Source organism: Nicotiana sylvestris, chromosome 4, assembly GCF_000393655.2.
Source record: "Nicotiana sylvestris chromosome 4, ASM39365v2, whole genome shotgun sequence".
Classification (NCBI taxonomy): domain Eukaryota; kingdom Viridiplantae; phylum Streptophyta; class Magnoliopsida; order Solanales; family Solanaceae; genus Nicotiana; species Nicotiana sylvestris.
The window spans coordinates 127,333,495-127,405,583 of record NC_091060.1 but is presented as its reverse complement, the minus strand read 5'-3'; positions in this window follow the sequence as shown (position 1 = coordinate 127,405,583).

The following is a 72,089-nucleotide window of genomic DNA, read 5'->3' as shown; positions in this document are numbered from 1 at the left end:
GTGTTTTACATATGTCTCAGTAAGGCGTAAGCCCCATAGGTATTTAATTTTTAATATTTTATAAAATAATATAATTACAGTAAATATTTATAAACTGGTAAATTGCATAAAAAAATAAAGAAAACTATAAATATATGAAATATATATAGTTGCGCTTCATACCCACAAAAATTAGTTAAAATAATCTATTATACGCTGCTTAGAAGTTCAAGTAACTTGAGTTGAAAAGAATCAAGTTTTCTACATGAAGGAACAAAAAGGATGACTAACGTGCAATTTGAATTTTGAACTTGCTGCTATGAAGGAGAATGAAGTTCTCTTTGTATTAGTAAAAAAAAAAATATTTGTTGCTTTTGGGAGATATTAGTAGACTAGCGGACAAGATAAAGAATTGAGAAAGACCATGAATTGGGGCTTCAATTAATAAAAAGGATTTTAACTTTTAAATTTAATGCATTTCAGCCCCTTTTTAAAACTTTTGAGTAATTAGCAAGCTAAATTTTGAGAATTTGAGTATTATATGAAGTACTTATTCAACAAATTTTATTTTAATTTGAAAAAATCTCCGGGGCTTACGCCTCACTAAAAAAATGTGCCCTGAACGCTACGACTTTTGAGACTTTCGCCCCACACCATCGCCTCGAGGCGTTTTTGGTGCGCCTCGCCCCAGGGCTCGCCCCGAAAACGTCTTTTAAAACACTGCAAAATACCTATTAAGCTTAAAATAATTAACCTTTCCTATCCATTTGAAAACTATATTTGGCTTAACTTAGTTTGATTTGACTTGGCTTGGCTTGGCTTGGTTTTCTTGAATTGACTTGAATTTGCTTTGGCTTGATTTAGTAGCTTAGTTTGACTTTATTTGATTGGCTTTGACTAGGTATTAACTGACATGGGCAGGAAAAAAAGGGATGAGCATGGGCGGGTAATTGTTTTCTGTTACATGGGTATTTGCTAAACTTCCCCTTGCAATTTATGCAAAATACTTATTGAGCTTAAAATAATTATCCTTTGCTACCCATTTGAAAATTATTTATAATATATACCTACCCAATTAAAACTAATAATCCCTACTTGCCACCCATTATCCATTTGGCTTAGCTTAGCTTGATTTGACTTGGCTTGGCTTGCATTGGCTTCACTTGGTTTGATTTGCTTGTCTTGTCTTGAATTGGTTTTGCTTGACTTGATTTAGTAGCTTAATTTGATTTCATTTGGCTTGCTTTGACTGAGTATTAAAAAAAAATGGGTAGGAAAAAAAGGAATGGGCAGGGCGGGTAATTATTTTCTGTTGCATGAGTATTTGCTAAACTTTTTCTTTTTTTAAGGTATCTAAATAGACTTTCTCATATAAAAGATCTATCCATTTTAAAATATATGTTGCTGCCCGCGAATGCATGTGGTTGAAGAGATTATGAAAAATATGTTGTGCAATGACTATTATGTGTAAAATTAAATATTATAATTGAAGGGCCAACAAGCTGGAGATAATCAATTTATTCACAGGACAAAAAATCCTATTGAAATTCGGCAGTATCATTTATGGGTGTCTAACGGACTGGGTCAACCCGTTTTCGGACCGGCCTAGACCGGTTAAAATCGGAACCGGCCCGGACCAGTACAAGGAGGTCGGGTGGGGCTGGGTTAAAGGGGTAGGGGATTTGGTCTGTTCACATTTTGTCAATCGGTTAACCGGACCGGTCAAATCCGGTCAACATAAATTACTGTTCAACCGGTTAACTGGCCCGGTTTAAAAGGTATATTTCATTTTTATTTTTTAAGGTTTTAGAGTCTAAGGCAATGCAAAACCTTTGAATTTACTCTTTTTTCGTTAATTTACTTGTTAAATGTAAACCTTTCAATTTATAAGTTTGAATTTTGAAATAAATGTAGAACTTGCAACTTATAAGTGTAATTTTATTTCCATCTTCATTGTATTCTTTATATTTTTACTTTATATTAATATAAATTACAATAGTTATACAAAATACAAAAAAAAATATACTAACCCGGCCCGGCCCAGCCCCTTGTACCCGTAACCCTTACGTTCATTTTTTACCCGAATGAATTCGAACCTGTTAAACCCGGTAAGCCCCAACCCGTAACCGGCCCGTACCACAACCCGCACGATTACTAATTTTCCCTGCACAGTCCGGCCCGACCCACCCATTAGACACCCATAATATCATTATACTTCTCGAAAGTTTGTAAAATCAAGAGGAGCTGATGAAAGGAGTTTCTAAAAATGATTTAGATGCAAATATTTTTAATACAACTCTAGGAAAGCCTGGCTTTTAGTGTTGAAAATTAGTGCATGATCTAACATTGTTTTAATTTCCTGTTGTTCTATTATCAACTTATTTTTTGTTGTTGAGTAGTGCACCAAAATTTAGTCAATCTTTCTTTTTATTTAATTCTAATTAGTAAGTTAATAGTTGGACATTTAATTTTAATTGATGATCAATTAATAGTATTTTATAGTTGGACAAGTGCCGAATTCTAGTATCCACGGTAGCGCGTCGCTAGAACCAGAAGCCTAAAGTTTTCAGCGTCTAGGCTAGCGCGACGTGCTGCCCAGGGCGCTCAATCTCGGAAATTATCCTATTTTGATCAGGAGAAGATCTTTTCGGTCCAAGACGCACCAACATACATAAAAAGAGTTTTAAATCTAATTTGGAGGGGAACTAACATATTTGGAAGGAAAATTCACATACGGGAATACAAACCATGCTTGGAGAAGGCTTCCAACTAGTTTTTCTTCTCCCCCTTCCTTTAATTTCATAGTTTATAAGTTCTAGAGTTGTGGGTGCTACATGAACGTTGTAGTTTGAGGCTTGAATTGTTCTTATTATTTTATCATATTGGTTTATTTATTCAATCTTGCGCATAATTATTTAATTACTTGATCACCAATTGAACACTATCTACGAATTTAGGATTTAACTCGGGAAAGAGAATTCTAGATTGCATATAAGATTGAGTAGAGCAAGATCTTGAATCTAAGTACCAGGAATAGATTTGCGGTTAGAATATGGATATACCTAATCGCCTTGCTTGGTTATTATACGGGAATTATTAATGCATTCTTGTTGATCCTAATTCCATAGGAGTATAGGCATTAGGTTAACTTGAATAGGCGAGTAGTACTTCGGGAGAATATTACAAGTAATATTAACTCTTTCAATCAATAAACCAGATAAGTTAATTAGATAATTTAAGTGAAAGACTCAAATGGATTGTTAGCTAACCTATAGATCTGGAATATTTTCTCCTATTGAATTCGTCTCTAAGATTGCCGACTTGTTTTCTTTAGTTTCTTAGTTTGATTAGTTCTAATTAAATGATCACACTTTAAAAAAATCGCTCGTATAGATCAGTTGTTTTAGTTTAATTTATTTGATAGTTAATCACAAGTTCATGTGGATACGATATCTGGACTTCCAATCCTATATTACTTGTACGATCATGTATACTTGAGTGTGCCTTTGGGAGTAACAAGTTTTGGGTGGAGCAAAATTGGAAATACAATTTATATCTTCAAGGTGGAGGAAAAAGTGATAAAGTTGGTATAAATCGTGCCACGACAATCAATAAGGTGCTTGTTTGGAGGCAATCCAATTCTATTATTTTCTTTTAATAAATTATGTTATTTAAATAATGTTGTTTTTTTAGGATTAGGAGCATAGAGTCAAAGCCGATAGGCATGTAAAAAATTGAGCAGATGGTTGAAACTAAGTGTGGGCCCCCCCACAAAGGATCATACTTGGAAAAAGTCTGAGTATCTCGTGAACTGCTAATGCTTTGGTCTTTGGCCTACCAAAGAGTCTCTTTTACCCTATTTTTATTTATTATATGCATTGAAGGCAATACAATTTTAAGTGATGGGTGAGGAGATTGTCAGAGTGAGTTTCTGTGCTATCTTAGCTTAATTGTAGTACTCTTTCTTAGTGTAATGATTTTCGTAAAAAAAATTGAAAACTAAAACAAAAATTGAGAATTTTTAAGAAAACTTTGACTTTTTTCAACGATGGATTCTGTGGACAACTTTCTTGAAGAATTAAAGTCCAATAAAAAAATCTAAAAATATTTTCTTTTTGTACTAGTTAGTCTTAGTTGGTTAATAATCCCCCTTTGTTTTTCTTTGTGCATCGATTATTTTCCAGAGGATGTAACTTGAGTCGGTATTTTTATCTTTTTAGGATTAGAGTAAGTGCATGAAGAAAGAAGAATTGCTCTTAGATGCCTTTTGACGTGTTTGATGCTAGTATATTTAAGCTGAGGCATGTGAATCACCTTTCCGACATGTTTTGAACTGTATCATGGCTTCCAGAATTGAATAGCATGTTCTATGATACCTTTTTCTCAGCTTCTTGACTTGTTTGTTCATCTAGTGCTTATTGCTTAATACTTCTAGCTTATGTGTTACTTGCTTTGACTTGAGAGTGAGAATGAAGATGTCCTGAATGAATCATGTGCAACGTGTGGGAGAAGTTTGAAGTTGTATTCTGTACTATCCTGAGTTAGTCTAGAACTTACCCCTGAGTGTGACAAAGCAAAATAAGTAAGTCTTGTTGGTTTAGGAGATGATTTAGTGTCACGACCCAAAATCCAACTAGCCATGATGACACCTGACCCAACCCGCTAGGTAAGCCAACTATCCGTAAACACAATCGAAATGAAATTAACATGAAATAAGTGATGAAATAACTAAATTCTTACACAATAACCCAATGACTAGTAGTACAAGTCATGAGCTACCAAGATTTAGATTTATAAAACTGACATGAAATAATTACAACATCAGTTAGGAATGTACATGAACAAAATTCAAATCTAAAGCTACCAAGGACAAGTGATAGCCATAACTTGAACGCGAGTACATCTTAAATGGCAGCTCCCGTCATACACATCAGCATCAACTCCAAGATATACACACAAGGTGTATAAGTGTAGTATGAGTACAACCGACCCCATATACTCAATAAGTATCCTAGTTAACTTCGGCGAGGTAAAAAAAGCAAGAACTAAAAATGATACTCACCAACACCTGTACAGTTCATAATTTCAACAAGTATAGAACATATATATGATCAAATTAGAAAATCTCAGGTAACACTACTCTGTTGTTTACAATTATTTGTTTTTAAAATGTTCTACTCAGTCAACAAGGCAACATATAAAGAAGATATGCAAGTAAATCAGGGAAACAATAAAGAAAATTGCAAGTAAAGATGAAATACAATAACCAAATGTCAGTCAGTTGCGGTGTGCAACCCAATCCAATAACCATAAGCCAATAAGGCCTGTTGCGGCATGCAACCTGATCCAATAATACTAACCAACTCTCCTCGAGCCCACATCAACTAGAAACCTATCAGTTTCTCAGAATCCATGTGTACACCATCAAGGGAGAAACATGAGAGAGTGACCCTAGGGGGATGGATCTGTATCTATATGAAAGAACATCCTATTCAATGTGTTACTATCCGGAGTGGTCACATGTTCAATATCATAAATCGTCCGGCGTGGTCACATGCTCAATATTAACCACATGGACAACTCACATGTTGCACAGACAACTCACGTGTCATAATAGCGCAAAATACTCACGTGTTGCACGGAAAACTCACGTGACGATACTCACAATCCGTCCGGCATGGTAACAGGCATAACAACATCTGCCCAGTGTGGTCATATTCATATCAACACAATCCGACCGACGTGGTCACATGCATGACAACACAATCTGCCCCGCATGGTTACATGCATAATAACAAAATCTTCCCAGTGTGGTCACATGCATAATAATACATTCTTCATGTCATGGTCACAAGCATAAAAACACAATCCGCCCGACATGGTCACATGCATAACAATACAATCCGCCCCGCATGGTCACATGCATAACAACACAATCTGCCCGACATGGTCACATATATAACAATACAATCTGCCCGGCGTGGTCACAAGCATACAATCCAAATTATATCACACAGAAGCAAGTATACAAGAACACATGTATATAATGAATAATTATCATATTTCATGCTTCTGGAGTGCTATAATAACATGTTAGAGTGTAGGCATGTTCAAAGTGTGCTATCATAGCTCCAATCGATAATTTTATTAAGGAAATGACAATTACCAAATTTATTCAAGGAATTAGCCTCTTCGTAATCTCAAACATGGCTCAAATAGTTCACAGCAATGATACAAATATGTGAAACATTATAGCTTAAAGCTTAATAGTCAACTTTAGGCATATCATAGCCTAAGCACTACCCCGAGCATGAATAAATACTCCGATGCTTGCACATGGGTTCAACCCCACACATATGCGCACCCATCACACATAGATATTTCAAATAGTTTAGGAAACTAGTGCCTCAACCAAGTTTATATAAGATATTTACCTCAAAACAAGCCAAAACAAATACCGAGCAAGCCAAACGACCCTCTAGAAATGCCATCCCATGCAAATCAACCTCCGAACGTCTCGAAGCTAGCTAAAAGCAACTCAAAACATCAAATAATGCCCAAGGAAATAATCCCAAATGATAAAGGTCGAATCTTTACACATTTGCTCAAAGTCAACCAAAAAGTCAAACTCGGGCTCGCAGCTCGAAAATCAACAAAACTCATAAAATCCAACAATCCATTCAATTACGAGTCCAACCATACTAGTTTCACTCAAATTCGACTCTGAATCGATGTTCAAACCTCAAAAATTCACTTTAGGAAAGTTTAGACACCCCTTCTGTTGCGCCCCTTTTTCCTCGCGGAGTTCGAGTTTCGACATTCATTGGGAACAACTTATTTCCTTTTGGGAATTGGGTATGGAATTTGAAGAGTCGCCACCTAACGGATTTAAGGTGTGTTAGGGCACCTAAAGAAAGTAACTCGTAGAACCAGTTTGCATTACCAAAGATTGGGTAAGGGCTCGAAATAATCTCGGGGAAAGGTGTTAGGTACCCCTCGAGGTCCACAATGGTGGGTTCCGGCCAAACTCGAATTAGGTGAATTAGTCTTATAAACAGATAAAGCAATGTAGACAAATGGATATTATATTCAAGACAAGGGGTAAATGAGGTCCTAGGTTTTTTAGCCTATAGGATCACTTCTGTGCAATACTAGGTAATCGTCCCCAAGTTGGGGCTTCTACATATAACATTAGCGCACAGGTCATCATATCCTTTACTACCTGATTACCCTCCCCTTAGTGATTATATACGCGATTCTAATTAAACGTACTCTATGCGTGCATTACCCGTCCCTTACTTATGGTCTTGGAGGTGTTTAGGACTTCAAGTTAAGGTGGATCTAGACCTTCCTATAGTGCTTAAAAGAAGAAAATCTAAGCGACAAGCAAAAACAAATAGGACTGTCAGATAAAGGAACAGTTAAAGGCTCTATTTACCTCCACAAATAAGCACACGATCCTAAATCCGGACCCGATCGTGATTGCACCTATCGTAAAACAAGGCCAGCCGACACAACTCCCAATTCATTTTAAACAATTTATAATATCACAATTTAAGTCATTAACATGCTAATAATACCAAAATAAAAGTGAAATAGTACAATTTGCGAAAAAACCAACACGACCCGACATCGGGGTGTCACTAGTCATGAGCATCTAACACATGTGTCTAAGAATCTGAAAGAGTTTATACAGTCTATTATAGAACTAGAAACAGAAGGTAAGATAGGAGGGAGAAACACTGGGCTGCGAACGTCGAGCAGCTACCTAGTGGACTCCGAATAGCTTGCTGGGAGCAATCAACCCTCACTAGCGGGACCCGAAGCTCCTGAATCTGCACACAGGGTGCAGGGAGTAATGTGAGTACGCCAATTCAGTGAGTAATAACAATAAATGAAGACTGAGCGATAAGAAATCACGTAAAACACAACAACATGCTATAAAGAGGCAGTGTAAAACCAATACAATGCAATAAAATAGTGAAATCTTACAAAAACACCTTAGTTCAGTATAAGCTTCTTTAAAATACCTTTTTAATAGTTAAACAAGTAAATGAAAAGCAGCGAGAAAAAATAACACATAAATTCAGCCCCTCGCGCACAATATCAACAGAATCAGCCCCTCGGGCAATAACATAGAACAACACCAGCCCCTCGGGCTATATCACATATCACACTAGGTACTCGCGCTCACTGGGGGTGTACAGACTCCGGGAGGGGCCCCTTACGACCTAAGCACAATATCAAGCCATCTCGTGGCATAATCAATAGGCTCTCGACCTCATATCAAGCCACCTCGTGGCGTACAACTCAGGCCCTCGTCATAATCATAATCATAATCAGTACAACACTGCTGCAACGTGCAGTCCGATCCCATAATAATCCTTACAACACAGGCCCTCGACCCTACTCAGTCAGAAATATTTAAAAGCCACTCGGGCACAGTAAAATATAACGCTCAGCCCAAAATATCATTTAAAGTGTTAAAACAGAGTAAACATGGATGGGTTATGAAAACAATAGAATATAGCGCGACTGAGTACAGATATTGTCACACCTCCTTTTTGCGCGCCCGCCCCGAAGGATAAATAAATGCGCGAGGGGAGTTTTTCCAATTTAAGTGACAATATTCGAAATGGGATTATTATTTAATTCAGAGTCGCCACTTGGGAAAGGTTTGGTTTTTGGTGTCCCAAGTCACCGGTTTATCTTGAATCCCAAATCGAGGAAATTTTTGATTTTTCCAAATGAAGTCTGCGAACCAGAAATTCTAAGTAAGGAATTCTGTTGACCCGAGGGAAGGTGTTAGGCACCCTCGAATCCCGTGGTTCTAGCACGGTCGCTTAAATTGTTATAATGGCTAAATATCTGATTTAAATACATGTTATGACTTACGTGCTTTTATTAAGTTTAAACCGCTTTTATCATTATCACTTATTTTTATAGAATTGCAACGTCGTGAAAATGCATCTCGAACCACGTCACAATCAATGCGCCCGTGATCGTCAACACATTTTGACTTCGTTGAGATTTGGATTTGGGTCACATCAATGTGCACCCGAATTTAAGAATATGATTTAATTAAGCCGCGCCTAAAGAGTCTAACGCGTTATTATTTTTTGAGAAGGCCATGAGATTCACTAAACGGCCTAGCCTGAATTCTAAATATTATGATTAGTTGTTGAGGGCCCCGCAATTTGCATTTTTTATTTGGCGAGGCTCGTCTCATTATTTTAGAAGAGGATATCCTAAAGTGACTACATTTCTATTATTTTTGTTTCCAGAAATAGAAGAAAGAAAGATGTATGCTAATTGAAGTATATGCTTTGGCCTAAACCGGATTCCTATCAATTTCTAATTACTTAAAAATGAGAAGACGCCATACCTTACGAAAATGCTTTGATTGAACAAAGAAATTACATGTGAGATTGATGAAATGCAATACTTAATCCGACAACATCCTTAAGTCGAATCTAAATCAAATTGCTTAAACAGGATTAACAGAGTTCTTTATTAAAAGATGTTACTGATAATGTTCAAAACTAGTCCTATAAACTGCCTAAAGAAATCGAAACTGGATGATTCAAGACTGTATTATATTTGGCTAGATTTAACAGCCATTTTCCCCTACCTATTCAAACATAACTAGAAGAAGAGTGTGAATTAATAATTCTACCAAATGATAGCACATTCCATAAATTATATGACTACATCACGTGTACTGCCAACAACCCTATCGCAGTTTTAGACTAGAATATTTTCAATTAAGTACAAACTTACTAATGTGTTTTCTATTGGACTACAAATAACAGAATTTATACAACTTTAACAATATTCGCAAAGCTGTAAGTAAGGCAACAGATGATTTAAAAATTCTTCAGATCTTTCAATTCATGCCTCTCATGGTTACATCAGTATGAAATGTGTACCTGGATGTTGAATACGACAGAAGAAAAGGAAGAAGATAGAGAAGATCAGCAGCAGCAGGAACAAAGTAACAGCAGCAAACAAAACAACACAGCAGAACAGGCTCGAGTGCAAGAATACAACTATAGCCGATAGAAAGAGTGGCCAAATGACAGCAGCACACAGTGGAGTAGAATCAAAACTCCAGGCAGACCAAAACCAGTAGTAAACCAATGAAAACACTCGACTAGTAGACTCAATTGGAACTTCAAAGAATCAGAATTGATTGAACAGATTGAACAAATGAAACCCAAACGGCAATAGGAAGAAGCAGTTTCTGATTGTTGACTGTATGCTTTCTATTTCTTAACCTCTCTCTATCTGTTATGAAAATCCCGACCCCCAGTCCAGTCTGAGTTCCCTATGTGTGTTCCCTAATATCAGATGTATTCCTCTCCTATCTCTGTCTCCTATATGCTCTCTGTGTATTAATATATATGTATTTCAGCTCTCCCCCCTCCAATCTCTTATCTCTCAAACTGATGGAAGTCCTCCTCTTTTATAAGCCTAAAGTCATCCCTTTAACAGCCTGTTTAGACCATCAGAATACCCTCCCATGTGCTGCCCCTTTTCAGTTTCCACTTAGCTAATTAAGTATAAACAAAACCCCATGATATTCCCTTGGCAGGCTTACCTTTAGTAATGTTTATTATTTCTGAAACTAAAGTAGGGTGTGGGCAGCAGGATGTAGTCTGACAGCATATGCTGTCAAACTATTTAATTCAAAAAGCCCTTAGGCAGGGCACAGGCTGTTCACAAATGCACATGTTGTGCACAAGTGCACATGCCCTCCAATTTCAAAACTGTAACTAAACAAAACATTGATTTTACATTTCTGATTCAAATTAACAATTATAAGCACTAGACTCAGTTCTTAATTGATTCAGGCAATGTTTAACTGCAGCAGGTCAATTTGTTATTGTTCAGATAGTTAAAACTAATTGACGACATATGTCGACTCGACTATATTAATCATAACAGGTACAATCGTAGCCAAAATCAGACATTTAAAAGTATCCAGCACATGATTTGAATTATACTGACTAAGCAGAATTGTACTCGAGGAATCAGTTAATCAATTCAAATTTGAAGTTCAATTATTCGCACAGCACATACACATATACACATTATCAGTAACAAGTAGAAGAAAGAAACAATCAAACACAAAGGCTCGGGCAAGGTGGACAGGACACAGTTAATAAAACTCAAAGACACAAACAAAACATGAACAGACCTTTACAACAATCAGATGGACCAAAACAAATAAAGAAAAGAAAGAACTCACCTTAAACCTCGAAAAATCAAAATCTTACTTGGATTCGAACAGACCTTTCTTAAGGCTGAACGGACTTTAATCGATGAGAAACACTTCGATTAAGGTCCATTAGACCTTAATCTCTTCGGCTTGAACGGATATGGACCAGTGACGAGGAACCACAAAGTTCCAAAAATCAGATCTGGGATTCATGCTTCCCTGATCAGATTCAGACCAAACCAAGCATGGTTTGGTCACGAGGGGGGTCTGGGGAGTGTCTGGTGTGAAACTGGGGTTACATGGTGTAAGTCAAGTTCCGACTCGAATCTTCAAACGAAGATTCGAGAAGGTGGGAAGGGATTCGAGTTACGTGGTTAACAGATCCGTGTTCCGGATGGCAAGGGGGTTCTATGGTGTTAAGGGTGGGGTCACCGGCGTCCGTGCCGCCGGTTTTCATGGTGAAGGATACAGGGGCGGCTAGGGTTTTTGGAGTTCTTGTGAAGACGATGAAGGCTGGGGTTCGGATAGGGGGGGGCAGGGTGATGTTATGAGTTTATATAGTTAGTGGGTAGGTGGATCCTGGCCGTTAGATGAGGTGTGATGAAGGGCCAGGATCCTTCGACTAACAGGGAACGACGTCGTTTCAAGGGCAAAGGGTTGGGGTCGGTCCGGGTGAGATGGGTCGGGTCTGTTAGTGGGTTTGGGGTGAGAGATCTTGGCCGTTGATCCATCTGAGATCAACGGCCCAGATCAGACTGAATCAAAACGGTGTCGTTTGGAACGCCTCCTGAGGTCAGCTGATCTGGACCGGGTTTACATGGGGTTTGGGCTGAATTTGTTTGGGCTTTGAAATTAAAATGAAAATCAGCCCAAACTAATTTTCAAACCCAATTTTGCACTCTCTCTTTTATTATTATTTTTTATTTTATAACAAAACCTAAGTAAATCAAATTAAAATTAAATAAACACTTAATACAATTATTTGCACACATATATCAAAATATTTAAAACAGGTAAAATCAAACAAAACAAAAATCACGAACAAAGATGCCTATTTATGATTTTCTATTTTAACAACCGGATTACGATTCAAATTACGCATGACACATACATTTTTTTGTATTTTGTTTTAATAAAAATAAAATGGGCAAAAATCGTAAATAATTAACAAAGTGCCATGTAAAAATCCAAAAATTGTACAGCAGGACCAATTGTTATTATTTTTTTATTTCTTTTGGAGCGATTGTCGCGCGAAACAAAAATCACGTGCTCACAGCTGCCCCTCTTTGTTCGGAAACACGAAGAGTTTTCGTGCAAAGATAAAGTGAGCGTGTATGAGCGATTTTTGCCTATGGACTACTCCGTGTGAAGCATGTTTTTGAAAGATCTGACCGAATCTTGCTTCAAAGATTTCCTACATATCCTGGGCTAAACAGGAATCAGGTCAATGTAGTTCGGGAAAATTTTGGCAGCTGGGACTACCATGGGATTGCAATGCTTGCTGTTACTGCTGTTGCTGTTGTCACTGCTGCGTCACTGACCGCCTTATTACAACCAAAGGAAAATTGAAACTGAACTAAACACTTATATGCATGTCAACTGCTAGTTACAAGATTCCTATCTATGATTCTTTTGCGACCTGATCTTGGGTCTTAGCTGATTCTGCTTGTAGACTCCGATCTGAATCTTGATGCTTGCAAGTTGGAGGCGCCTATTTATTTCTGCGATACTAAATATGACGGGGTTGGTAGAACTCGGGACCTTGATCAAATCTTGGAGCGATCCGCCTTCCATTTTCTCCGGTGTCTCGGGACATCTTTTTTTTCTTTTTCTTCTTAGATTCTGAGTTGAGACTCATCTTGTGGGTCGTTTCGATCCGTGTGGCTCGAGGTTAGACCTGCGGGAAAAACAAATGAACGAAATTTTCTGCCCCAGTTTCACTAGGAAATTTCGTGAATTATTCGCCAGGAAGTTCATAAAATTGATGAAAGAGGATATGCATGCTCAGTTTAGGGTTGGAGCCCTGATATCGTCTAGCTGGGGAAAGGTTCAGTTTAGAGTTGAAACTCTAATACTGACCAACTGGGGAAAAGTTCAGTTTAGGGTTTAAAACCCTAATGCTGATTAAAGGAAAAAGTTCAGTTCATGGTTTAAAACCCTAATGCTGACTAAAGGAAAGAGTTCAGTTTAGGGTTTAAAACCCTAATGCTGACATGCATGGAAAAAGCTCAGTTTAGGGTTTAAAACCCTAATGCTGACTAAAAGAAAAGAGTTCAGTTTAGGGTTTAAAACCCTAATGCTGGCTGAATGGAAAAAGTTCAGTTTAGGGTTTAAAACCCTAATGCTGACTAAAGGGAAAATTCAGTTTAGGGTTTAAAACCCTAATGCTGATTGCATGGAAAAGCTCAGTTTAGGGTTTAAAACCCTAATGCTGGCTGAATGGAAAAAGTTCAGTTTAGGGTTTAAAACCCTAATGCTGACTAAAAGGAAAATTCAGTTTAGGGTTTAAAACCCTAATGCTGATTGCATGGAAAAGCTCAGTTTAGGGTTTAAAACCCTAATGCTGGCTGAATGGAAAAGCTCAGTTTAGGGTTTAAAACCCTAATGCTGGCTGAAATGGAAAAAGTTCAGTTTAGGGTTTAAAACCCTAATGCTGACTAAAAGGAAAATTCAGTTTAGGGTTTAAAACCCTAATGCTGATTGCATGGAAAAGCTCAGTTTAGGGTTTAAAACCCTAATGCTGGCTGAATGGAAAAAGTTCAGTTTAGGGTTTAAAACTCTAATGCTGGCTGAAATGGAAAAAGTTCAGTTTAGGGTTTAAAACCCTAATGCTGACTAAAAGGAAAATTCAGTTTAGGGTTTAAAACCCTAATGCTGATTGCATGGAAAAGCTCAGTTTAGGGTTTAAAACCCTAATGCTGGCTGAATGGAAAAAGTTCAGTTTAGGGTTTAAAACCCTAATGCTGACTAAAATGGAAAAAGTTCAGTTTAGGGTTTAAAACCCTAATGCTGACTAAAGGAAAAATTCAGTTTAGGGTTTAAAACCCTAATGCTGATTGCATGGAAAAGCTCAGTTTAGGGTTTAAAACCCTAACGCTGGCTGAATGGAAAAAAGTTCAGTTTAGGGTTTAAAACCCTAATGCTGACTAAAGGAAAAATTCAGTTTAGGGTTTAAAACCCTAATGCTGATTGCATGGAAAAGCTCAGTTTAGGGTTTAAAACCCTAACGCTGGCTAAAAGGAAAAAATTCAGTTCAGGGTTTAAAACCCTAATGCTGATTGCATGGAAAAGCTCAGTTTAGGGTTTAAAACCCTAATGCCGACTGAAAGGAAAAAATTTAGTTCAGGGTTTAAAACCCTAATGCTGACTAAAGGAAAAATTCAGTTCAGGGTTTAAAACCCTAATGCTGATTGCATGGAAAAGCTCAGTTTAGGGTTTAAAACCCTAATGCTGGCTGAATGGAAAAAAGTTCAGTTTAGGGTTTAAAACCCTAATGCTGACTAAAGGGAAAATTCAGTTCAGGCTTTAAAACCCTAATGCTGATTGCATGGAAAAGCTCAGTTTAGGGTTTAAAACCCTAATGCTGGCTGAAAGGAAAAATTCAGTTTAGGGTTTAAAACCCTAATGCTGATTGCATGGAAAAGCTCAGTTTAGGGTTTAAAACCCTAATGCTGGCTGAAAGGAAAAAATTCAGTTCAGAGTTTAAAACCCTAATGCTGACTAGCTGGAAGAGCTCAGTTTAGGGTTTAAAACCCTAATGCTGGCTAAAGGAAAAAATTCAGTTTAGGGTTTAAAACCCTAATGCTGACTAGCTGGGGGAAAAATTCGAGAACAAACAACTGATCTCTTTTTTTTGAATTTTCTTGTTTTAGTAAAAACAAAAGAGAGTTTCGCGGAAACTTACCTTTCGAGTGAGTTCCTTATTGCCAAGATATTTCTTGTATCCGTGTACCTTCTTCTTTGGGCGACACCTGCTTCTTGCATGGTTGTCTTGGATTAGACCTGTTTCAACTTTTCTGACAAAGAACATTTGTTAGTTCGGAAATGACGGTCGGTTTGGTGACCTTGATCGTTCCCGGTTGCTTCGTTGTGTCTTCATTTCTGTTGCGAAGTCCCGCCATTGATTTGATTCATATGTCGGAACTTTTTTAGACTGCTCAGACTTGTATTTCCAGATTCTATGATGATTTGCCTCGTAAGGTCCTCTTTTTTTTTTTTTTTTTTGTGTCCCATCTTGCTTGGAGATTCTCAACGGGGATTTTATTGGGGATACTCTGTGGGGATTTGTACAAAAGGAAGCTCTGTGGGGGAATATTTACAAAGTGGATTCTTTGTGTGGATTTTGGTACAACGGGGCATGCTGGGAATTTGTTTCAAAGCGGACTTTCTAGGCTTGGTTGAGGTAAGCTTGTTGGGGAATTTTTACAAAGGGACTCGCTGGGGATGTGCTGGGGAAATTCCAACGGGGATTTTTTTTATATATATATATATTGGGGAGACTTTGTGGGGGATTGTACAAAGGGAGACTCTGTGGGGATTCGTCCGAAGGCGGACTTGCTGGGGGAAATTTCTCTTTTTCCTCTTTACTTTGAACGCCATCAAACATCATGATTCATCAGGCTTGGACAAACGTACCAACGAAACGAGGCATTTTCCTTCATGAAACGGAATTCCGTGAAAACAAACCTGCCACCTGTCCTTTCCGGTGTATCCTGAACTTGGGGTTAAAACATAAAAGGGATTCGAAGAGAAACAAAGAAAGGAGAAAACAAATTTCAGGAAGGGAGTGTCCCTTTTGGGACGAGAAAGACTTATCTGAGGAAGATAACGCTGGCTTTAAATGACATGACATGCTCTTTGGACTGGACGCCTGACCTTCCATGAACTTGCGTTTCCCTGAACCAGAACGGATCTGTGATTCCAAACCGGTGGAACTTTGCCGAGACCTCCTTGGGGTGGAGTCATTCTTTTCGGCCAACAGCGCCCTTTGCGGGTTTTCGCCGGCTGACCTCTCTCATTTCTCTTCCTGTCATCGCTTGATTGCACTCTTTGCGAGTTTTTACTAAACAAGCTCTCTCATTTTGGTTTCTCTACTCCCGTCGCCTCGTGGTGCCCGAAGGTTTTCACCGACGAGACTCTCTCATTTTTTTCTTTCTCGATTCAGAGTGTGCCGGTCTCCATTTGTGACGCTTATTGGTTTCCCACTATCTTTGGTAATTGATCTGAAAGCTTGTGCTTGGTAAAGAGAGGCAGATGATACTAACTTCCAAACTGCTCGACGTGCCCCGGTTTCAATTTCAGGGTGAATGAGATTTTATTGTTGGTGTGACTGAACCTCAGGGAGAGGCTGCCTACGTATCCTTTCGGAATCAAGTCAAACGTAGTTCAGGCCTCAATCAATGTGTTTTTTTTTATAAGCGGCTCAAAGGTTTGTAGAGAGAATTGGGCAGTGTTTGGGGAGTAGTGGGAATAAAACCTTCATCATTTCAAATGTGTCAAGACTATTGGAGTATAATTCAGACGTAGTATCTCTTGACTGCATCCGCATTTACTGCTGTGTCGGGGTCATTTCCTTCGATATCACCTAAATACAATGCTCCTCTTGGCAATATCTTCCTTATGATGTATGGGCCTTTCCAATTTGGAGCAAACTTCCCTTTTGCTTCCTCATGATGCGGCAGAATACGCCTTAGTACCAACTGACCTACTTCGAAATTCCTGGGCCGGACTTTCTTGTTGTAAGCACGGGCCATTCTTCGTTGGTACAACTGTCCATGAAAAACTGCGGCCATTCGCTTTTCATCAATCAAAGTCAATTGCTCTAGCCGAGCCTTGACCCACTCGCTGTCTTCGATTTTCGCTTCGACGATGGTTTGAAGCGAAGGAATTTCTACCTCTGCCAGTATTACAGCCTCGGTCCCGTAAACCAAAAGATAAGGAGTCGCTCCTATTGATGTGCGTACCGTAGTGAGATACCCCAACAATGCAAATGGTAACTGCTCATGCCACTGTCGGGAACTTTGGATCGTTTTCCTCAAAATCTTCTTGATGTTTTTGTTTGCCGCTTCCACAGCACCATTGGCTTTCGGCCGATAAGGAGTAGAATTCCTATGCGTTATCTTGAATTGCTCGCATACATCTCCCATCAAGTGACTGTTCAAGTTTGCTGCGTTATCTGTAATGATAGTCGCAGGAATACCGAAACGACAGATAAGATTTGAGTGTACAAAATCCACTACAGCTTTTTTAGTGACCGACTTGAGAGTGACAGCTTCTACCCATTTTGTGAAGTAATCGATGGCAACCAGTATAAACCTGTGTCCATTCGAAGCCTTTGGTTCGATTGGTCCAATGACGTCCATGCCCCAGGCGACAAATGGCCAAGGTGCAGACATGGGATGCAGCTCCGTGGGAGGTGCATGAATCAAATCACCGTGCACCTGACACTGATGACACTTCCGAACGAAGCTAAAGCAATCCTTTTCCATGGTCATCCAGTAATAACCTGCTCGAAGGATTTTCTTCGCTAAGACATACCCGTTCATGTGAGGTCCGCACACACCTGCGTGTACTTCGTGCATGATCTTTCTCGCTTCCTCGATATCGACACATCTTAGGAGATTGAGGTCCGGGGTCCTCTTATATAACAATTCACCGCTCAGAAAGAAACCACTTGCATGTCGCCTAATGGTCCTCTTTTGATCTCCAGTAGCGTGCTCGGGGTATTCTTGTGTCTTCAGGAACCTCTTGATGTCATGGTACCAAGGCTGCGTATTTGATCCCGCCTCGATTACATTGCAGTAACCGTGTCTTTCCTTGATTTGGATTTCCAAAGGATCGACGTGGGCGTTGCCCGGGTAGGGTAGCATTGAAGCCAAAGTAGCAAGTGCATCTGCCAGTTCATTGTGACACCTCGGGATATACCTGAACTCTATTGATGTAAAGCGCTTGCTGAGGTCCTCCACATGCTGTCGGTAAGGGATAAGTTTGACATCCCGAGTTTCCCATTCGCCTTGAGCTTGCCGGATAATCAGGTCAGAATCTCCCATAATCAGTAAGTCTTCGACATCCTGATCGATTGCCATATGCATGCCCATGATGCAAGCTTCATACTCAGCTGTATTATTTGTGCAAAAGAAACGAAGTCTAGCTGTGGCGGGATAATGCTGACCAGAAGGCGAGATCAAAATTGCCCCAATCCCTACACCCTTGGCGTTCACGGCTCCATCAAAGAACATCTTCCAAACATGAGCTTCCTCCGAGACCACTTCTACGGTGTTTACTTCTTCATCTGGAAAGTAGGTATCCAATGGCTGGTATTCCTCATCGACCGGATTTTCGGCCAAATGATCTGCTAACGCCTGGGCTTTCATTGCCGTGCGAGTGACATAGACTATGTCGAATTCAGTAAGCAAGATCTGCCACTTGGCCAGTCTCCCAGTAGGCATCAGTTTCTGAAATATATATTTTAAAGGATCCAACCTGCTTATGAGGAAAGTAGTGTGGGCTTGGAGATAATGTCTCAGCTTTTGAGCAACCCATATGAGAGCGCAGCATGTCCTTTCCAGCAGAGTGTATTTGGCCTCGTAGCCGGTGAATTTCTTGCTTAAGTAGTAGATTGCTTGCTCCTTTTTCCCGGTTATGTCGTGTTGCCCGAGGACGCAACCGAAAGAGTTCTCCAAGACTGTTAGATACAAGAAAAGTGGCCTCCCTGGTTCTGGAGGGACCAAGACCGGGGGATTCGAAAGGTATTCTTTGACTTTATCGAAAGCTTCTTGACACTTAGTTGTCCATTTAATCGCCGCATCTTTCCTTAACAGCTTGAATATGGGCTCACACGTGCTTGTCAGCTGGGCAATAAACCGACTGATGTAGTTCAACCTGCCCAACAGACTCATCACGTCTTTCTTTGTTCTCGGGGGAGGCAGATCTCTGATGGATTTTATCTTAGTTGGATCTAGCTCGATACCTCTCCTGCTTACGATGAAGCCCAAAAGTTTGCCCGACGGAACTCCGAAAGCACATTTGGCTGGGTTTAGCTTCAAGTCATACTTTCTTAGTCTCTCGAAGAATTTCCTCAAGTCTTGGATGTGATTATCCTGCGTCCTGGACTTGACTATCACGTCATCCACGTACACCTCTATTTCGTGATGCATCATGTCATGGAAAATGGCAGTCATGGCCCTCATGTAAGTAGCCCCAGCATTCTTCAAACCAAATGGCATGACCCGGTAACAGTAGGTGCCCCAAGGCGTGGTGAAGGCAGTTTTCTCGGCGTCCTCTTCATCCATCAATACCTGATGATACCCAGCGTAACAATCTACGAAAGACTGTATCTCGTGTTTGGCGCAATTATCAACGAGGATGTGGATGTTGGGCAGCGGGAAATTATCTTTAGGACTTGCTCTGTTCAAATCTCGGTAATCTACACATACTCGAGTTTTTCCGTCCTTTTTTGGTACTGGAACCACATTTGCCAACCATGTTGTATATTGGACTACCCGAATCACTCCCGTTTTCAGTTGCTTGGTGATCTCCTCTTTAATCTTGTCACTGACCTCAGTTTTGAATTTTCGTTGCTTTTGTTGAACTGGAGGACAATCAGGATGAATCGGCAATTTATGAACCACTAGGTCAACACCTAGTCCCGGCATGTCATCATATGACCAAGCAAACACGTCTTTAAATTCAAAAAGAAGTTGAATTATCGCCTCTCGCGTTTTCTTGTCCGTGTGAATGCTTATCTTGGTCTCCCGGATTTCTTCCGGGGTTCCTAAATTTACCGGTTCAGTGTCATTCAGATTCGGCTTAGGTTTATTCTCGAAATATTCCAACTCTCGGTTTATCTCCCTAAAAGCTTCTTCCGCATCATACTCTGATTCTCGGTTCATTAATTCGCAGTTAAATAGCTCATTGTGATCTGGGCGTGAAGTCCGCAAGCATGTCATTTTTAAAGCCGCATTATTATAACTGAAAAGAAAGATAAAGGGAAAAATAACAAAAATCAGAACAAAAGAAAGAATGGGAAAGCAATGATGATTTTTTTTTATTTTCTTTGGAAAGCTGGAAGACAACACTGTTTACAACTTAGGAATTCAAAACAACAATTGAAAGGAAGAAAACGTTCAAGTTATGTCCTGGAGATAATTTGTGACACAGGAAAGGTGGCAGGACAGGTCTACCCGGACTTCTGTCTAGTCGGGAATGGCGTGGCCTCCCAGTTTTGAAGTTTGGCGTTCGGCCCCACGTACATCATCTCAGCAATGCTTGTGCCTTCACCTGGTTGAACTATGTGGACCTCGTAGAGCATCTCTCTCATCGCCCCACGTATCTCCTCGATTTCCTCAGCTGTGAAGACTTCATCATCTTCTTCTTCAGCGTACCTTGGCCTGATGAAAGTTGCATATAAATCCGGCAGTGGTTGAGGTAACTTCTAAACCTCATTTTTCCTTTTCTTTGCCCACTCTTCGTCTGCTGGAGTAGGTTTGAAACCTAGTCCAAAAGGTTTCTTGGTGACTGGCAAAGTAATGAGTTCTGTTATTCCCTGAAGGGTTCGTCCAAGCCCCTTCCCTGGCCTAAATCCGTGCCGGATCATCTCTTTGGCCACCATAACCGAGGCGTTAGACAAGAAAGGCTGGGGGTAGGGTATTCCCTCTTCGTGCTGCTCTGCCAGTACAATCTCAAAAGCTTGATAGACCGTATGTTCGCTCCCTTCTGTTGGTTCCAGATATGGGATCGATGGGTCCCGATAGATAGCATGCTCATCTTCCCCATGGACCACGATCTCTCGGTCTTTGTACTCGAACTTCACCATCTGGTGAAGAGTGGAAGGCACAGCTCCTGCCGCATGGATCCAAGGTCTGCCAAGGAGAAAATTGTAGGACGTATCCATGTCGAGCACCTGGAAGGTTACTTGAAATTCGACTGGTCCTATGACCAACAACAGGTCTATTTCCCCCATGGTATCTCTCTTGATGCCGTCGAAAGCTCTTACGCAGACATTGTTGGGTCGGATTCTTCCGGTCCCAATTTCCATTCTTTGTAGCGTGGAGAGCGGGCAAATGTCAACGCCTGAGCCCCCATCCAACATTACCCGCTTGACATAATAGTCTTCGCATTTAACTGTTAGATGCAAAGCCTTGTTGTGTGCCGCTCCTTCCGGGGGTAGATCGTTCTTGCTGAAAGAGATTTGGTTGACGACGAAGAATCTTTCCGTCATCCGCTCTAATCGTTCCACCGAGGTTTCAACTGGAACATATGCTTCATTCAGGGTCTTCAGTAAGATCTTTTGATGCTCGGTCGACCTCATTAGTAATGACAGCATGGACACTTGCTCGGGGTACTTGCGCAGTTGATCTAGCACTTCGTAATCCGGCATTTTCATTTGTTGGAAGAACATTTCCGCTTCTTCAACACTCACGAGCTTCTTTGGCGGGAAGCGCCTTTGTGTGGCGTTGTTCAGTTCTTGAGTATTTGAATACCTTCCAATGAAAGTATTTTCTGGAAGTTCTCCCATGACCTCTTCACCTTTGTACATTACCAAAGTCTTTTGATAATTCCACGGCACTGTGGACGGGTTGGTCATTGGCTTTTGTGGCACGTGTCCGATTACCACTGGCTCATTCAGCCGAGGTGGTTGAATCGTCCCCCGGACCACATAGGCCCCTTTCGGCACATACATAGGTTTTGTCTTTTTGATTGCGAAGTTCTGCGTCTTCTCATCTCGACCTCGTGGTATGTAAAGAACTCCATTCCCTGCCGGTACCACTTTCTTCTCCACCTTCTTTTCAAGTTCTTTCTTTATAGCCTTGGCCTCCTCCCCCTTTCCTGGTTTCTGGTCTGTTTCGGGCCTCTTCCCCGTGTCGACAATGGCAATTATGGCTTTCAAAGCAGGGTCAAATTCTTTGTCTTCGCAAATCATTCCGATCAGCGGCCCATTATTGTGAGCAGGCAATGGATTGTTAGTCACATTTGGGATCTCTTCGTCCCTTAGCACTATTTTCCCTTGCTCTATCAAATTCTCGACCACTCTTTTCAACGACCAGCAATCATTTGTATCATGTCCCTCGGCCCCTGAATGATAGGCGCATCTGACTCCAGCTTTGTAAGAAGGTGACGTCGGGTTTTGTCTTGTTTGAGGGATTGGTTGCAGGAAACCCAACTGGACTAGCTTTGGGAACAAAGTTGAGTATGGTTCACCGATGGGCGTGAAAGTCCGCCTTCTGGGTGGCTCCTGAGGGCGGAAGTTATTCTGTGGGTGTTGTGGGTTATAGTGTTTGCGGTAAGGAGGCTGATTTCTGGGAGGTGGAGCTGGGCCTCAGTTGGCTTGTTGTGGCGGATGGGTATAAGGTTGGGCATTCATGACCATATAAGGTTGATGAGCATATGCCAAATTTGAGTGGGGGTAGTAGTGTTGTGGGGTTCTTTCCGGAAAATGGGGCCTGGGATGACGATACTCCCTTGCTTCCGAGGCTTCCATAGTCGTTTCTTCCTTCTTTTTCCCTCTTGTCGTTCCTCCGGACCCGCTTTGGACGGCCTGGGAAGTCGCCCTTATGGCTGCTTGACTCAGAATCCTGCCTGTCTTCAAGCCATTTTCCACCATCTCTCCAATCTTGATCGCTTCCGCGAATGGCTTACCTATGGCTGACATCATGTTTTGGAAGTAGTCAGACTCTTGAGCCTGGAGAAAGGTAGTGACCATTTCCACTTCATCCATGGGAGGCTTTACTCTTGACGCCTGTTCGCGCCACTTAATAGCATATTCTCTGAAGCTTTCTGAAGGTTTCTTCTTCAAATTCGACAGAGAATTTCGGTCTGGCGCAATGTCGATGTTATACTGGAATTGTTTTACAAAATCTCTGGCGAGATCATCCCATATATGCCATCGGGACATTTCCTGATCCATATACCATTCCGAAGCTATCCCTACTAGACTTTCCCCAAAATACGCCATCAGCAGTTCTTCTTTTCCGCCGGCTCCCCGTAATTGGTTGCAGTATTTCTTAAGATGTGCAATGGGGTCACCGTGCCCATCGTATTTCTCGAACTTTGGGGTCTTGAAACCCGTTGGCAGGTGCACGTGAGGGAACATGCACAGGTCGGCGTAAGAGACGCTCTTTTGTCCGCTCAATCCTTGCATATTCTTCAAACTTTGTTCAAGGCTTCTCATTCTCTTGGCAATCTCATTTTGTTCTGCAATTCTGGGGTTCTGATCCTGCCCAGGTGCAAGCTCGCACTGAGGCGGTAGAGGATTAGTACTGGTAGCGAACCTAGTTGGTTCCATTGAGAACGATGGTGCTTGGAATGTAAAAGAGGATGAGTCAAAGCTTGGCTTGTACGTGGTAGGCTGTGCCGTAATCGGGCAAGGAGATGCAGTAAAGATGTTCATGCTTGCATCAGTGGCCGACATTCGGGGATGAGGCTCAGAAGGCAATCCAGCAGAGAAGGCTGAGGTGGCTGGGTACCCGAATGGGGTAGCAGGATAATTTATGGGAACATTAGAAATCCCACTTGACCTGGAGAATAATTCAGGGAATCCGGGGACGACACTTGGCGGCTCTTTCCCATTATTCCAATCGTCCAGCATTTCCAGCATGCGGAGCCGTAGGATTCTATTTTCCTCCGCAGTTGCGGATTCAGGTGTGAGGACGGCTGAGATCGAGCTTTCCTCGGAAACAGGGATTGTTTGCAATGGAATTTCTGAAGACATTTCCACACTTCCTTTTGACCTGGTGAAGTAAGTGTGAGTACTGCTTCTGGTCCTAACAACAGGTAGTTGAACACTTCTCCTTGACCTCGTGAAGTATGAGTGCGAGGCCAGACTTTCACCAAACCAACCGTCTTTCCAAAAACCCTGGAATACTCATCGACAAACGCACGGTTAATTTGCAGCAAATAACAGATAGTTAATCTCACGTTGGGCATGATGCACCTATACAGTTAAGTGGATTACTATATGTTTGCTACGAGAGCATGCGTCATTCCGGCATTTTTCCTCTTATTAGTTTCCCCCCCTTTTTTTTCTTTTTTTCTTTTTTCTTTTTTTTTGTTTTTCTTTTATTATTTTTTTTAATTTTGCAGTAAAAGAAATGTGACCGGATCCGATGAGGATTGCCTACGTATCACGATGCCTACGTGAATCAGATCATTACGTAGTTCGAAAAACACAAATGAGCGTAAAAGAAGCAACCTCTTTATTGTTGAAATGGTCTATTACAAACTACATTTTGCAAAAGAAAAAGCGAACTTTGAAAATAAACCTAGACTCAAAATAGACTAAAAATCACCCTGATGGGAAAAACAAGCAGAAGATGCTAAGATACAGATTTGACCTATGAGTGCATTATGGTTTTGAAAATTGGTGTCCGCGGGGCATCGTTCGGCCTCGCCACGGTCCTAGGCGTGAGATCCCTCTCAAGTTGCTCCAGCTCGTGCATAGTCTGCTTGACATGACCCATTATTGCCGAGAGGATGGTAACGCTGGACATGTTCTCACATCGTAGACATCGTCTGGTGATGGCATGGGCAATGGCCTTGATCCTATCTCTGGCTTGCTTCTTCTCTACGAGTAGGCGTTTTATCTGATCGCTGCATATCTTGAAGACTTGATCATCCTGTATATGCTGATGCTTCAGTTGCCGTACTTCCAACTTCATCTGGGCTATTGAGTCGTACCAGTATCTGCTCTCAATTTGGAAATCCTTGGCCTGATTAGCTGCTTTGATCTCAAGTGTAGCCATCTCTCTCTTCATTTTAGCAATAGTCTTCTCGTGGTCGCCTTCCAATTGATTCAGGTATCGGCGATGCTCATCTGCTCTTGTATCCCACTGTGCCCTGAGCTCTGCTATGACGTTTTCAGATTTCTCCAACCCATCTTGCCATTCCCTGATTTCGCTTTTTAGCCTTTTTATCAGCTGCTCGTCTGATCGACGCCTTGGCTGTTTATCCGCATCCACCCTTATCTGTTTGATCTGGGCTCTGAGCATTTCGTTTTCCTGAATTAACCTGTTCCGCTCTCCCAGATTGGTAGCAACTTGTATGTTGTGCTCATATTTCAAGCATTCTACTTGTTGCTTTAACCTGCTGATTTCGGCGCAATAGCCTCTTTCCTTTGCTAACCAATCCCACTGCCTTTGCGATGATTCGGTAAAATTCCGGATGTGGGGTCTCTTAGCCGGCCTTTCATGCTCAAATTCCCTTCTATACCATGCAAGGTAACCTGGCGCTGTCTCTCCTTTGGCTCGATCCCGCACGCAAGTATCTGATTTCAAATATTGACACTCACTCCAGATTTGGCGAATCTTTGCTTCTGGGAATTGTCCGTTAGGACTTATCTCAACTGCTTGAGTGCTAAGATCTTCCTCATGAGGTACTGTCTGGCATCTTCCGAACTGTCTCAAAACTCGGCAGGGTGCGTAAGGTTGAATGCTCTTAAGCCCCATTAGTAAGAAATGAGTTTTAGCTGCAGACATATATAGGATCTCATCAACAGGCAACCATCCCAACGTCCATTGTATTTGGCTGGCAGTAAGAGCTTGAAAGAACGAGGTCCATGCCAGGACTCCTTTGGGCAAACTGATCTCTTTGGTTCTCGTGTAAGATTCTTCTATGCAGGTCTTTTCCGGGGAACCATGGCTCAAAATCTCGGAATGATGGCAGAGGTGCTCGGTCATCCATATCTGTAGGAGCAAGTTACAACCTTCGAAGAAACTTCCCCCAGCTTTACAAGCTGTAAGAGCTCGAAAGATGTCAGATACCACCATAGGCGCGAGAGTACTGTCACTTTGCGTGAGTAAAGTGCTGACGACCCCGGATACCTTCAAATCAATGTTTCCGTCTTTCCTTGGAAATACCAGAAGGCCCAGGAACATCATCATGAACGCTACCCGTCTGTGCTTGTCCCACTTCTGACGAACTCCTTTGCTGCACAGTTTGTTGATCGGATTATTGAATCCCCCCTCATGACCGTACCTATCATATATGAAGCATGGAGTACAAAATCCGGCTGCCAGATCCGGGTTGTGGACTGTTCTAGGTATCTTCAATGAATCTAGGAACCGATGTACCGTGACGACTCTTGGGGCGACCAAGTATTTTTCCCTCAAAGGAAGTTCAGCATTCCCGATGTATCCGTCCATTTCTTCCAAAGTGGGGGTGAGTTCAAAATCAGAGAAATGGAAAACATTGTGCGCCGGGTCCCAGTAGGTAACCAAAGCTCTTATGATATCTCCCCGAGGCTGGATTTCCAACAAACCCACGAGACCTTTCAGATGTTTCTTGACCTCATTTTGTCCTTCAGCACCTAGATCATTCCACCATAGCCGTAACTTGACAGGGATTTTGGTCATTATTGAAAAATGTTCATTTTGCATCGTGCTCATCCTGCACATTTATTAAGGTGATTTCAACAAAAATGATTTTGACTCAAAAATATTTTACAAAAGGGATTAAGTTTTGAACACGGCCTTTAAACACCTTGAGGACGAAGATTTTAAGGTCGTGTGGGTCAACTGGACAAAATACTAAACAAGACCCAAAGGTGGCTATTTATGCAAAGTCAGCCTTCCGGCGTCCCTTTCGGGAACATTCGGCTATTTATGACAAAACAGCATCACCCGATTTATTTACGACTCTTTTTAAAGTTTGAAACACATTTTTTTTCCATTGATTTTGGCTATTTTAGCAAAAATGGGGGTTGAACCCGACGAGGGTTGCCTACGTATCTCACATCCGGTAAGAATCAAACCGGCGTAGTTCGGGCATATCGTGAATAGAGAAAATCAAATAGACTTAGAAAACAAGAATATATTTTTTATTTTATTTTTTTCTTTTGAAAAGAGATAAAGACTAAAGAATTTTTTTTTAAAGGAAATATTTGGACTATTAGTCTGATTTTATAAAAGGGGTACTACGAAAGAAAACAACATTTTTTTATTTGAATTATGAATTTTCCGTTTTTTTTACTTTTAAATAAATACCTTCTTTTTTTTTGATTTTGAAAGTGATAAAAAGAAAACTTTTATATTATATTTTTTTTAAAAAAAAATCAAACTAGAAGACAATCTTTTTTTTATATATATATATTTTTTAGAAGAAATTCCGGCGAGGTTTCGACACTACTCGGACATTGATTTTTTCCAAAAGAAGTAATTATCTCCCTACGCTGTTATTTTTTCCTTTTATTTTTAGAAACCGGTCAGCATGCGGAACTGAAGCAAATAAATGCGCAAAACAAATAGGATGCAGCAGGGTGGTCTTTTCATTTCAGGTTGCCTGTCCTAGACGGACCCAACCCCTGTGTTGAGCCCCCTAAGTCAAATGCAACATGATGCAAATAAACGTTCCTACTAGGGATCCGGCATGAAGTTTCGTTATACTAGGTTTATACCCTGGGTATTTGTTCTAGACTGTGTACCCGAGCGGACAACTCGAGTCGAGGAGGGGGCTACGTACCGGGGACCCGCGAGATCGTCCGGCTTTGTAACTTGTCCGACCTCTTTCTTATTTCAGGTATCGACACTAACAGAATAGGGAGTCTCGACCAGCGAGCTTCTCCCCGGAGGTAAGAAGAGAAGGGTTTCGGCACAGTTTATATACAGTTCAGATAATATCAAAGCGGTAAAAGACAACATTTAGCACGTTATGCAAAAACATGTAATAAAGATCAGATAATAAAGCCAAATATAACAATTATTCTAAGCTCGAATTCTTGAACCCTGAACCAGTGGTTCTGGGTTACCTCCCCAGCGGAGTCGCCAGAGCTGTCACACCTCCTTTTTGCGCGCCCGCCCCGAAGGGTTAAATGCGCGAGGGGAGTTTTTCCAATTTAAGTGACAATATTCGAAATGGGATTATTTATTTAATTCAGAGTCGCCACTTGGGAAAGGTTTGGTTTTTGGTGTCCCAAGTCACCGGTTTATCTTGAATCCCAAATCGAGGAAATTTTCGACTTTTCCAAATGAAGTCTGCGAACCAGAAATTCTAAGTAAGGAATTCTGTTGACCCGAGGGAAGGTGTTAGGCACCCTCGAATCCCGTGGTTCTAGCACGGTCGCTTAAATTGTTATAATGGCTAAATATCTGATTTAAATACATGTTATGACTTACGTGCTTTTATTAAGTTTAAACCGCTTTTATCATTATCACTTATTTTTATAGAATTGCAACGTCGTGAAAATGCATCTCGAACCACGTCACAATCAATGCGCCCGTGATCGTCAACACATTTTGACTTCGTTGAGATTTGGATTTGGGTCACATCAATGTGCACCCGAATTTAAGAATATGATTTAATTAAGCCGCGCCTAAAGAGTCTAACGCGTTATTATTTTTTGAGAAGGCCATGAGATTCACTAAACGGCCTAGCCTGAATTCTAAATATTATGATTAGTTGTTGAGGGCCCCGCAATTTGCATTTTTTATTTGGCGAGACTCGTCTCATTATTTTAGAAGAGGATATCCTAAAGTGACTACATTTCTATTATTTTTGTTTCCAGAAATAGAAGAAAGAAAGATGTATGCTAATTGAAGTATATGCTTTGGCCTAAACCGGATTCCTATCAATTTCTAATTACTTATAAAGTGAGAAGACGCCATACCTTACGAAAATGCTTTGATTGAACAAAGAAATTACATGTGAGATTGATGAAATGCAATACTTAATCCGACAACATCCTTAAGTCGAATCTAAATCAAATTGCTTAAACAGGATTAACAGAGTTCTTTATTAAAAGATGTTACTGATAATGTTCAAAACTAGTCCTATAAACTGCCTAAAGAAATCGAAACTGGATGATTCAAGACTGTATTATATTTGGCTAGATTTAACAGCCATTTGCCCCTACCTATTCAAACATAACTAGAAGATGAGTGTGAATTAACAATTCTATCAAATGATAGCACATTCCATAAATTATATGACTACATCACGTGTACTGCCAACAACCCTATCGCAGTTTTAGACTAGAATATTTTCAATTAAGTACAAACTTACTAATGTGTTTTCTATTGGACTACAAATAACAGAATTTATACAACTTTAACAATATTCGCAAAGCTGTAAGTAAGGCAACAGATGATTTAAAAATTCTTCAGATCTTTCAATTCATGCCTCTCATGGTTACATCAGTATGAAATGTGTACCTGGATGTTGAATACGACAGAAGAAAAGGAAGAAGATAGAGAAGATCAGCAGCAGCAGGAACAAAGTAACAGCAGCAAACAAAACAACACAGCAGAACAGGCTCGAGTGCAAGAATACAACTATAGCCGATAGAAAGAGTGGCCAAATGACAGCAGCACACAATGGAGTAGAATCAAAACTCCAGGCAGACCAAAACCAGTAGTAAACTAATGAAAACACTCGACTAGTAGACTCAATTGGAACTTCAAAGAATCAGAATTCATTGAACAGATTGAACAAATGAAACCCAAACGACAATAGGAAGAAACAGTTTCTGATTGTTGACTGTATGCTTTCTATTTCTTAACCTCTCTCTATCTGTTCTGAAAATCCCGACCCCCAGTCCAGTCTGAGTTCCCTATGTGTGTTCCCTAATATCAGATGTATTCCTCTCCTATCTCTGTCTCCTATATGCTCTCTGTGTATTAATATCTATGTATTTCAGCTCTCCCCCCTCCAATCTCTTATCTCTCAAACTGATGGAAGTCCTCCTCTTTTATAAGCCTAAAGTCATCCCTTTAACAGCCTGTTTAGACCATCAGAATACCCTCCCATGTGCTGCCCCTTTTCAGTTTCCACTTAGCTAATTAAGTATAAACAAAACCCCATGATATTCCCTTGGCAGGCTTACCTTTAGTAATGTTTATTATTTCTGAAACTAAAGTAGGGTGTGGGCAGCAGGATGTAGTCTGACAGCATATGCTGTCAAACTATTTAATTCAAAAAGCCCTTAGGCAGGGCACAGGCTGTTCACAAATGCACATGTTGTGCACAAGTGCACATGCCCTCCAATTTCAAAACTGTAACTAAACAAAACATTGATTTTACATTTCTGATTCAAATTAACAATTATAAGCACTAGACTCAGTTCTTAATTGATTCAGGCAATGTTTAACTGCAGCAGGTCAATTTGTTATTGTTCAGATAGTTAAAACTAATTGACGACATATGTCGACTCGACTATATTAATCATAACAGGTACAATCGTAGCCAAAATCAGACATTTAAAAGTATCCAGCACATGATTTGAATTATACTGACTAAGCAGAATTGTACTCGAGGAATCAGTTAATCAGTTCAAATTTGAAGTTCAATTATTCGCACAGCACATACACATATACACATTATCAGTAACAAGTAGAAGAAAGAAACAATCAAACACAAAGGCTCGGGCAAGGTGGACAGGACACAGTTAATAAAACTCGGGGACACAAACAAAACATGAACAGACCTTTACAATAATCAGATGGACCAAAACAAATAAAGAAAAGAAAGAACTCACCTTAAACCTCGAAAAATCAAAATCTTACTTGGATTCGAACAGACCTTTCTTAAGGCTGAACGGACTTTAATCGAAGTGTTTCTCAGATGAGAAACACTTCGATTAAGGTCCATTAGACCTTAATCTCTTCGGCTTGAACGGATATGGACCAGTGACGAGGAACCACAAAGTTCCAAAAATCAGATCTGGGATTCATGCTTCCCTGATCAGATTCGGACCAAACCAAGCATGGTTTGGTCACGAGGGGGATCTGGGGAGTGTCTGGTGTGTAACTGGGGTTACACGGTGTAAGTCAAGTTCCGACTCGAATCTTCAAACGAAGATTCGAGAAGGTGGGAAGGGATTCGAGTTACGTGGTTAACAGATCCGTGTTCCGGATGGCAAGGGGGTTCTATGGTGTTAAGGGTGGGGTCACCGGCGTCCGTGCCGCCGGTTTTCATGGTGAAGGATACAGGGGCGGCTAGGGTTTTTGGAGTTCTTGTGAAGACGATGAAGGCTGGGGTTCGGATAGGGGGGCAGGGTGATGTTATGAGTTTATATAGTTAGTGGGTAGGTGGATCCTGGCCGTTAGATGAGGTGTGATGAAGGGCCAGGATCCTTCGACTAACAGGGAACGGCGTCGTTTCAAGGGCAAAGGGTTGGGGTCGGTCCGGGTGAGACGGGTCGGGTCTGTTAGTGGGTTTGGGGTGAGAGATCTTGGCCGTTGATCCATCTGAGATCAATGGCCCAGATCAGACTGAATCAAAACGGCGTCGTTTGGAACGCCTCCTGAGGTCAGCTGATCTGGACCGGGTTTACATGGGGTTTGGGCTTAATTTGTTTGGGCTTTGAAATTAAAATGAAAATCAGCCCAAACTAATTTTCAAACCCAATTTTGCACTCTCTCTTTTATTATTATTTTTTATTTTATAACAAAACCTAAGTAAATCAAATTAAAATTAAATAAACACTTAATACAATTATTTGCACACATATATCAAAATATTTAAAACAGGTAAAATCAAACAAAACAAAAATCAATCACGAACAAAGATGCCTATTTGTGATTTTCTATTTAACAACCGGATTACGGTTCAAATTACGCATGACACATACATTTTTTTGTATTTTATTTTAATAAAAATAAAATGGGCAAAAATCGTAAATAATTAACAAAGTGCCATGTAAAAATCCAAAAATTGTACAGCAGGACCAATTGTTATTATTTTTTTATTTCTTTTGGAGCGATTGTCGCGCGAAACAAAAATCACGTGCTCACAGATATAAAATCAAAACATTGAGGAAATAGCAGTATAAATCCCCTAAGGGTTCAAACAGTTGGTACAAGGCCCAAATATGGCATTCAACCCAAAACATGATGATAGCAAACAGTTTTCAATCAAATACGCGGTAAAACAGTCATTACTAAGTCACGACCCAATGGTGCCCGATCCCACACTCGTCATCTAACTTGCGCGTCACCTCAAAATAGCACAACGATGTGTGATCCGGGGTTTCATACCCTTAGGACAACATTTACAATCATTACTCACCTCTATCCGGTCCAAACTCTAGTCCGCGATGCCTTTGCCCCTCGAATCGGCCTCTGGATGCTCCAAAATCTAGCCAAAATCAGTACATAACCATCAAAATATGCTAAGGGAACAAAGTCCACTCAAAAGAAATCAAAATACCACGCAAATCCCAAAATTAACCAAACCCAACCCCCGGGTCCACGTCTCAAAATTCGATAAATTTTACATCATCAGGTTACTTATCTTCCCACGAGTTCATACATATCAAAAGTACTAAAATCTGATCACAAATGACCCCTCAAACCCTTGCTCAAAGGCCTCCAATCTCAAGCCCTAGTTTTCCAAATTTTAACCCTTAATTTCCATAAATTACCAGCCTAATATGTTAAATAACACCATAGAAACGAGTTTTTGGTTCCACAATCTTACCTCACCGAAGCTCCCTTGAATTCCCTCTTTAAAATCTCCCAAAAAGCTCCAAAACCGACTTAAAATGGTGAAGAAAGGCTAAAAATCGCGAAGTCCATAATTTATATGTTCTGCCCCAGCTAAACCGCTTCTGCAGTCACAACCTCGCACCTGCGGTCCCAGGTGCGCTTCTGCGCAAATCACTTAAACGCCCAATTTCCGCATCTGCGATAAGATACCCGCACCTGCGCTATCGCATGTGCGCTCACCTAGCCGCTTCTACGGCTCCATGTCTCCTTGGCCCCTTTCCGCTTCTGCGACTTATTTCCGCATCTGCGGGGGTCGCACCTGCAGCCTCCCAACCGCAGATGCGGTCATGATAGCAGTCCTAAAACTTCTACTGCCATTTCCAAATTCCTATCCTTCCGTCAACCACCCGAAATCACCCCAAGGCCCCCGGGACCTCAACCAAAAGCACCAACAAGCCATACACCACTATTCTAACTTATACAAATCCTTAAAACACCTCGAACAACATCGAATCAACCAAAACACATCGGATTTAAGCCTAAGGTTCCCAAAATCTTCCGAATTCCGCTTTTGATCAAAACGTCTATCAAACCACGTCCGAATGACCTAAATTTTGCACACACATCTCAAATGACACAACGGACCTACTGCAACTCCCAGCATTCCATTCCGACCCCTATATCAAAATTTCACCTATCAACCGGAAAATGCCAAAATTATAATTTTGCCAATTCAAGCCTATATCTACTCCGTAACTTCAAAACACATTCCGATCACGCTTCTAAGTCCCAAATCACCTCCCGAAGCTATCCGAACCATCAGAACTCACATCCGAGCCCTTTAACACATAAGTCAACATCCGATTGACTTTTCCAACTTAAGCTTACTCAAAAGAGACTAAGTGTCTCAAACCTTACCAAAACCATTCCGGATTCGAACCGACTAACCCGATACCACATAACACGAATAAAAAAATCATAAAGAAGCAGAAATGGGAAAAACAGAGCAGTAACTCATGAAACGACCGGCCGGGTCGTTACATCCTTCCTTTTTTAAACAACGTTCGTCCTCGAACGGGTCAAGAAACATACCTGAAACCTCAAATAGATGAGGATATCCGCTCCGCATCTCTCGCTCGGTCTTCCAGGTAGCCTCCCCCATGGGCCGACCTCTCCACTGCACTACTGAAGCTATATCCTTTGATCTCAACTTTCGAACCTGATGCTCCAAAATAGCCAGTAGCTCCACATCATAAGTCAAATCACCATCTAACTGAACCGTGCTAAAATCTAGAACATGAGACGGATCCCCAATATACTTCCAAAGCATAGAAACATGAAACACCGGATGTACACTCGACAAGCTGGGCGGCAAAGCAAGCTCATAAGCCACCTCCCCAATCCTCCGAAGTATCTCAAAAGGCCCAATGAACCGAGGACTCAATTTACCTTTCTTTCCAAATCTCATAACACCCTTCATGGGTGAAACCTTCAACAGAACCTTCTCACCAACCATGTAGGACACATCCCGAACCTTTCTACAACATAACTCTTTTGTCTCGACTGCGCTGTATGAAGCCTCTCCTAAATCACCTTCACCTTGTCTAAAGCATCCTGCACCAAGTCTGTCCCCAATATCCTAGCCTCGCACGACTCAAACTAACCAACTGGAGATCTACACTACCTCCCATACAAAGCCTCATATGGAGCCATCTAAATACTCGACTGGTAACTGTTGTTATAAGCAAACTCTGCGAGCGGTAGAAACTAATCCCATGACCCTCCGAAATAAATGACACAAGCGCACAACTTGTCCTCCAATATCTAAATAGTGCACTCGGGCTGCCCGTCCGTTTGAGGGTGAAAAGCTATGCTTAACTCAACCTGAATACACAACTCTCACTACACAGACCTCCAAAACTGTGAAGTAAACTGAGTGCCCCTATCTGAAATGATAGAAACTGGGACACCATGCAAATGAACAATCTCCCGGATATAGATCTCTGCCAACCGCTCTGAAGAATAAGTAGTACACACAGGAATGAAGTGCGCGGACTTGGTCAGCCGATCCACAATCACCCAAATAGCATCGAACATCTTCAAAGTCCATGGGAGCCCAACTACAAAATCCATGGTGATCCGCTCCCACTTCCACTCTAGAATATCTATCCGCTGAAGCAAGCCACCCGGTCTCTGATGCTCATATTTCACCTGCTGACAATTGAGATACCGAGCTACAAATCCCACAATGTCTTTCTTCATTCTCCTCCACCAGTAGTGCTGTCTCAGATCCTGATACATCTTCGCGGAACCCGGATGAATGGAATACTGCGAGCTATGGGCCTCCTCCAGAATCAACTCCTAAAGCCCATCTACATTGGGCACACATATCCGACCCTGCATCATCAACACCCCATCATCACCAATGGTTACATCTCTGGCATCATCATGTTGGAATCTGTCCTTAAGGACAAGCAAATGAGGATTATCATATTGGCGCTCTTTGATGCGATCATATAAGGTAGATCGAGAAATCACACAAGCCAATACCGACTGGGCTCCAAAATATCTAACTTCACAAAGCGATTGGCCAAGGCCTGAACATCAACTGCAAGAGGTCTCTCCCCAAATGGAATATATGCCAAACTCCCCATAGTCACCGCCTTTCTACTCAAGGCATCAGCCACCACATTGGCCTTCCCTTAATGGTACAAAATAGTAATATCATAATCATTTAGCAACTCCAACCATCTGTGCTGCCTCAAATTGAGATCCTTCTGCTTGAACAAGTGCTGGAGGCTACGATGATCAGTAAACACCTCACAAGACACACCATACAAGTAATGCCTCCAAATCTTCAATGCGTGAACTATGGCAGCCAACTCCAAAAAATCATGAACATGGTAGTTCTTCTCATGGGGCTTCAACTGACGAGAAGCATAAGCAATAAATCTACCCTCCTGCATCAACATGCACCCAATACCAACTCTCGAAGCATCAAAATACACGATATAAGAACCTGAAGCTGATGGCAATACTAACACTGGAGCTGTGGTTAAGGCAATCTTGAGCTTTTGAAAGCTCTCCTCACACTCATCCGACCACATAAATAGAGCACCCTTTTGAGTCAACTTGGTCAAGGGCGATGCGATAGATGAAAATCTCTGAACAAACCAGCGGTAATAACCTGCCAAACCAAGAAAACTATGAATCTCTATGGCTGAGGATGGTCTGGGCCAACTCTGAACCACCTCTATCTTCTTTAGGTCAACCTGAATACCCTCACTGGACACCACGTGCCCCAAGAATGCCACTAAACCAAGCCAAAACTCACACTTGGAAAACTTTGCATAAAGCTTTTCCTCTGTCACGACCCAAACTGGAGGGCCATGACTAGCACCTGACCATACTTGCCGAGCACCAACGTACATTTTATCTAACCTTTTTTTATTATCTTTTAGGGTTGACGAGATCAATATAAATGGTAGACCTGGATCATGGACAACTAGCAATAAAATATGATGGCATGAACATACATAGCAGGGGATGACCAGACAATCAAGAAACTACACATAAGGTACGAGCTACCACGCTACCATGAAAGACTATATAACAAAAACCAGCCGACAAGGCATACCAAACTATACATGAGTCGACACTTGTCTATGAGCCTCTAAATGAACATAAGTGCTGCAACTTAGCCGGAACAGGGCCCCGACATACCCATAATGTCTATAACAAAAATGCATACCAAGGCCACAGCAAGTCCGGAGAAGGGATCTCGCCAATCACTGCTGAACTGGACAACCTACTGTGGTGGGGGAGCTGCACTTACCTGTCTATTAGGGCCTGCAGCATGACATGCAACGTCCACAAACAAAATGATGTCAGTACGAATAAAGTACTGAGTATGTAAGGCAGGGGACCATAAATACGAATAGTAATGTAAGCAGGGATAGAGAATATACAACTTGGAACATCTGAGTACCTCTGAGGGCTACTTACATGAAATGCATGATACATATGTATATATACATAAACTTTTAAAACATACGCCTCTGTGGGCACCATCATCATCATATCGTACCCAGCCATAATAGGCTTGGTAAAAACGTACCCGGCCGTCACAAGGCTCGGTAGAATCGTACCCGGCCATGTGGAACTCAGTAAAATCCAACTGATCAGAGGTTGCACAATATGTGCGGTACCCGGCCAACTATAGCGCGGCTCGATAGAGTAAAATAGATACATATATAATGCATGCTCGACTCATGGAATCACATTCTAAACCTTTTGGAGTGACGTAAGGTCGGTATCCTCTGTACACGTTATTAAGACGAACTCTTCATTACGAACCTTATAAGAATCAAGAAGTACCAACAACATTGATAACATAAGAATAAGAGAAGCAACATTAACATCAATCATTCCATAAGAGGAAAAGCAATGTAAGTACTGCTAGCTTCTAAGAGTAGAGTATCTTTGGAAGCTCGTTCATTACATTATGTACAATCGGAGTCGTGCAAAAGAAGAAAAGGGATAGCCTCACATACCTTGTATATACTGCCCCAATCACAAGCTATGCAATTGTCACAACTCCTTAGTCTATAATAAGAGAAACGATACTATCGTTATCATTTAAGCGTCATAACTATTATGTATCGACCACAACCTATTTTACGTTGAAACGGACAACACCTCCCTTATATATATGACTTCACACCATTCCAAACAATCACCAAACAGCCCAAACAACAACAATAATAAACATATTGAGCCTCCCAAAACAGTCCACGCACAACCTAATTACATCATACATACGACGACCACCGTAGTCGTGTCAAACGACCCGGAAATGTTACGAATCACTATCAGCCCACAACCCTACATATATATGGTCTTACTCCACACCCTTCCACCTCCAAAACTCCAGAAAATAGTAGTAAAACACGCAGCCCAATAGCAACACAAAACAGTCCACAAAACAGTCCGCTACAAGTGAATAACTCGAACTCACGGCTTCCGATCACCGTCCCGTGAGTTCTTACATGTATAGAACGAATTACCATGAATTCACAGCAGAGAAAAATGTATGAAAGATGGCAGTAACTTACCTTACTTGTTGGATAACTCAGCCCTTCCCTTGGTTCTTCAAACTCTAGGTTTTACCTTCAAATAGAACTTGAAAGAGAGGGAAAATCGATTAGGGTTTGTGTGGGATTTTTGGGGAGGAGTTGCAGGGGTTAACTTTGGTTTTGAGGGTCTGAAATATGGATGAAATAACTGAGTTCATAACCCCTTAAAAGTCCTCTCTTGGCCGACTTATGTCTTTTAATTTTGTCCTATCATTTTGGCAAGTAGGTGATGCACCTACTTGTCATCTACCAATCTGCGCAGGCTTGCGAAAATATGAATATCTCTATACTCCGAGATCGTATTGATAAATGGTTTAATGAGTTGGAAACGAGACTCATAGATTTTTAATTTTGTGGGTTAGATCACCCCGTAATTCCTTGTAAATTAGGAGAAAAGCTTAGAAACATTTAACCTAATGTTTAAGTAAAATTATGAACCTAAGTTGCGACAACGTTTGTCGACTTTTGTTTCATAACTCGTTTGACTTCAAGACTTATGATACGGATATTATATGATTCAAATACCTTAATACATGACCTCTTGAGTGTATTAAGAACCTCTAGGTTTACCTGAAAATACGAGTTACAACATCCTTGATTCGTTTAACTTCTAATACTTGTTAATCACCCTTATACACCCTTGTATCACTTAAGACCAATAGGATTAACTTCTTATCATCTCAAAGGTAATTCCTTCTTGGATTTATGTTAACTAATATATGGCATGAACTAACGCGTGTGGATATGGGTTGTAACACCCTTCCCCCCTTAGGAACATTCATCTTCGAATATAAGGGTTCATGGGTAGTTTAAATCATCGTGGATTCCGGTCAAGTTTCTCCCATAAATAAAGGACAAACTTGCAAGCGGTTAACTCAACGTATGGCCTTACAAGAGTATGCAAAGCATTATGGACATGTACATTATCTGCATATCGCCATTTTGTATTAAGGAAGAGTATTCTCAAGTTATTGCTTACCTCATAGAGCCATTTCACCTTCCAATGTATCATGTGTTCCACCAACATCCTTATTATCTTCATTCTGGAATAGGTACGGGTATTTAGACTTCATCTCCTCTTCTGCTTCCCATGTTATTTCTTCCATATTCTTGTTCCTCCACAATACTTTGATGGAAGCTACATCTTTTGTTCTTAGCTTGCGGACTTGCCGATCTAATATAGCCATTGGCACTTCTTCATATGATAGGTCCTCTGTAACCTGTACATCTTTGATAGGGACGACTCGAGAAGGGTATCCAATACATTTCCTCAACATAGATACATGGAATACCAGGTGGACAAATTCCAATTCGGATGGCAATTCTAACTCATAAGCAACCTGTCCAATCCGTCGAAGAATTCCGATATACCTTGGACTCAACTTACCTTTCTTTCCAAAACGCATAATACCCTTCATTAGTGAGATCCTCAGGAAAACCCAATCACCAACCTCAAACTCCAGATCATGACGTCGGACATCGGAATAAGATTTTTGCCTGCTTTGTGCCGTCCTCAATCGCTCCTGTATCACTTTCACCTTCTCAATAGCTTGGTGAACCAAATCTGGCCCATATAATTCTGTTTCGCTGACTTCGAACCATCCAACTGGTGATCTATATCTTCTCCCGTATAGTGCCTCGTATGGGGCCATTTTAATACTGGAATGGTAGTTATTATTGTAGGCGAATTCTATGAGTGGAAGATGGTCATCCCAATTTCCCTTAAAATCTAGAACACATGCTCGTAGCATATTTTCCAGTGTCTGAATGGTACGTTCAGCCTATCCGTCAGTCTCCGGATGAAATGCAGTGCTGAGATTCACTTGTGTGCGTAAACCCTTCTGAAAAGACCTCCAAAAGTTAGCTGTAAATTGAGATCCTCGATCTGATATAATAGATACCGGCACACCATGAAGCCTAACAATCTCCTTCATATACATCTTCGCATAATCTTCAGCCATGTAAGTTGTCTTAACTGGCAGAAAATGGGCACATTTTGTAAGTCGATCAATTATCACCAAGATGGAGTCAAACTTATGATAAGAGCGAGGTAGTCCAATAATGAAGTCCATATTAATCACCTCCCATTTCCAGGTCGGAATCTCTATATTCTGAAGCAATCCATCGGGTTTCAGATGTTCTATCTTTACTTGTTGACAATTGGGACACTGGGCTACAAATTCTGCAATAGACTTCTTCATGTTATCCCATCAATACTGCTCCTTGACATCATGATACATCTTTGTCGAGCCGGGATGGATGGAATATCAGGATTAATGAATCTCATTCATAATCTTCTCTTACAACCCTGCCACATTAGGCACACATAATCGGCCCTGGTATCTTAGTGCCCCATCTCTTCCGATCTCAAAAGCCATACTTTTACACTGCTGAATGCTCTCTCTTAATCGTACTAAAATAGGATCTTCATATTGCCGTGCTTTTACCTCGGCTACCAAAGATGATTCTGATGTATTCTGTACAGTAACACCTCCGACATTAGAGTCTAACAATCTGATTCTCATATTGGCTAGCTGATGAAGCTCTTTAGTCAACCCCCATCTACCTGCCTCAATATGTACTAAGCTTCCCATTGATTTACGGCTGAGAGCGTCTGCCACAACATTGGCTTTACCAGGATGATACAATATCTCGACGTCGTAGTCTTTCAGTAATTCAAGCCACCTACGCTGCCTCAAATTCAACTCTTTCTGCTTTAAGATGTATTGTAAACTCTTGTGATCTGTGTAGATGTCAGCATGGACGCCGTATAAGTAGTGCTGCCATATCTTCAAAGCATATATTACTGCAGCAAATTCCAAATCATGGGTTGGATAATTCTTTTCATGCTTCTTCAGTTGTCTTGATGCATAAGCAATCACCTTCCCATGCTTCATCAATATGCACCCCAAACCTATACCTGAGGCATCACAATATACAACATAACCTTCTGTTCCTTCAGGAAGAGTGAGCACTGGTGCGGATGTCAATCGATTCTTCAGCTCCTGAAAACTACGTTCACAAGTGTCAGACCACTGGAACCTGGTAGCTTTCTGTGTTAACTTAGTCAATGGTGATGATATAGAGGAAAACCCTTCCACAAACCGCCTATAATATCCTGCTAGCGCTAGGAAGCTACGGACTTCTGATGGTGTTGTAGGTCTCGGCCAATTCTTTACTGCATCGATCTTCTGAGTGTCGACACTAATACCCTTGTCAGATATCACATGGCCAAGGAACGCTACTGAGTTCAGCCAAAATTTACATTTGGAGAGCTTAGCATATAACTTACGATCCTGGAGCGTCTGTAATACTATCCACAAGTGGCCCGCATGTTCCGCCTCCGAACGAGAATATACTAGAATGTCATCAATGAATACAATCACGAACACATCAAGATAGAGCCTAAATATAGTATTCATGAGATCCATAAAAGCTGCTGGGGCATTTGTTAGCCCGAACGACATCACCAAGAACTCAAAGTGCCCGTATTTTGTCCGGAAGGCCGTCTTTGGAATATCCTTCTCCTTAACCCTCACCTGATGATACCCTGAACGTAAATCAATCTTGGAGAAATACTTGGCACCCTGGAGTTGGTCAAACAGGTCATCAATTCTTGGAAGTGGATACTTGTTCTTTATAGTAGACTTATTCAACTGTCGATAGTCGATACACATCCGTAACGACCCGTCTTTCTTCCGCACGAATAGGACTGGTGCACCCCAAGGTGAAGTGCTAGGCCTAATAAAGCCCTTATCCAGCAAGTCCTTCAACTGCACCTTCAACTCTCGCAACTCTGCCGGGGCCATTCTGTATGGAGGAATAGAGATCGGTTGAGTGTCAGGCAACACATCAATGCTAAACTCAATCTCCCTTTCAGGAGGAAGGCCTGGGAGTTCATCTGGGAAAACATCTGGGAATTCATTGACCACGGGGATTGATTGTAAAGTAGGCGGTTTCGCCTACGCATCCCTAACGCAAACGAAATGATAAATGTAACCTTTTGAGATCATTTTCCTTGCCTTAAGATAGGAAATAAACCTACCTTTTGGTGTAGCAATATTCCCTTTCCATTCAATGATGGGTTCACCAGGAAATTGAAACCTAACCATCTTCGTACGACAGTCAACATTTGCATAGCATGAGGCCAACCAGTCCATTCCCATTATCACATCAAAATCAACCATTTCTAACTCAAATAAATTTGCCGAGGTTTGACGACTACAAATCATCACAGTGCAACCTCTATATACCCTTCTAGCAATCACAGAATCTCCTATCGGAGTAGATACCGCAAGGGGTTTACTTATCAATTCAGGTTCAATGCCAAACTTATTAGCCACAAAGGGTGTAACATATGATAATGTAGATCCCGGATCAATCAGCGCATATACATCATAAGAAAACACAGATATAATACCTGTAACAACATCTGGAGACGACTCGAGATCCTGTCGACCTACTAGAGCATAGGTTCGATTTTGACCACCCCTCAAACTCGGCACTGCACCTATACCTCTACCACGACCTGTCGACTGCTGAAAACCCCGTGCTGGAGGTCGAACTGATGAGGAAGAAGCAGACACAGATCCAGTCGGCTGAGCCATACCATCACCTCCCCTGTTAGGACAATCCCGCATCATATGGCCAGGCTGTCCGCAAGAATAACATGCATCAGAACCTCGACGGCACAGTCCAAAGTGGGCCTTGCCGCACTGATCACAACGTGGTGTTGTGGGTCTCGTCTGACTAGTATCCCTATGATGTTGCGAGCCTGATGCCTGCGAACTTTGACCTGGACTAGAATGTAAATCGATCATATTAAGGCCTCTGAAACTGTGGGGGAGCACTAGCTATAAGTGGCGCCAAACTCCTCGAAGACTGGGGCCTGACGCTGCCTCTGAAGTCATTAGAATACCTTGCAAATCTCGCCCTCTTATGCTGGCCCCTATCCTGCTCCCTATCTGCCCTCCACTGGCGCTTACGATCCTCTAGGGTCTGGGCATAAGCCTGAATACGGGATATATCCATGCCCTCCACCAAGGAGGCTGTAGTGCACTCATTTATCAGATGTGGTCCCAATCCGTTCACGAACAAATGCACCCTATCACTCATCTCGGCCACCATATGGGGAGCATACCTTGCTAAAGAATCGAACTGCATACTGTACTCTCGCACACTCATATTACCTTGTCTAAGGTTCAAGAACTTATCAGCTCTAGCTCGTCGTATCTCAACTGGCAAGTAGTGACGAAGAAAGGCCTCAAAAAATTCCTTCCACACAGCTGGAGGAGCGTTCGAACCCCTGGATCTCTCCCAACTATCATACCAGAGAACCGCTAAATCCCGTAGCCGATAAGAAGCCAACTCTACTGCCTCTGTATCACTAACATGCATAACCCGCAGTGTACGATGAACCTGGTCAATAAAAGTTTGCGGGTCCTCCTTGGGGTCTGATCCGGTAAACACTGGAGGGTCTAAATTAATAAAATCATGAACTTTCATACTAACTGGTTTATCAGCAACACTTGTATTTTGCCTCTGAGTCTGAGCAACTACCAAGCTAGTCAGTAACTGTAAAGCACTCTGCATATCCTGGTCTGTAGTGCCAGACGGAGGAACTGGAGGTGCTGGGTGCCTCCTAATATCCTCTGGAGGAGACGGGGTAGATGGGGTATGAGACGACATCTCACTCTGAGCCTCACTTTGGCCTGCTCTGGCTAGGGGCACCTGACTGGTACCCTCTCCCGTAGCTGTATCAAGCCGTCTACTAATTGTTTGCTTCCTAGTTGAAGGCATCGTTGAAAGAAAATAAGGTGAGTATTAGAGACGAACACTTACAACTCAACTCTATGCACGATCTAGATTCAGGAAGAAGGTAACAACCCTAGATGTCATGTAGCTTCCTGATTATAAATGTTGTGCGCTACACATCCATAATCAAGACTCTACTAGACACGGCTCATAGACAATCCCTAGGACAGACTTGCTCTGATACCAAGTTTGTCACGACCCAAACTGGAGGGCCATGACTAGCACCCGACCATACTTGCCGAGCACCAACGTACATTTTATCTAACCTTTTTTTATTATTATTTTAGGGTTGACGAGATCAATATAAATGGTAGACCTGGATCTTGGACAACCAGCAATAAAATATGATGGCATGAACATACATAGCAGGGGATGACCAGACAATCAAGAAACTACACATAAGGTACGAGCTACCACGCTACCATGAAAGACTATACAACAAAAACCAGCCGACAAGGCATACCAAACTATACATGAGTCGACACTTGTCTATGAGCCTCTAAATGAACATAAGTGTTGCAACTTAGGCAGAACAGGGCCCCGCCATACCCATAATGGCTATAACAAAAATGCATACCAAGACCACGGCAAGTCCGGAGAAGGGATCTCGCCAATCACCGCTGAACTGGACAGTCTACTGTGGTGGGGGAGCTGCACCTGCCTGTCTATCAGGACCTGCAGCACGACATGCAGCGTCCACAAATAAAAGGACGTCAGTACGAATAAAGTACTGAGTATGTAAGGCAAGGAACCATAAATACGATCAGTAATGTAAGCAAGGATAGAGAATATACAACCTGTAACATCTTAGTACCTCTGAGGGCTACTTACATGAAATGCATGATACATATGTATAAATACATAAACCTTTAAAGCATTCGCCTCTGTGGGCATCATCATCATCATATCGTACCCGGCCATAATAGGCTCGGTAGAATCGTACCCGGCCACGTGGAGCTCGGTAAAACCCAACTGATCAGTGGTTGCACAATAGGTGCCGTACCCGGCCAACTATAGCGTGGCTCGGTAGAGTAAAATAGATACATATATATAATGCATGCTCGACTCATGGAATCACATTCTAAACCTTTCGGAGTGACGTAAGGTCGGTATCCTCTGTACACGTTATTAGGACTAACTCTTCACTATGAACCTTATAAGAATCAGGAAGTACCAACAACATTGATAACATAAGAATAAGAGAAGCAACATTAACATCAATCGTTCCATAAGAGGGAAAGCAATGTAAGTACTGCTAGCTTCTAAGAGTAGAGTATCTTTGGAAGCTCGTTCATTACATTATGTACAATCAGAGTCGTGCAAAAGAAGAAAAGGGATAGCCTCACATACCTTGTATACACTGCCCCAATCACAAGCTATGCAATTGTCACAACTCCTTAGTCTACAATAAGAGAAACGATACTACCGTTATCATTTAAGCGTCATAACTATTATGTATCGACCACAACCTATTTTACGTTGAAACGGACAACACCTCCCCTATATATATGACTTCACACCATTCCAAACAATCACCAAAAAGCCCAAAAAACATCAATAATAAACATATTGAGCCTCCTAAAATAGTCCACGCACAACCTAATTACATCATACATACGACGACCACATTAGTCGTGTCAAACGACCCAGAAATGTTACGAATCACTATCACTCCACAAACCTACATATATATGGTGTTCCTCAAAACCCCTCCACCTCCAAAACTCCAAAAAATATAAGTAAAACATGCATCCCAATAGCAACACAAAACAGTCCACAAAACAGTCCACTACAAGTGAATAACTCGAACTCACGGCTTCCGATCACCGTCCCGTGAGTTCTTACATGTATAGAACGAATTACCATGAATTCACAGCAGAGAAAAATGTATGAAAGATGGCAGTAACTTACCTTACTTGTTGGATAACTCAGCCCTTCCCTTGGTTCTTTAAACTCTAGGTTTTACCTTCAAATAGAACTTGAAAGAGAGGGAAAATCGATTAGGGTTTGTGTGGGATTTTTGGGGAGGAGTTGCAGAGGTTAACTTTAGTTTTGAGGGTCTGAAATATGGATGAAATAACTGAGTTCATAACCCCTTAAAAGTCCTCTCTTGGCCGACTTAGGTCTTTTAATTTTGTCCTATCATTTTGGCAAGTAGGTGATGCACCTACTTGTCATCTACCAATCTGCGCAGGCTTGCGAAAATATGAATATCTCTATACTCCGAGATCGTATTGACAAATGGTTTAATGAGTTGGAAACTAGACTCATAGATTTTTAATTTGGTGGGTTATATCACCCCGTAATTCCTTGTAAATTAGTAGAAAAGCTTAGAAACATTTAACCTAATGTTTAAGTAAAATTATGAACCTAAGTTGCGACAACGTTTGTCGACTTTTGTTTCATAACTCATTTGAATTCAAGACTTATGATACGGATATTATATGATTCAAATCCCTTAATACATAACCTTGAGTGTATTAAGAACCTCTAGGTTTACCTGAAAATATGAGTTACAACATCCTTGATTCGTTTAACTTCTAATACTTGTTAATCACCCTTATACACCCTTGTATCACTTAAGACCAATAGGATTAACTTCTTATCATCTCAAAGGTAATTCCTTCTTGGATTTATGTTAACTAATATATGGCATGAATTAACGCGTGTGGATATGGGTTGTAACATCCTCCCTCAATCTCTGCAACACAACACTCAAATGCTCCGCGTTCTCCTCCTAACTACGCGAATACACCAGAATATAATCAATGAAAACTTTGACAAACGAGTCGAGATAAGGCTGAAACACGCTATTCATCAAATGTATGAACACTGCTGGGGAATTTGTCAGCCCAAAAGACATCACCAAGAACTCATAATGACTGTATCGGGTCCTGAAAGCCGTCTTAAGAATATCCGAGTCCTTGAACTTCAAATGGTGGTAACCTAAATGGAGATCAATATTGGAGAACACTCTCGCTCCCTGAAGCTGGTCAAACAAATCATCGATACGAGGCAAATGATACTTGTTCTTGATTGTTACTTTGTTCAACTGCCTGTAATCAATGCACATCCTTATCGTGCCATCCTTCTTCTTCACAAATAGAACCGGTGCACCCCAAGGCGACATACTAGGCCGAATGAATCCCTTATCAAGGAGTTCCTGAAGCTGCTCCTTTAACTCCTTTAACTCCGCTGGTACCATATGATATGGTGGAATAGAAATGGGCTGAGTGCCCGGCACCAAGTCAATACAAAAATCAATATCCCTGTCCGGTGGCATGCCCGACAGATCTGCAGGAAACATATCAGGAAAATCCCTCACAACTGGAACATAATCAATACTGGGAGTTTCTGCACCTCCCTCCCTCACAAAAGGCTAAGTAAGAAAGACAACCTTTCCCAACCATATGCTAGGACTTCAAGAATGAAATTATCCTACTGGGGACATAATCAGTCGAACCTCGCCACTCAATCTGTGGCACACCCGGCATAGCCATTGTCATTGTCTTAGCATGACAGTCCAAAATATCTCGACACGGAGATAGCCAATCCATGCCCAATATCATATCAAAGTCTACCATACATAACAACAACAGATCCACTCGGGTCTCCAGACCCCCAATAGTTTTTACACAGGACCGGTACACACGGTCTACAACAACAATATCGCCCACCGGAGTAGATATACGAACAGATAAAACAAGAGACTCACGGGGCGTATCCAAATAACATGTAAAGTATGATGACACATAAGAAGAAGTGGAACAGGGATCAAATAATACAGAGGCATCTCTCTGGTAGACTGAGACAATATCTGTAATAACAACATCTAAAGTAATAGTATCGGGTCTAGCTGGAAGTGCGTAGAAATGGGCCTCACCACCACCTGATCAACCTCCCCCTCTAGGGCGACCCCTAGCTGACTGACCTCCACCCCTAGCTGGCCGGGTGGGTGATGGTGAAGTAACTGGCGCTAAGGCTGATGGGTGACTGCTCTACTGAGATGAACCCCCAAGACGATAAGGACACTGCCTACACATATGACCCAACTCTCCACATTCATAGAAACTCCTGGGTGCTGGAGACGGGGACTGAAGGGAACCCCTAGCACCAGAATGACTAGCAGATGCACCTGGCATAGAAGAACCCTGAGCTGATGGAGCACGGGACGAACTCTAGGCTGGAAGGGCATTGAGTGATGACTAGCCCTGATGAGAACTGTGAGAACCATGACCCGATGATGCCCCACGATAACTTAGGCGAGCTGGCTGAGCATGCCTGAATGGACGGCCTCTGCCGTGCTGAAACTGACATCTCTAAGGAGCACCGCCATAACTACTAGATCCCCGAGGCCTCTTAGCCTTCCTCTCATCTCGCTCCTGGCGACGATATGACTCAATCTTGCGGGAAATATATATAACCTCCTCAAAAGTAGCACCAGACACCCTCTCCCTGGTCATGAGAATACGAAGCTGATACGTGAGGCCATTAACAAACCTCCTAATACTCTCCCTCTCTGTAGGAACCAACCAAATAGCATGACGAGCTAACTTCGAGAACCTCATCTCATACTACGTCACAATCATCTCTCCCTGACATAACCACTCGAACTACCTATGCAGCTCCTCTGTGCGAGACTGTGGTACATACTTCTCCAAAAAGAGAACGGAGAACTACTGCCAGGTAATGGGTGCTGCACCAACAGGCCTACGCCTCTCATAAGCCTCCCACCAAGTGAAGGCGGCTCCAGAAAACTGAAAAGTAGTGAAAGCGACCCCGCTGGTCTCCAGAATACCTACTGTATGAAGAATCCTCTGACACTTGTCCAAGAAACCCTGGGCATCCTCGCCCTCTACACCACTGAAAGTCGGAGGCTGAAGTCTACCAAACCTCTCCAATCGATGCTGCTCGTCCTCTGGCATAGCAGGAGCTACATAGTCCTAAACAGCTGCAACCGCCTGGGCTAGATGTGCCCCCGATGTCTTAAGTCCCTACATGACCTGCTCAGGTGTGCGAGCGGTGGGAGTCTGAGTGCCTCCCTCGGCCTGAGAAGTAGCTGTTGATACCCAATTTTTCCCTATATATTTTAAATATGTATAAATACCTTCAAAACAGCATATATATGCATATATAAGCATGTACAAGGTTTTTATAATTTTTTCCATAATTTTAAGAGTTTAAATTGATTTATTTTCTCCCTTGTTATTCATAAACTCTCCAATAATTATTTTCAAATTATTTTTAGGATGATTTTTTTAATTTAATTTCTATACTTATGTCAAAATATGGCTAATATGTTTTTCATGCATTTTAATTAGTATTTTTTAGGCTAAATTGCATATAATTGCAATGTTAGCCCATTTTAATGTATAATTATATTTTATAGGCGTGAAATTGGTCCCTATATTTTAAAATGATAATTATATATTTTAAATCATTTTGGTATAGAAAAATTATTTTCAAAAAACTATTTATTATTTATTATAAACTAAAATAGGGAAAATTGACTATTAAAATCATAGCCAGATTTGGCTTTCAATTCTAGCCTAATTTTAACCCAACCCCAACCCAATTTCCTACCCAATTAACCTGACCCAGACCTTAAAAATTCCTACCCAAACCCAGAACCCATATACCCGGTCAAATCCTGACCGTTGATCTCCCAGATCAACTGTCCAAACGAGCCCTTTCCTTTTTTAATCCTAAAGACCACAAACCCTATCTCATTTCTGAGATTCTGCTGCCCTCAAACTCTCTCATCTCCTCTCTTCTCTCAACCTAACCCTAATCCCCTTCAATCGCCGCCTCCTTCTCTGGTCATCTCTGGCGACCACCTTTCAACCCCAAGCCTCTAACGGTTCCTCCATCACTTTGCTCATCATCTTTGAGGCCTTCAAGGGCCCTGGGCCATGCTGATTTGTATCTAGGGTTTCTGGTTTGGTTGTTCATGGCTTCTACAGTGTGATTTTGGGCAAAATAACACTATATATGTTATGATCTTTGAAGTTTATAGTAGGTTCTTCCGTTTCTATTTGGGTTTCCTTTGAAACCCTAACTTTCGTTTGTATCTCTCAGATCTGTGCTCTTTTTAACGATTTAAGTTTGTTTCTTTCTATGTTTTACACTATTCTCAAAGTTCTTTTGAAGAATCATCAACTTTAAGCCGTTTTTACTTTCTTTAAAGTTAGGGTTTCTTAGAGTTTCTTCTACACTTGTTTAAACTGATTTCTTTTTATGTTTAAACCTCTTTCGTTGCATATCTTGACTGATTCTATATTCTTATTGCTTTTAACTCGCCTATGTTAAAAGCCCTAATTTTTAGATCTTCTTTGTTTTGATTCTGTGTGTTAGCATGACTACTCGACTCTTGTTAAGTTTCTATTAGTTACCATGCTTCAAATGGGTTTTATTGAGTCCTTAGTCTACTTGTATCACCTCTGTGTGATTATATTCATCTTGATTTGTTCATCTCTTGCCTCTTTCTATCAATATTGCTGACCTTGCCTGTTTGCTACGTTTGTTTGTCCTTCTCAATTTATATGTTGAGGTATAGAATCATGAGTCCCTCTTTATCGATTGTGATTTCCTTAATTGATGGTTTGATTGAAAGATTTCTTTTGAAACCCTAAATTTTATCTCATCTATTTAAATTGACTGAGTTCCTACCTTATTTGCTGTGGTATTTATTCTGACTAAATCCTTTCCTTAATTGGAGTTTGCTTAACCTAGTCCTAATTGGCCACCCTATGCTTACTAAACCTTGAATCTTTCCTTACTAGTCATGTACTGATTTTCTCTTGCCTTATATACTACTGGTTCTTACCGTTTGAATTAATTCCCTTAACTTAAGGGAGTACTGGCCTTGATTTTCTGACTAACTGATTCTGAGTTCCTTAATTACCATACTACTATGATTCTTACCTTATTTTACTACCTGTTTTCAACTATAAAAACTCCACTCTCTCATTAACACAACACGAACACTTGGGGTCCAAAAACTATCTCTCATACTAAAAGATCTCTGCTCTCTATTGTGCTATTTGCTACTGTTAGCCGGCTGCAAGCCAAGGTTAACCATTTGTGCTCTCTGTTGTTCTTTTCATTATGCTTACTCTCCTCTTCATTGGTATGTCCTAGTTTCAATTCAAAGTTCCAACAACAACATGCTTCTCTTATTGTTGCAGTTTCTCTTGTTTCTAGTTTGCTTCTATTTGGGTATCTGTTGTGAAATTTGTAGTTAAGAGTACACTATCAGCATGATATTATGTCTTCCCCTTCCTTTAGGTCAGTGTATTCCCCCTTTATGTGTAATTATGAACATGTCTTATCTCCTACTTGTTGTGTACTTACTATCCTATATCTTATGAATCCCCAAATCCCTATCACCCCTCTATGTGGTTGTGTCTTTCAGGACTTGTTTTGTGACTATTCCAGTGTCAGCTATTTCTGAGCATGACTAAACCAGTCCTAGACCCTTGCTGGGTTATGTGTTTGCAGTCAAATGCTCTATGTGTCCCAAACCGCTTGATCCTTGTGTGTGCTTACTGAATTTACTTGGTTATGTGAACCAACTATGTGTAAGCCTGTCCTAAGGTGTTTTAACTTCTGTTCATCTCTTCAAACAAGTCTCTGATTGTTTTACTACATTATTTTCAAAGGAAAAGACTTTGGTTAAATGCAGATTCTTCTAAAACCTTTTCAACTTTTGTCCATCACTTCTCACTCTACTCTTAGTCAATAAGTTCTTCCCCCTATAGTAAGTATACTGCCATGGGATCCTGTTGAGAACCCTCTGAACTCTGGCATACCAAAGCTGGCCTTTCCACACTGCACTTGTCCAATCTTTGGTTACTAAGTCTAGGTGTAAGCACTGCCCGGGATCCTTGAGATCCTTAGGGAACTTTGATGCACCTAGGCTCTGATTTGTCTATGGAATTGAGGCTTATGAGACCATTGGAGGCTTTGGGAAACTTGGGCCTATTTTTACGTATGTAATTTATTCATTGGCCTGTAATAATTTGTAAACATATATTGGGGTATTTAGTAAAAGGATGGGTATAGATGCATACTTTCTGGGGTAATACGGGTAGAAATCCTGCTCTTAGGACCTTACTTTTAAAGTCTGATTGTTTGCCTAAGTAGAAAACATGCTCATAGGACTTTACTCTTTAATCTGTTTGCTTTGCCTAATAGAAATCATGTCCATAGGGCTTTACTTTTAAAGCTTGTTTACTCATCAAGTAGAAACCATGCCTATAAGGTTTTACATTCTATCATGTTTAGAAACCATGCACATAGGGTCCTAAACAATCGTGCCTTAAATTAGTTCAATAGTAGATGCCATGCCTATAGGAATTCAGTTATAACGAGTATTTCTGTATGTTGCTATACCTGCAAATCAATTAAAATCAGTAATCTACCTAGATATCATACCTATAGAAAGCCCTACTCACAATTATGTCTGTTAATTTAACTTAGTCTAATAAATCAACTTCATTACGCCTAGTTCATTTTTAAATTGGTCTTATTAAGCATTAAGCATTTACTGAAACAAGTTCTTTCAAAACTGCCTCAATCTCATTAGATATCATGCCTATAGGTATTAAAGGAGTCTATTTCAAAATCTGTTTGTTTATGCATTAATATAGACACCAGTATTCTGCATATAGGTAAGCCTTTAGGGCGTTTTCAAAATTGCATTTCTCTGAAATTGTCCCTGTGGCTTAACGTTTCCGATCCTAACAGGCTTTTAAAAGAGTCCCTAGGCAACCACTAGGGTGTAACTTCTGAGTCTAAAAAAGGGTTGTCTGTTTCTGCATATTCACTTAGATATCCTGCTTTAGGACATTGTTTAATAAAAGACCTTAAATGTGCTTGAGTCGTGCTGCCTATGTGTTTGTTTGAGGAGGAAACTTTGAGCCTCTTAATTGCTCTCATTATGTGTGAAAGTCCTAAATGCTTTTGACTGTCGCCTTATAATTTTTGCCTTTTAAAACCTTAGGGGTACGTCTAGAACCACCTATAGATAAAGGTCCTAACTCCCTCCAGGACCATTAAAAAGGGACGGGTAGCAGCACGTAATAGGAATCATTGACCAAACACTCGCTTTGCATGACCAATAAGGGGAGGGAAAAAGGAGGCGCGACAGTATGGCGACTCTGCTGGGGATATTTTTAGGCTCTTACCATAACGAACTTGTCTTTTACAAATTAGTCCAAGCATGCTTATCCCGTACCTTGCCCCTTTATTTGGATTTAACTGTCTATTTTTTAAGCATTTATGATTTCTTTATTGCCCTAAAACTGACTTGTCTCTTTGTTTTTTTTCCCTGTAACTGTCCTTCAATTATTTAAATATTGTATTTATTTTTCCCTACGTGAAAATACTTGACTACATGTTATTTATTGCTGCATAAATCATGCTCCACATCATATTCCACTCGTGCGTCTCAAATCTTATAGCAACGCTTTAATGAGTGGTTGCGCTCTTCCTATTTACTACCCTTAAATTCAGAAAGGCTTATTTGCGGTAAAACCAGTCGATCAGTGGTGCAGTTGACAGTTCCATGCCTTCCCCCTCAAGTTGTCCGCTTGAGGGTACCAGTCTAAAACCCCATAGTAACCTTACTCTATTTAAATTATGCATGCATCATGGTCAAACCTAGTTGGATCAGTTATGTTGTCCACATAATGATCCTTTAATATAAGCCTTATCCAAAGTCTATTGGGTTTTCCATAATCCCAACGGACGCAACCACATTTTGTGCATTAATTTGGAGAACTATATGCCAATATGCTGATCATGAATGTATAAATAGCCGAGTTTGGTGAGGGTAAGGTCTAACCCTTTTGTTTTGTAGAAAATGAGGCACGAGGTCCCCAGATTAGTTATGGTTAGCAACATCCCACCATTGATGCTAGATTGGTGGGAGGACCTTTCCTCAAGCGACAAGAAGCACATGAAAAAGTACCTGGGTAACCTGCCTTCCTTGCTGGATATTGAACCAAACAACAAATTGATCGAGGCTGCTACCTTATTCTAGGATAGTGAAAGATCTCTGTTCCATTTCGGCGACATAGAGATGACACCACTTCTAGAGGAAATAAGAGGACTTGCAGGTTTGACTTGGGAAAGTCCTGGGCTTTTGGTGCCAGAAAACTATACGGGCAGATGATTTTTGAAGATGATGGGGTTGAAAAAGAATGTCGACCTAGTGTGCTTAAAGGACTCCTACATACCTTTCGAATATCTGTATGAGAGGTATGGCCATATCAAGTCTTTCCGCACTTACCATGATGAGATCGCCCTCACTTCATTGGGTCATATCCACCGCAGAGTGTTTGTGTTCATTGTGTGCTTTCTAGGGCTGATAGTGTTCCCAATGAAAAAGGGAAAAATCCACACTAGGTTAGCCATGGTCTCCAAAACTCTGATGGAAGGGATTAATGGGCGTTAAACATATACCATAGTCCCCATGATAATAGCTGACATCTACAGGGCCCTGGAGCGCTGTCAAAGAGGGATCCAACATTTCGAGGGTTGTAATTTATTGCTCCAGTTATGGTTGTTGGAGCATCTCCAAAAGGGTCGCTATCGTCAAGAATTTCCGCAAAGGGCTTGGAACGACCACATTGCCTTCCATCACCCTAAGCAAATGTCCTACATTTCAGACAGATTTGCTTAGCTAGAAAGTGCCAGAGAATGGGTAGAGTTCTTCGACAATCTGACCGAGGGACAGGTGTAGTGGATGGTTGAATGGTTCCCAACAGATGAGTTTATTATTAAGTCCAGGGATGCTCCGCACTTGGTGTTGATCGGGTTGAGAGGATATATACATATGTCCTTATGCGAGTTATGAGGCAAGCAGGTAGAAAACAGGTTATACCAAGGGTCGTCAAGATGAGTCATTTCAGGGAAAATTTCCAAGACGACGACATACCTTACAAGTGGCAAGCTCAGCACATGTGGCACTGCAAAATCATTGTGGAGAAAAGCACTATTGAGCCAGATAGATATCACGCGGGTTGCGAGCCTCTCTACCCGACTGGTCGAGGGAATAGAATCATAGACAAGGAAGCTGAAGCCCAAGTCAAATACAACAGGCTGCGCAAGAGGGTCCACGACTCTGAGAATGAGCATCGGGAAATACATGAGAGGAACGTGAGGTTGATTAAGGAATGGAAAGAGATGGAAGTCACTTCCAATAGGAAACTGGAATATTTGGAGCGAGGAATAGTGGAGCTGGAGGGCAAAGTCATAAAGAGGATTGAAAACTGCCAGAATGCTGAGTGAGCTGAGGGAGGACATCTGGCCCGAGCCTACTTGCTGCTGGGACTGCGCGAGCTAGGAGATCTGTTTGATGGAGTCAGGAAGATCGAATTTGGGGAAGGTCCTTCTGGGACCAAATAGATTAGATTTACTTGTTTTTCTTAAAATGTAATAAGGCCAAGTGCCAATAGCAACTTGTTTTATTTATTATGTTAATGTCGTTTTTGGATTCGTCTACTTTTATATTATGAAATGAAGCATTTATTGGCATTTGAAGTTCTCCAAATTTATTTGTCGCTAGGCCTACCTCGGGCACAATGAGGCTCCCAAATTAGGACACGAGTTTATATTTCGCAATATGTGTTTAAATACTGCAAACAACTCAAGATCCTCGCTAACTTGTTACCTTTTGTTTTTGTTTATTTTTATTATTATTCCCATCCCCTTAGGTTGGTTCATCCATACTGGCCTCATCATCATATCATACCAGATCTAGAGGCCCTCCACCTCCTCCTCCTCCAAGCAATACAAAAGCAGAGGGAAAGAAAAGATGGACGACTTAAGTGGAATCTGAAAGGAAAATGTTAAGAACGTAGAGACTTTTGACGACCGCAATACTCCAGCCCCTAATGACTTGGTTTTGAGACTGGAATAGAAGATACTAGAACTGCAAGGAGAACTTGTGCAGGTCCGCAATTTGGAAAACTTGTTACTCGCCCTTAATGTCCCTGATATCCACCAACAAGATGTAAAGAACCCGACACCTCCTCAGAACACACAAAACCAAAATCCTACCGTACCAAATCAATACGCAACTCCACCTCAAAATATCCATCCGTTGCCAATACCAACTCCACCACAACATCATCATCAACCGATTCAATACCCACCAACTACCACTTACCACACTCCCCAAAATACACCACCACTCATTCCGGATCCACAAAACTCCACGAATGACCATCACTATACCCAAGTTCCTGGCACCCATTAGAGCAATCCCATATACGTGGAAACTATACCACATTCTGCCCAACCTATTTCCTGTGCACCGGAACCTTCCAAAAAGGACCTGCTCATTAAGAACATGGCCGAAGAAATCAAGGAGTTAACAAGCCAAATTCAAGGTGTTGAAAGCGATAGAGGAATAGAAGGTTTGAACTATGAAGATCTGTGCATACAACCGGATGTGGAATTGCCAGAAGGGTACAAACCTCCCAAGTTCAAAATGTTCGATGGTACAAGTGATCCCAGGGTTCACCTAAGGACCTACTGTGACAAGCTTGTCGGGGTTGGAAAAGATGAAAAGATTCAAATAAAGCTCTTTATGAGGAGCCTTACGGGGGACGCTTTGTCTTGGTATATCAGCCAGAATCCCAAGAAACGGTCCAATTGGGTAAGCATGGCGTCGAATTTCATGGACCGATTCACGTTCAACACGAAAAATGCACCGGATGTCTTCTACATTCAGAACCTTAAGAAGAAACCTACTGAAACTTTCTATGAATATGCTACTTGTTGGAGATCGGAAGCCGCCAAGGTCAGGCCCACTTTGGACGAAGAACAAATGAATAAATTCTTCGTCAGAGCACAAGATCCATAATATTTTGAGAGGTTGATGGTCATCGAAAAGCACACATTCTATGATATCATCAAGCTTGGGGAAAGAATCGAGGAAGGAATCAAGAGCAGAATGGTAATGAATTTTGAGGCACTAGAAGCCACAAATAAGGCACTACAATCAGGCGGCATATAAAAGAAGAGAGATATCGGGGCAGTAATGGTGTCCTAGGGCCCAAAAACTCCACTCACATATCAAACACCTCCACCCACCTATCAAACACCTCCACCCACCTATCAAACACCTCCACCCACATATCAAACACCTCCACCCACATACCAAGCATCACCACCTACATATCAACCTACATCTCCCAGATATTCCCAACCAGCCACTGTTCATCACACCTATAATTCCCAACCATCCCACTTCCAATCACCACCAACTCGCCAAAATTATCCAAGACCAAGACCCAACTTCGACCATAAGTCGCCCAGACAATACATCGCCATTGCTGAGCCCATCGACCAATTGTATGAAAGGTTAAAGGCCGCAGGTTATGTCACCCCTGTTCCCGCTATGGCACTAGAAAATCCATCCCAATGGGTCAATTCGAACAAAACCTGTGCATACCACTCCAGTATAAAGGGCACACCACTGCTGAGTGCCGAACATTGAAGGATAAGATCCAGACACTCATTGACAACAAGGTCATACAAGTGAAAGAAGCCATACCTAATGTCCGCAATAATCCCCTCCCTGATCATAGAGGTGACAATATACATGTTATAGAAACAAATGAAGAATGGGACCCTGAGGGGTCAATCGGGCTTATCCGAGAAGGTGATGACTTTAAGGTTGCAGTTACACTTACTCCTATCATGGTTCAGACTCAGGCACCTATTGATGTTGAGGTAACTGCATAAGTTCCATTTGAGGTGGAAGTAGCTCTGCCCGCAGCCACCTCCGCTCCATTTGAAGTAGAAGTAGTCACACCTTTTTACTGTGACGGTGTTAACCACACCCCCATTCAACTCAAAAGCAATACCCTGGGATTATGTTGCCGAGGCTTGGCGAAAAGGGAAGACTAAGATAGAGGAATCCAACTCCATACAAGGAATGAATAGAACTGGAAGAGTCTACACACCTGAACACCTGGGAGGTTCAAGTAAGGATGCCACTGCTAGGTAGACTGTCATTGAGACTAGACCGGATGACCTGTGGAGGAAAGTACAGGCAAAAGAGTATTCTGTTATTGATCATATGAACAAAGTCCCTGCTCAGTTATTTATCCTGTCACTATTACAGAATTCAGAAGCACACAAAAACGCCTTGATAAAAGTACTGAGCGAGGCTTATGTACCCAATAAATCACTGGTGGAGAAATGGCCAACATGGTCGGTCAGGTGCTAGAGATCCATAATATTATCTTCCACAAAGATGAGCTACCGCCCGAAGGTTTAAATCACAATCGAGCATTGCATATCACAGTACAATTTGAAGACAAGTTTATTGCCAGGGTCCAGGTCGATGGAGGTTCGAGTCAAAATATTTGTCCGTTGGACACCCTGAAAAGGTTGGACAAAGGTTTCCACGAAATACAGACTGGAAGCATGAATGTGAAGGCTTTCGATAGGTCCTAGAGGGCCACGATCGGGGAAATCAACCTTTGCTTGCAGATAGGACCTACTTGGTTCGACGTTGAATTACAAGTGCTTGACATACCAGCCTCAGATAATCTTTTGTTGGGATTCCCATGGATCCATGTTACCGGAGCCGTGCCCTCCACACTGCATCAAGACGTAAAATTCGAATGGAACCGTCAGGAGGTAATCATTCATAGAGATAGGAGTAACCCCATCTACATAGTCAAACCATCCCGGCCATTGGACATAGAAGAAGGCTAGGAGGAGAAACCTATCACCACATTGAACAGGTCAATGCCGTCAAGAAGGATAAGTGGTGGAGTAACAAAATAGAAAGCATACTAGCATGGTCCGGATATGAACCCGACAAAGGGTTGGGAAAGAACCTCTAGGGTATCACCAAGCCGATACGGCTGAAAAATCATGGTACCACCTTTGGGCTCATATACCAGTATACATGGCAAGAGTACAGGGAGTGGTCGCCTCCATGGAGTGGACCATATTAACCTCTTGAGCAACCGGTACCACGTTTGGAATAAGCTTTCCACCAGGCTGACACAATATGGGGAACCGCAGAAGAAGAAGCACTAGCTAGGCTGAATGATCTGTTCTTGAAAGATGAGGATATGGATTGCAGTGCCATAATTGAGGAGGAGAAGGAAGAAGGCCTCACCATTCTGACTGTGGCAAAGGGAGCTATTCTCAGAAACTAGATCGCCACACCATCCCGATCCCGCCGAGTCTCTAGGTAGCTTGGCAAAATTTATAGCCATTTTAGGCATTTTAAATTTCCAGCAATTATGTTTTAAGATTTCTTTCAAAATAAATGCTCGATCCACCGATCCAAGCTTTGTTTGAACAATTTTATCAGTTTTAATCAAAGGCAATTATCCTTTATCATTATTCATTACTATTTTATACTTTACCTTCTACAGTGTTATTATTACTTTTGCTGATGAACCAGTGACTGTGACATGTAATGAGGCAACCCAACATGAGAATAGTGACTCAAAGGAAGAAGATGAGATACCCGAGGAAATTATCAGAGAAGTTGAGAATTTTGAGAACAAGCCTAAATCCAACTTGGACGAAACGGAGACAGTAAATTTGGGAGACGCCGAGACCGTCAAAGAGACCCACATCAACATTCACTTGTCACCAACAGAGAAGGAAGAATACATCCATTTTCTAAAGGAATATGAGGATATCTTTGCATGGTCGTATGATGATATGACCGGTTTGAGCACATCTATAGTAGCTCACAAGTTGCCTACCAATCCCATGTGTCCACCAGTCAAGCAGAAACTCAAAAAAATCAAACCATACATGAGTTTGAAAATCAAGGAGGAAGTTACCAAGTAGATCAAAGCCAAGGTTCTCAGGGTGGTTGAGTACCCAACATGGTTGGCTAACATTGTGCCAGTTCCGAAGAAAGACGGGAAGGTCAGAGTATATGTTGATTATCGGGATTTAAACAGAGCAAGTCCCAAGGACGATTTTTCGCTGCCGAATATACACATCCTGATCGATAACTGTGCCAAGCATGAACTCCAATCCTTTGTAGATTGCTTCGCAGGTTATCACCAGATCTGGATGGATGAAGAAGATGCAGAGAAGACAGCTTTCATTACACCTTGGGGTGTATACTATTACAAGATGATGCCATTCGGTCTGAAGAATGCTGGGGCCACTTACATGAGATCCATGACAACCATTTTCCATGATATGATACATAAAGAAATAGAGGTGTATGTGGACGACGTCATTATCAAATCCAAGAGGGCCGCAAATCACATAGCAGACTTGAGGAAATTCTTCGACAGGCTCAAGACATAGAATTTGAAGTTGAACCCCGCAAAGTGTGCATTCGGGGTTCCCGCAGGAAAGTTATTGGAATTTATTGTCAGTCGCCGAGGGATCGAGTTAGATCTGACTAAAGACAAAGCCATTCAGGAGTTACCACCACCTTAAAACAAAAGGGACGTGATGAGCTTTCTGGGAGGCTCAACTACATCAGTCGATTCATAGCACAATCCATAGTAATATGTGAACCCATCTTCAAGATGCTAAGAAAGGATGTCGAGACAAGCTGGACCGAGGATTGTCAGAAAGCTTTTGACAAGATCAAAGAGTACCTGTCCACACCACCGGTTCTGGTCCTGCCAGAACCGGGATGACCTTTGCTACTCTATCTATCTATATTAGATGGAGCGTTCAGATGTGTTTTAAGACAACATGATGAGACAGGAAGAAAGTAGCAAGCCATATATCACCTGAGTAAGAAATTCACACCTTATGAAGCACGATATTCTCTACTTGAACGCACTTGCTGTGCTTTGACCTAGATAACCTAGAAATTGAGGCATTAGTTTTGTGCCTACACTACATACCTCATATCCAGGATGGATCCCCTAAAGTACATATTTCAGAAGCCCATGCCTACTGGGAAGTTGGCTAAATGGTAGATACTACTGAGTGAGTTCGACATCGTCTATGTAATTCAAAAGGCAGTCAAAGGACAAACATTGGCAGATCACCTCGCTGAAAATCAGGTGGGAGGAGAATACGAACCCTTGAAAACGTACTTTCCTAATGAAGAAGTATCATTTGTAGGAGAAGACATTACTAAAGCATATAACAGTTGGAGAATGTTCTTTTATGGAGCTGTAAATTTCAAAAAGTAGGCATTGGAGCGGTTTTGGTGCCAAAAACGGGTCAGTATTATCCCGTATCTGCTAAACTCAGATTTCCCTGCACCAACAATATGGCAGAATAGGAAGCCTGCATACTAGGGCTCAACATGGCAGTCGACATGAACATTCAGGAATTGCTGGTAATCGGTGACTCGGATTTGCTTGTGCACCAGGTACAAGGAGAGTGGGCCACCAAGAATTCCAAGATATTGCCTTATCTGCACCATGTGCAGGAACTTAAAAGGAGGTTCACAAGGATAGAATTCCGACATGTTCCCAGAATTCAGAATGAGTTTGCCGACGCATTAGCTACTTTGTCATCCATGATACAACATCCAGATAAGAACTATATTGATCCCATACCTATGAGAATCCATAATCAACTGACATATTGTGCTCATGTCAAGGAAGAAGCAGATGGAAAGCCTTGGTTCCATGACATCAAGGAGTATTTATCAAAAGGAGAATACCTGGAGCATGCAAATCACAATCAGAAACGCACACTCCGAGGATTGTCAAATCACTTCTTCCATAGTGGATGGAACTTTTACAGAAGAACTCCTAATTTTGGGTTACTAAGGTGTGCCGACGCGAAGGAAGCTTCTAAGCTACTTGAGGACGTGCATGCTAGGACATGTGGTCCGCACATGAATGGTTTTGTTCTGGCCAAGAAATACTTAGAGCAGGTTACTTTTGGATGACCATGGAGACCGATTGCATTCAGTAAGTCCGCAAATGCTTTTAGTGCCAAGTACATGCCGACATGATAAAAGTGCTGCCAAACGAGCTCAACGCAAAAAGCTCACCTTGGCCATTCGCCGCCTGGGGAATGGATGTTATCGGTCCGAATGAGTCCACTGCTTCGAACAGACACCGGTTTATTCTGGTAGCCATTGATTACTTCACAAAATGGGTAGAAGCCTCATCTTACAAAGGTATAACCAAGAAAGTTGTCGCAGATTTTGTCAAGGATCGTATTGTCTGCCTGTTTACCGTGAAAATGGTAACAACAATTAAATTTGTAAATGTGATGCTAAAAATATGTGATCTATTTTTATGCTAGTTGTTAGAGCAGATGATGCTAAGAATACGAAGTTAAACGATGAAATACAAGCTAAAACGAGACAATGATCAGATCGAGGAGCTTACAGCCATGGCTTCGGACTGGTCGATGGGGGACCTCGGGGTCAATACCTGGGCTCGATCTCGAGCTATCGGGGGTAGTCAGGAATGGTATAACAATTAAGATATGATTAAAAAAGGCTCTTTATGGCCAATACCAAGCAATAAATGAAGAGCAAATGGGGGGATGGCAGATGCTAAAGTGGCCTCGAGCCAATAAGAACAAGTGAGTTAGAGAGAAAAGGGAGAGAGAGAGAGATATTATTGATCTTATGGAGAAATAGTTGGAGCAACCTCAGCCCATCACAAAGTAGCGAGGGTTCCCTTTATATAGGAGGGGAACTCGGCTATAGTACAATATGCATTAATTATAAAGTATGGAGATGGGACAGCTAGACGCGACGCTTCGGCATAGGCTATGGATAGGCCGGCTTTGTCAGACTTTGCCGCGTGCCTTGGAAGCTTCCCCTTCTGTTCTGGACTCGACCTCCGTCTTCTTTGAGTAGGGCCTCGACGATCCCCGAGGGAGGGGACTCGGTCGTCGCTCCCCGTCCTCGAGGTCTCGAGGAATTCTTCTGAAATGACTTGATAGCGAGAAATTAAGTCCTCTAATTTCACCACGTACAGATAGTTTCCACGTTTCCTGAAACAAAGCGATGGGAAATGATTCTGACACTTGACTCCTTGAGCTTCTTACAGTGACGTCATACCAATGATGCAACCTGTGGCACAGGCTTTTGTGGCGACCGGGGTGTCCCATGTACTTGTGCATTTCGACTTCATTCAATGTACTGCCGATTCCCATTATCCAAGGTGAATGTACCGCCGTCGATTTGGTTTTTCAAGAATGCAATAACTGCATCCGCCGGTAAATCTTCCAAAGCCTCGATGATCGTGTCGTTACCCCCTATAAATGGGGATGCCTTGGCATTGTTTTTCCCTTTAGGCGTAATAACCCCTTGCAGTCTTTTGTAAATGTGTGTAGGGACCCTTCGAGGGCTGTTGTACATGGAAATTTATGAATACGAAGATACTTTCTTGATTTTTGTTTTCGGTTTTCTCCCTATTGTTGCATGCTCTTGTGTGCTTCGAAGCCTTCTAATGTTTTCCTTTGTCGTTGGCTGCTGACATCTAACTTGGGCGCGAGCACTCTTTTCGATCCTCAGCCAACTGACATGGCTCTTTTCCGAGCCCGTCGTCATACCTCGAACCAAACCTAAATTGATCTGATAGGCTCGGGCTATCAGGACCTCCGAGTTGGGGGCCTGCTTTGAACCTGATGTAGATAGCTTTTTAAAGCGTAGTGGATAGACTTCTGTTGAGGGGTTGCCTTATGCTCAGGCAATGCCTCGAGCTCTTCGAGAGCTTTCACGATCAGAGCTTCGCGCGCTTATTTTTCTTTTGATAAAGGGAAATCATGAGATCAAGTACCACCTCGAGTTAAATGATGGCGTTGAAGGCTTCTCGAAGCCTGACTTCTCTTTTTTAGCGGAGATCATTGAGGTTGGGCACTATCTCAAGACTAGAGATAATTCATTTGACTATTTGAGGCCTAACGTCTTGTCGATGGATGCCCCTGGGGTAGAGTACCGCTCCGGGATATGTATCGAGGACGTTGGCCTCCCGGGCTTACTTTGGACAGGCGAATCACCGATGTTTCCTGCATATATGCGGGGTGGCCCTTGTTTCTTTAGGAGATCTCATTATTCTGGATAGCTATCCCTCCGCCCTGGCATCGGGCTCTTCATCTCTTCAACCGCAAAAAGCGTGGGAGCACGTTTTTGCCTTAGTCTATCGATTCTACCATAGCTATGGAAACTAACTTGGGGCCGGTTCGACAGGGAAGGGAGAGTTCTATGCCCAGCATTCTGGATCCGCAGGAATTCCCTCTGAAGACTGTGTCTTTGATAAGAGAGGAACATTTGGAGATGGTGAGGAAATACCACGGATGAAGAGAGGGGATAACGCTGCAGGAGCTTTCCCCGGGTGAGAGCATTACGGACTCTGCTGATGGATTCTTGAGCGTATACCTTTATCCCTTTGCATTTGGCCCCCTTGACAGGGTCATGCTTGATTTCTGCTTGAAGTATCAGGTTACTTTGGCATAGATACATCCGTCATTTTGGCGAGTGGTGCTGATGATGAGGTCCTTTGCGGAGAAGGTTGGGCTTGAATTCACGCTCAGCCACCCTATCATGCTGTACCGACCCTTTCACCACCGAGGCCTGTTAACCTTGAGGTGTCGTTCGTCCATGCTTTTTGATGTTGATGATGAAGGAGGTGAGGACCAAGAGTGGATCAGTCGATTCGTTTGGGTCCGAACGACTGACATTATCCCCGTGGAGCTTATGCCATTTCCCGAAGGTTGGAATTACGCTTGTGAGTGGAATGTTTGGCGTTTCCTCAGATTTTTCTTATAACAAAAATTGATTGAGTAATTATGTTTCTCCCCTTTTGCAGCAACTTTGTGGACGCCGGGTGAAGTTCTCGATCTGCCCGGCTGGGTACAGAGGTTGGTGACCTATTCGACCTGCAACAAACGTAGGTGACGAGCTGTGTCCCGCAACAGATGGGAAGAGAAATACCAAGGTATCCGTGTACGATGCCTTTACCTTGGTCTTCGTACATTTGATATGGCACTTTCCTTTTTCTTTGGCGCTAGCATTGCCGTTGCAGATATCGAGTGGCTCCTTGGGGGGAGGATGTGCTCTTCCGGAGAGGGGAAGGAGTCGTCGGACTCCGAGCTGAGGGATGATAGCGACAAACGAGATCCGTAACCGCAGTGTGATGGAGCTTTTAGTGGGGCTGAACGGGACCATGTCTTCGAGGAGAGGGCAGCGTCCGAGCCTGCTGTTCCCAGAGTGTTTGATTCCCAAACGGCAGTTCCTCCGAGTGAATACGCTTTGCCAGAGGTTGGTTCTCCTAGGGCTGAAAAGGCATGATCAACGGGAGTGTGCTATGACTTCAAGGAAGTCCGCCGGCTTCACTTCATGGTGAGTTTAGGTGCAGTTCTTCTGTATTTTGCGTCCTCCTTTTCTTATTGAGTGTCCTTTTGCAGGCCTTTGATAGGCTTAGGTCCGAGCTGCTCCGTCAAGGGGCCAGGCTTCTGAAAGCTCTGGATGAGGGTGAGTCCCTTAGGCTCCTTAGCAAGGAGGCCCGCTCGGGGTGTTACAGTTTCGGGTTTTCTAGTGCATGGCGATTGGTGACAGTCTCCAAGTCATCGAGTTTGCTTAGGCTTGAAGGCCATTATTCATGAGCTTGGAGCTGCCTTGTTGAGGCCTTATGAGTCCGGAGTTCCGACCCTGGGGTCAAGCGGGTGCCAAATTGTTGACGCTAATTCTCCGAGCATTTCGAGATGCATTCGATGGAGGGATCCCTGCCGAGAGTATGCTGAAATTTCTTTTTCTGGAGCATGAGATGTTGAAAGATATTCTTTATTGCTTGGCGTAAATATATATTGTTTCATCATTGTGAGCTCAGCCCATGCGGGCGCAGCTCCCTAGGCCGTTTGGTCAGGTACATGATTCCTTATCGAAACTCAGTCTGCCGTTCTCCGGTCCTTCCGAGCGGACGGTGCCTCCAAAAAAGGAGGGGGGGTGCTCTTCGTTGTTTGATTGCAGAAGAAGGCTTGTGATCTTGTCGGATCCTCCTCAGGGGCATATTGCTCTGCTAAGTATCTTGCTGGCGACACCCTCTTTGGGGAGGAAGTCCAGCCAAGGGGAAAGAGCGCGACGACTCCAGTTAAGGCCTTGAAGGCTCCGGGTAGAGTTAGATCCTCCGAACTCCCTAACCCGGTGTCTGCATACAGGTTAGTGAAAAAATATCAAAGGAGTGAAGCAGTTCTTCCTTACCGCGGGACGTGTAGGTGACGTTTCGAGGTTAGGTATGTTCCTGCCATTTCGGGGTGTGGACTCTAGTACAACCCTCCGTTGTGGTTAATCGGGCTTGGCCGAAGATGTGGTTCGCTTACCCTTTGACTCTTTCGAGAGTGGAGATGTTGGTGCTGGCGGTGTGTCACGTGATGTGGGATTTCCTCTTGCCGCGTGTTGCTTCCTGCCGATGGTTTTAATTCCATCACGTGCGTGGAATTTTTGCCCTTTTGGCGTAGTGGGGATGACCTTATCTTTGGGCTTTGCCCTTGAGGTCGTCTGAATAAGGCGTCCGTGCCTTGCATCTCCTTTGATGACATGGAACTTGGTATTCCGGTCTGGGCCAGTCATTCTGTGTTGCGGGGAATGGTCTTTCCCCTTATTGTGGCGATCTCCATTTGGAGTCCGTCAAGGATTCGCGAGGTGGTTATGTTTCGACCCGATGGTCCGACAGTGTTGATCGAGTCACCTGAACTCATGAGCACATGTTTTATCAAAAATGGATCGAGTAAGGAAGAAGGTTACCAGTACATCATTGCAAGATCGAGATAAGGTCTCGGTATCCTCTTTGCTAACTGTAAGGGCGTCCCTAGGGGTATACCCCAAGGCCTGCCTTTCTCAGGTGCCGAGAATTTTGCTCTCTTTTTTACAAGTCCTTGGAAAGGGCCGTCGTTCCTCCATCACCGTGGTGATGCACTGCGACCCGCTTGTTTCGTTCCTCCTGGCTGCCTTTCATACTAGGGGGCCGAACTTGAATTTGGTCGCTCATCAGTTCTCGATGGTGATTTTTATGGAGCGGCTTGGCGTCTTTCCTTCAGAGCTGCTAGCTACCTTCGGCCCTGCCGCCGCACTTGCTATGTAGTTCCTGCGCTAGGCTACGATTTCTTTGGGGTGAATTCGACCAATTGATCCGACCATTTGACGTCCCTAGTTTCGCCTATGGCAAGCACGATTTTTGGTATAGCGATGTGGAAATTGTACTATGGGGGGCGAGGCGCCCTTGCTGGCCATGCATCCTCGTCGAATCCACTTTTGTTAAAGATTCCTTGAGCATATTGCCCTTAGACTATTCCTCGATCGTCGTGAGGTAGATTGCATCTTAGGGCGTTCCTCCTGTCTGTGACGCACGGGCGGTACCTTGCTTTGTTTGGCATTGGTTTCTTTGCCAGGAACACATTTGGGTAAGTTAATCCCGAGGAGGCTCTCGGACGGGCATCCATGACCCTGGTTTGTGACCAATGCCGGGTACGGGCATCCGATCAGGTCTTGACTGGGTACCTGATCAAGCTTTGTTTGAATTGCCCTGGAATCATCGGGCTTGGTTTGTTTAGGCTTGGAGTGAAGGCTTGTATTGCCCAGTCATCCAAGACCGGGGGTAATCCCGTTCGTTCCATCGGGAAACGAGGTGTGAATCCCCGTAGCATTTCATTCTCTCTTTGCTTGGCCCTTGATGCATCATGGCTTCTCATCATCATTTCGATAGCGCTGGCGTATTCCTTCATAAAGGAGTCTGACGGTACGGTTGGTGAGTTTATGGGATCGGGCGCTAGATTGTGACGCCACATCATGGTCCTTTTCGAGAATGTTTCCCCGAGCCTCTTCAATAGGAAGGGCTCGATCTCATCATCTTTTGGTTTGTTGCCTTTTCCTGCGCACGTATAGGCAGTGATGTGTTCGTTGGGATCTGAGGTCCCGTTGTTCTTAGGGAGTTTTGGTATTCTGGACTTCTTTGAAATGGGTTCCGGGGCCACTTCCTCAGGGAACGACCGTTGCATGAACTTCTGCGAACCCGATTCAACCCTTTTGGAGAGATCCCCAAACCCCTTTGCTATGGCAGGGTCGGCTACCGATCCTTTATTCCTTGACCTCTCGGGCATTTTCTGGGGGGGGGGGGGGGAGCCGTTTCCGGTGCTGCTGTGCTGGGAGTCACCGGGTGGCTTTGTAACTGAGCGATGGCCAACTGCTGTGCCTGCAACATTTCAAGAATAACATGAACACTAACTTCTTGTTCTTCCCCGGCTGGGGTTCTTTGGGCTTCCTGTCGGTCGCTATGCCATACGCTCCTATCGGTGTGTGAGGTTTCGTCGACCTATTGTGCGCCCTGTGACTCCCCGTCCGCTGGAACTGATCTGGGTGCGTCATTAGGATTTTTTGGTTGCGCTTCGGCAGCTGGAGCAACCACGCCATTTTTCCCGTGGTTTTCTAGGTTGTGGTTCTCGATTCTGTTCACAAGCCAGACATTTTGACCTGAAATCAAGAGATTTTGGGCAAGAAAAAGTGTGAAAGATAAGTTGCGTTTTTGAGATGGAAATAGCAAGAAAATAATCACTATTATTTTTAGCCCAACGGTGGGCGCCAAACTGTTTACCGTAAAAATGGTAACAACAATTAACTTTATAAATGGGGTTCTAAAAATATGTGATCTATTTTTATGATAGTTGTTAGAGCAGATGATGCTAAGAATACAAAGTTAAACGATGAAATGCAAGCTAAAACGAGACAATGATCAGACCGAGGGGCTTACAACCCTGGCTTTGGACTGGTCGATGGGGGACCACGGGGTCGATATCTAGGCTCGATCTCTAGCTATCGGGGATAGTCAGGAATGTGATAACAGTTAAGATATGATTAAACAAGACTCTTTATGGCCAATACCAAGCAATACATGAAGAACAAATGGGGGAATGAGAGATGCTAAAGTGGCCTCGAGCCAATAAGAACAAGCAAATTAGAGAGAAAAGGGAGAGAGATAGAGATATTATTGATCTTATGGAGACATAGTTGGAGCAACCTCAGCCCATCACAAAGTAGCGAGGGTTCCCTTTATATAGGAGGGGAACTCGGCTATAGTACAACATGCATTAATTACAAAGTATGGAGATGGGACGGCTAGACGCGATGCTTCTGCATAGGCTCTGGATAGGCCGGCTTTGTCAGACTTAGCTGCGTGCCTTGGAAGCTTCCCCTTCTATTTTGGCCTTAACCTCCGTATTCTTTGAGTCGAGCCTCGACGAGCCCCGAGGGAGGGGACTCTGTCATGGATCACCGTCCTCGGGGTCTCGAGGCATTCTTCTGAAATGACTTGATAGCGAGGAATTAAGTCCTCTAATTTCGCCGCGTACACTGCCGATTCAGAGTTCCTGATTCCACCATTACTGACAATGCCGCCAAGCTCAACAGTGATATGATGAAAGCTATATGTGAAACTTTTAAAATCAAGCACAAGAATTCCACCGCCTACAGACCTTAGATGAATGGAGCCGTAGAAGTCGCTAACAAAAACATTAAGAAGATACTAAGGAAAATGGTAGAGAATCACAAGCAGTGGCATGAGAAGTTACCTTTTGCTCTGTTAAGGTACAACACCATATTTTGCACGTCAACCGGGGCAACCCCCTACATGCTAGTCTATGATACCGAGGCTGTCATCCCAGCCGAGGTGGAAATCCCTTCTTTAAGAATCACACAGGAAGCTGAACTCAGCAATGCAGATTGGATAAAGAGTCGTTATGAACAATTGGCCCTCATCGATGGAAAGAGGATGAACGCAGTATGTCACGGCCAACCTTATCAGAATAGAATGTCTAGAGCTTTCAACAAAAGAGTCAAACCAAGACAGTTCGCACCAGGGCAGTTGGTATTGAAGAAAATCTTCCCGCATCAAGATGAAGCCAAAGGAAAATTCTCTCCCAACTGGCAAGGTCCGTACATGGTTCACAGGGTCCTGACAGGAGGAGCACTCATACTTGCAGAAACGGATGGAGAAATCTGGCCAAAACCAATCAATTCAGACGCAGTCAAGAGATACTATGCTTATATTATTTCACATTTCTTTTTTGATGTAATTGAACTACGCTTGACCTAATTCCCGTTTAAGAGGGGATACATAGGCAGCCTTATAGGTTTGGTCATATCATAATAAAATCTTCATTTCCCCCAAGAGTAGAAACTGGGGCAGAATTTGAGGAGGGTCCTCAAAATTCCGGAGCAAGTCCAACCAACGCCAACATGTGCCCAGAAGTCAATAATCAGTCAAGAACTGGGGAAGAATTTTGAGAAGGATTCTCAAAATTCCGAAGAAGATTCAGCAGGGTCCGCCGTCCGCAAACAGTTAAAAAATCATCTACCAAACTGGGGCAGAATTTTGAGGAGGACCCTCAAAATTCCAACACAAAAGAGCTACAATGCCTTTGAAATGTGTCACAGTCGCTAAGTTCATCAAAAACTACTTGATATACCAATACGCTTCCAAAATGATTCTATTTTATCAATGAATGCATATTTTTCGAAAATTCTATTTTCATAATGGTCAGGTGCTGCCTAGGGGAACTCAAAAGGGGGATTCCAAAGTGACGCAGATCAAGGCCGGCAGACGAGACACGAACCAACCTCCCCTTACAAAACTTACAATTTTTCTTTGGATGTGGGCATGATGAACATTATAGAAGTATACGCAAGCATACACATACAAAAGTCCTAACAATCAAGCCACTAGACACTGAATATACCTCCAGCTAAGGCATACTCTACCCTTATCTGCTATTCTCTCTTTGCATGAGTCTAATCCTTAACTCCACATTTGCATGAGTCTAATCCTTGACTCCACATTTGCATGAGTCTAATCCTTTACTCCACATTTGCATGAGTCTAATCCTTGACTCCATATTTGCATGAGTCTAATCCTTGACTCCACATTTGCATGAGTCTAATCTCTGACTCCATGTTTGCATAAGACTAAGCTCTGTCTCCAATCTTACATGAGTCTAATCCCAGACTCCATATTTGCATAAGGCTAAGCATTGCCTTCTCTTTGCATGAGGTTAAGCTCTACCTCCCTATTTGTATAAGACTAAATATTGCCTTCTCTTTGCATGAGGTTAAGATCTACCTCCCTATTTGCATAAGGCTAAGCACCGCCTTCTCTTTGCATGAGACTAAGCTTTGTCTCCAATCTTGCATAAGTCTAATCCCTGACTCCATATCTACATAAGGCTAAGCATTGCCTCTCATTAGCATAGGACTAAGCCCTGTCCCGAATCTTGCATGAGGTTAAGCTCTACCTCCATATTTGCATAAGGCTAAGCACTTCCTTCTCTTTGCATGAGACTAAGCTCTGACTCTATGTTTACATGAGTCTAATCCTTGACTTCATAGTTGCATGAGTCTAATCCCGAACTCCATATTTGCATAAGGCTAATCCTTGACTCCCCATTTGCATAAGGCTAATCCTTGCCTCACCATTTGTACGGGACTAAACACTGTCCCTTCTTTGCACAGATATCGCTATATTTCTACTACTATCTACTTGCTTTTCAATCAGGCTAAGCTCTACCCTCCACTTCTCAAGACTAAGCATTGTCTTGTTACATAATATTATTGCATATCATGGGCTGAAACATCGCCAATCTATCCAAAGGCGTCATAATCTAAAGGCACCATCCTCATAGCCGGAAGACACCATGCCATGGACCGAGGATCTCTCAAATTTCCATGTCATTATTCAAAGGTTTCATGGTTTGGAGGCACCATTTTCATGGCCTGAGAACACCATTTCATGGCATGTGAATCCCTCACTAAACAATTCATGGCCCAGGACGTCATGGTCCAACGACGTCATCTTTAACCGTCCGAAGACAACCTTCATGGTCCAAAGGGAATCTGCATCATGTTTAAATTTTTGCAAATGCGTTTGTAGCATCTTTATCTATAGGTAACTAGTAAGCAACCGATATCCTTGCAGGAGTACTCTCGCTCTCGTTCCCCCCAACCGTCCCGAGCCTTAACTGCTTATCGTAGCCGCTTCCACATCTCGTGTCGTTCTCACAATAATTTCATTGGCATACTCCGCAGGTGAATCCAGAACTACACATGGCTTGATTCCTGCAAAATCAGGGATATGTAGGCAACTCAAAAACCAGATCTCGGCCTCTGTCTTTCAAAACATCCCATCTGGTCAAAGTTGGCCATCATTTCTTTACCCGAAAACTCTTTCATCCTTCCCGGCTAAAGAGGGGCAACTATTGATACCCAATTTTTTCCTATATATTTTAAATATGCATAAATACCTTCAAAATAGCATATATATACATATATAAGCATGCACAAGGTTTTTATAATTTTTTCCATAATTTTAAGGGTTTAAATTGATTTATTTTCTCCATTTTTATTCATAAAATTCCCAATAATTATTTCCAAAATTATTGTCAGGATGATTTATTCATTTAATTTATATATACCAAAATATGGCTAATATGTTTTTCATGCATTGTTAAAAATACATTTAGTATTTTTAGGCTAAATTGCATATAATTGCAATGTTAGCTCATTTTAATGTATAGTTATATTTTATAGGCGTGAAATTGGTT